The sequence below is a fragment of the Rhinoderma darwinii genome, chromosome 1 (assembly GCF_050947455.1).
Source record: "Rhinoderma darwinii isolate aRhiDar2 chromosome 1, aRhiDar2.hap1, whole genome shotgun sequence".
NCBI lineage: Eukaryota > Metazoa > Chordata > Amphibia > Anura > Rhinodermatidae > Rhinoderma > Rhinoderma darwinii.
In genome coordinates this window covers 29718753-29790841 of record NC_134687.1, presented here as the reverse complement: position 1 = coordinate 29790841, position 72089 = coordinate 29718753, and positions in this window count along the sequence as shown.

Below are 72089 nucleotides of genomic sequence, written 5' to 3'. Positions count from 1 at the left end.
AGCTTCCGTTTCAGTCACCATTGATCTCAATGGTGACGGAAACATCGCTAATGGTTTCCGTTCGTCACCATTCCGGCTGGTTTTTGGACGGAATTAATAGCGCAGTCGACTGCGCTAATGGTGATGGAAACGGAAGCTGTGCTATCACTTTCACTTTCCGTTGCGGGGTTCACCCGACAGAAACCTCAGACGGAACCCCGGAGCGGAAGCGAACAGTGATGTGAACAGGCCCTAACACAAAAGTTTTGTATTTTTTTAAGCTGGTTCACAAAAAAAAATAATTCCAAATTCTACTGGACCAACTTCCTATTTAGAGAGCGGCAGCAGCTCCAGGAGCGACATCATAAGGGACACACTAGGCGGATATGCTGAGTAAGACTACACAACTTATCCCGGGAGCCGCAGGGAATTCCGCCAGCAAAACCGCACCAAATAGCGGCGCAGGTTTCGTGAGGCGTGTCCGCTGCGGGAATCCTGCAGGGAAAAAAAAGTTTAGACTTGCCCCGGCCGTAGTCCTGGTGCCGCATCTCTCTCTTCTGAACGTAGCCCCGCCTCCTGGGATGACGCTGTAGACCATGTGACCGCTGCAGCAGTCACATGGGATGAAACGTCATGACAGGAGGCCGGGCTGCGCTAAGAATAGAGGATCGCGTCACCAGGACTACGGCCGGGGTAAGTCTAAACTTTATCAATTTAAAAAAGTACCTTTTTTTTCTTCTCTTGTGTGATTTTTGCGGCAGAACCGCAGCATTTCCGCAACAGAGGAGCAGCGATTCCACACAATACATTAACATGCTGCGGCTTAAAAAGCCAAAAGCCACACGGCAGGTCCATTTTTTTTGCAGCGTGTGGATGAGATTTGTTCACATCTCACCCACTCTGCTGCGACTGTGATACGCTACGGATTATCCACAATAAAATGTGTTGCATAAAATCCGCAGTGTTCATGCCTAGTGTGTTCCTACCCTAAGGCCGGATTTACACAAGCGTGTGCTTTTTGCACGCGCAAAAAACGTGGCGTTTTGCGCATGCAAAAGGTCCATAACAGCTCCGTGTGTCAGCAGCGTATGATGCGTGGCTGCGTGATTTTCGCGCAGCCGCCATCATTATGACACTCTGTTTGTATGTTTGTAGCACGTGGTGCTTTTCTAATTTCATTCATAGTTTATACGGCTGCGGAAGTGCTGGGCGTGATTTTCACACACCCATTGACTTCAATGGGTGCGTGATGCGCGAACAATGCACCAATATAGGACATGTCGTGAGTTTTACGCAGCGGACACACGCTGCGTGAAAATCACTGACAGTCCGCACGGCACCATAGAGTAACATAGGTCCGTGCGAGGCGCGTGAAAATCACGCACGTTGCACGGACGTATTACACGTTCGTCTGAATAAGCCCTAACAATAAGGCCCAGTTCGCAGAGTTTTTGGGCCTTGATATTGACTCGGACACTGCGTCAGAATCAGCACCAAACAACTTCCAAAACCGCCTCCCATTGATTTAATCTGAAATCAATGGGAGCCAGTCGCGGAAAAAAGAAAAAGCAGCACGTCCTTTCTTGCCGCGGTTCTGCCTCTGACCTCCCATCTAAATCAATGGGAGGCAGAAAATGCATTTTTCGCTGCGTTTTTTGTCTGCTGTCCTCAATCGCCGCGAGCAAAAAACGCAGCAAAAAAACGCAGCAAGATAGTGTGGGCAGGTCAAAATCTGCCTCAAAATTCTTTAAGGAATTTTGAGGCAGATTTTTTTTTGCCTGCAAAATACTGTGTGAACAGGGCCATACATAAACAACACTTTGAGATAATTTACTCACTGTCAGAAGAGCTGCTCCCACTCCAGTCCTCTTCCGGCGATGTCTTCCAGGGGAGGTCTTCGGTCCAGACGTCCAGTCCTTCACCTCCAGCCAGGCTCCAGGTAAGTTTTGTCCATGTGTGTCCGCGGCTGCGCGCGCTTCGTTCGCGGGTGCGCGCGCGGCCGGTCGCGGGTGCGCGCGCGCTTCGTTTGCGGGTGCGCGCGCGGTCGATCGCGGGTGCGCGCGCGGGCGGTCTCCAGTGCGGGCGTTCGTGGATGCGCTCGCGAGTGCGCACGCGCGGCAGTTTCATTGTGCGCGCGATCGGGTGCGCGCGATCGGGCGGACGGTTTGACGGCCCCCCATGACGAGGGGAGGGGGCCCGCAGCAGCAGCAGCAGCAGCAGCTCACGACATTCTTATGGTGAAAAAAACGGGCCCCATTGCAGGGGCCCGTTTTTTCCTACCAAAAGAATGTCGAGGCAGTTGCCGGGCCCCCCTTTCAATTAGTTTTGGCCGGGCCCCTCACACCACTACCCCTAATACCCCCCTGATGGCGGCCCTGGTTGCGCATCTCGGACGTGAAAAACTGTAGTTTTTCAAGTCCGAGGTGCATCCGTGCTCAGCGCTGCTGGAAGCGATGTCTCGCATCCTACATAGATGAGAGTCTATGGAGGGATGCGTGATGCGTGAAAAGATAGGACATGTCCTATTTTCCCACGGACCCTTCACACGGTCCGTTGAAACAACGGCTGTGTGAACGGCCACATTCAATTACATAGGTCCGTGGGACGGCTGCTTTTTCAACGGCCGTCCCACGGACGTTTAACGCGCTCATGTGAATTAGGCCTTAGGGTCATAGCTACAAGGGTGCAGAAATGGCAGCCGGGCCCTGGTGCCTGAGGGGCTCAAAGGTCCCTCTGCCACCTAAGCAAACACCAGTATTATAAATAGCACATGGTAGGTGGGAGGACATGTTGCAGATTTTGCTTTGGCGCCCAAGTTACACCTCGGCAAGCACAGATCCCTTTGCATTAATTTTTCCCTAAAGACAATCTATATCTATGCACAGCTTTTGGTTATTCTCTGATATAATAATGTAATGGGTTTACCTATGTAAAATCACGTATACAACCGTGTGATATCAGCATCAACTATACTAAGTACAGGACCACACGTTCCTTGAACCCTGTATCTGTATGTAAACATCCCAGCATTTGTATAAAGACCCTATACCCTGACCTCCTTGTTATACCCAACCCTTATATCAAGACAGGAATATGACACTCAGGACATTGATTGCCAAGACTAAAACAAGCAAACAGATGGATCGCTGTGTGAGCTCGCCAACGCCAAGCGAACCATTAACTATTTAATTTTTTAAGGAATAATGACTGGGCTTAAAAGTTGTCTTAAAAAGTTTGTTTCCTTGCAGCGATAATAGTAAGAAATAAAGACAAACCTGTAGCTATTAAGGAAACCACCACTGCCATGACTATTCTGAAATATTGCATCCTGATGATAATCCTATTCTAATAACCATTTAAATTACATTTTTGTCCCTCCTCCCTTAACTTCACATCCTGCAGCAGTTACTTTCAAACATTTCCTATCTGGGCGAAAACCTATAGCTCTGTAAATTAGGGTTTATTATTTCATGATTGAAATGCTAGAGATACAGTGAAGACTGACACCCAGAGATAGCAGAAGGAGAGGGGAAGCTGGGGACTATAACTTTGCACAACAATGTCATCCGTGGTCTATGGAAAGCTGGGTCACAACTCTTAATGGGACTGTAATGACACCCAACATCTGTTATGCATGAAAAAAAGTCCTCTGCGTAACTTGACAGATTTAGTCATGTAAGAAGCCCCTGAGCAATTGCAGCAGAGTTGGGGCAATCAAAAACAATATCCTGACAGTCATGGTTGAGGCACCATATACTGCTGCTGATGTTGCTTGCAGCAATAATTTTTCAGTCAATAATTTGGCCATTGACCAGGAGCACTTAGTCAGAGGACCCTGTTGCCCCCGAGTCAGGAGGAGTAATGATGATAATGTGACTGCTCTAGGGTGCCATGACTATTCCCCTTTTTGGTGGAAGACGCCACAATTTGAGGCTGCATTGCAGTTCCACGTCCTCAGGCTTCGCTGCATCACACAGCCTGCGCCAGGCCACTGGCAGCTCAGACTGTAAGGGACCTCAGCTGCTCTGCCTGTCATTGAAACAGGGTTCGCTGATTATCAGTTATTATTTTTGGCGGCACAAAAGTGTCTGGGCAGCAGACTCTGCAGAGGCGAATTGTAGCTGGAAGAAGTCTTCATGACGGTTTTGGCAATATGTGGTCATGTTGTGGAGTTATTTATTCAATAACAGTCTGGCGGTATTATTCAGTCACAATGTGGTGGTAATATGTGGTCATGGTGTGGAGGTATTATTCAGTAAATATATGGCAATATTTTTAGTCACTATGTGGTGGTAATATGTGGTCATGGTGTGGCGGTATTATTCAGTAACAGTATGGTGGTATTATTTAGTCACTATGTGGTCATGGTGTGGCGGTATTATTCAGTAACAGTATGGGGGTAATATTCAGTCACTATGTGGTCATGGTGTGGAGGGATTATTCAGTAACAGTATGGGGGTATTATTCAGTCACTATGTGGTTATGGTGTGGTGGTATTATTCAGTAACTGTATGGGGGTATTATTCAGTCACTATGTGTTTATAGTGTGGCAGTATTATTCAGTAACAGTATGGGGGCATTATTCAGTCACTATGTGGTTATGGTGTGGTAGTATTATTCAGTAACAGTATGGGGGTATTATTCAGTCACTATGTGATTATGGTGTGGCGGTAATATTCAGTAACAGTATGGGGATATTATTCAGTCACTATGTGATTATGGTGTGGGGATATTATTCAGTATCAGTATGGGGGTATTATTCAGTCACTATGTGGTTATGGTGTGAAGGGATTATTCAGTAACAGTATGGGGGTATTATTCAGTCACTATGTGGTTATGGTGTGGTAGTATTATTCAGTAACAGTATGGGGGTATTATTCAGTCACTATGTGGTTATGGTGTGGTAGTATTATTCAGTAACAGTATGGGGGTATTATTCAGTCACTATGTGGTTATGGTGTGGTAGTATTATTCAGTAACAGTATGGGGGTATTATTCAGTCTCTATGTGGTTATGGTGTGGGGATATTATTCAGTAACAGTATAGGGATATTATTCGGTCACTATGTGGTCATGGTGTGGCGGTATTATTCAGTAACAGTATGGTGGTATTATTCAGTCACTATGTGGTTATGATGTGGAGGTATTATTTAATAACAGTATTAGGGGTATTATTCGGTCACTATGTAGTTATGGTGTGGTGGTATTATACAGTAACAGTATGGGGGTATTATTTAGTCACTATGCACTGGTAATACGTAGTCATGGTGTGGCGGTATTATTTAATAACAGTATGGGGGTATTATTCGGTCACTATGTGGTTATGGTATGGTATTATTCAGTAACAGTATGGGGGTATTATTCAGTCACTATGTTGTTATGATGTGGCGGTATAATTCAGTAACAGTATGGGGGTATTATTCAGTCACTATGTGCTTATGGTGTGGAGGTATTATTTAATAACAGTATGAGGGGTATTATTGGGTCACTATGTAGTTATGCTCTGGTGATATTATTCAGTAACAGTATGAGGGTATTATTCAGTCACTATGTGGTTATGGTTTGGAGGTATTATTCAGTAACAGTATGGGGGTATTATTCAGTCACTATGTGGTTATGGTGTGGAGGTATTATTTAATAACTGTATGAGGGGTATTATTCAGTCTCTATGTGATTATAGTGTGGCAGTATTATTCAGTAACAGTATGTGGGTATTATTCGGTCACTATGTGGTTATGGTGTGGAGGTATTATTTAATAAAAGTGTGAGGGGTATTATTCGGTCACTATGTGGTTATGGTGTGGAGGTATTATTCAGTAACAGTATGAGGGGTATTATTCAGTCACTATGTGGTTATGGTGTGGAGGTATTATTTAATAAAAGTGTGAGGGGTATTATTCGGTCACTATGTGGTTATGGTGTGGAGGTATTATTCAGTAACACTATTGGGTTTTATTCAGTTATAGTAACTGGGGTATTATTCAGTAACAGTCTGGTGGTATTATTCAGTCACTCTGTGGTGCTAAAGGGTTATTATATTATGCCAGTATTATTCAGTAACAGTATTAGTCAGACACTATGTGGTGGGGATATGTGGTCATGATGTGGCGATGATATTATTTGACCTTTGTATAAGGGTACTATTAGTAATATTGATTTTTGTATAGTATGTTTTATTCAGTAACAGTATGGTTGATATTTAATCACTGTATGGTGGAAGTAAACTGCTAAGGAAGTGTATCGAAGCCTATCATGCGTTATAATGTCTATGATATATATTTTTTTATGGACTCGGGTGGTAAAATACCCCTAAAAGACCCCAGCATCACCGCTGCTGCTTTGTAATAAATAGAGAACCCTTGGTGCCTGAAAGGACCACAAAAGACACCAGTATTATTATATATGACACATAGTAGGCAGGGGATTCTATTACAGATTTTGAAATGGGGCCCAAGAGCTTCATATTACGCTTCTGGGAGTTCCCCCTAAATACAGTGTATTTTTATTGCACATATTTTCACATGCGAAGTTCATTGGGTTAATATTCATATTTACAGTTTCTAACAAATGCAACGTCTCAAGGTTGCAAAATTAAACATAATTAAACAAAAACATCTTTGCTCGCAATTTACATGAGGAGTTGTTAATGTAATCTCCCCGCTACTGTATGTTATGTTTGTTTCCTTGTGGTTGCCGTCCAACATCCCACGCACTGTCTGTGATAATATAAACTGTTATGTGGGGATACAGAGGGCTGCATTTACTTTATACAGCGACATACTTGCTGCACAGGAACACTATATGCGTTATATATAATAATAATCCAAGGAGATATAGACACAATGTACTGTAAGACTCCCAAATATAACATTACCACTGTTACTTCTTTTAAAATGGCTAAAGGTTTTTTGTTTTTTTGTTTACATGACACCCTGTCATATGTATATAAGACCAGAGGACTTATATGAGGCTGTGGGCTCAGGGAGACCGCAGGAGTCCATTGAGGACGATGGACACCCATTGATTTTAATGCATGACTTCGCTTCAAGAAAGGTCCGGGAGATTTACTGAAAATTGAGAGTCCTCGTAGAGTCTAGGACCAAGACTATGAGAGAGCTCACTATGGGCTATAGACTCCCCTGTAGGGTTTATATTATAGACAGTCATTTAGAGAGGAGCCAAGCAGCAGTGTTAGTGAGTGTGTGGCCACTCAGTGCTGCCGCCTGCTCAGAAGGGTGTTGGATATTTGAGGTGGGGTGCTATGGTCTGTGTCAGGTCTCAAGGGTGCTAGGATCTCAAGAGCGCTGGGTGCTGGTATCTAAAGGCATGGCTGGCCTCTGCGGTGTATGTGCAACCTGTGCAGTTGCACAGAACATATAAGCCACCACTCCCAGGAGAATTTGTGACCACTAGAAATCTTATCATTAATTGTATTGCACTTATTATTAAATCATTCATGTTGTTATTTGGTGACTGTATTTTGGCACCGTATGGTGGTATTAACTTTGGCACTGTGGGGCACTGCTACTAAGGCCCTGTACAGTATATTATTTTGCAGTGTATGGTGGTCAGGGTTGCCAACTGTCCATAAATTCACGGACAGTCTGCAAAAAGAGGTGATTTTTTTCTGCCGTCTGTAGTGCCTGGCAGAAAAAAAAACAGTCCGTGAATGAATGTTTTTTTCCTGAAAGTTTGCACTGCGTATGCGCCAAACTTATATGTGCAGTGCAAATAAGAAAGTAAGTGACGCCACTACATTAGAAGGCAGAGTGCAGACCGCGCTCTGCCTTCCGAATATTTTCAGATTCTGTTGTCTGGCATCCTATGCATCCTCAGCATCCGGCATCCTCAATGCCCACGCGCCAAAGTGAAGGACAGTGCCCACGGATCATGGAGGTAATATATAGAGACAGAGATGCTGGGTGGGTTAAATACACGTATTATGGGGGTTATATACAGGTTTGAGGGGGTAATATACGGGGATGGGGGATATATACAAGGATGATGGGGGTCCCTGTATATAACCCCATCAACCCTGTATATGACTCCCATCATCCCTGTATATAACCCCTATCATTCTTGTATACACCAGCCAGTCATCATCCCTGTATTTAACACCCATCATTCCGGTTTATAACACCCATCATTCCTGTATATAACCCCCATCATCCCTGTATATAACTGCCATCATCCCTGTATATAGGGTTGATGGGGGTAATATACAGGGATGATGGGACTATATACAGACATTATGGGGGTTATATATATCATTCCTGTATATAACTGCCATCATCCCTGTATATAACTCCCATCATCCATGTGTGTAAAACCATCATCCCTATGTATAACTCCCATCATCCCTGTATACAGGGTTGATGGGGTAATACACAGGGATGATGGGGCTATATACTGAAATGATGGGGGTTATATACAGGAATGATGGTGGTTATATATAGGAATGATGGGGGTTATATACAGGGATGATGGGGGTTATATACAGGGATGATGCGGTTATATACAGGAATAATGGTGTCTATATATAAGGATGATGGGGTGATATAGAGGGATGATTGTGTTATATACAGGGATCATGGGGTTAAATACACCCCCATCAACCCTGTATATAACTCCTATCGTCCCTGTATATATCTCCTATCATCCCTGTATTCAGGGATGATGGGCTAATATACAGGGATGATGGGGGCTATATACAGGAAAGATGGGAGTTATATACAGGGATGGTGGGGGTTATATACAGGGATGATGGGGTGATATAGAGGGATGATGGGGTTACATACAGGGATGATGGGGTTATATAGAGGGATGATGGGGTTATATACAGGGATGATGGGGTGATATACAGGAATGATGGGGTGATATAGAGGGATGATTGGGGTTATATACAGGAATGATGGGGCTATATACAGGAATGATGGGGCTATATACAGGAATGATGGGGCTATATACAGGAATGATGGGGGTTATATACAGGGATGATGGGTGTTATATACAGGGATGATGGGGTGATATACAGGAATGATGGGGTGATATAGAGGGATGATTGGGGTTATATACAGGAATGATGGGGGCTATATACAGGAATGATGGGGCTATATACAGGAATGATGGGGGTTATATACAGGGATGATGGGTGTTATATACAGGGATGATGGGGTTATATACAGGGATGATGGGGTTATATACAGGGATGATGGGGTGATATAGAGGGATGATGGGGTTACATACAGGAATAATGGCGGTTATATGCAAGGATGATGGGGTGATATAGAGGGATGATTGTGTTATATACAGGGATGATGGAGCTATATACAGGGATGATGGGGTTATATAAAGGGATGATGAGGGTACATCAGGTTTATCACTAACTCTTGATTTTGTAATGTGTCCGTAAAAAAATTTGGTCTGTCTGTGATTTTAGCTCTGTTGTCCAGAAATGACTGAAGTTGAGGTTGGCAACCCTGATGGTGGTGTCTTCAGTGTACTGCATTGTTATTTAGGTAACTGTATCGAAAAGTTTTTTGGCCACAATCCGGTACTGTATTGTAATTATAATTAGGCACTGTTTGGTATGGTTATTTGTACACTGTGCGATAAAACACCATATGGGGAAGGAGCGCCAACAGAAGGTACCACACAGTGCAACATCTAAGGCCGGCCCTGTCTGGGCACTACTCATAATTTAAGAGCATTTGGGGCTATTTTTGGGATATTACCTATATATGAAGAAGCAGAGCTAAAAATTTGTCTAAAAATTTGGTTAGGCATGCTTTGCAAGCTGCCATCAAATTTTCCCTGGTGTCATCTCTCAAACAAGTATGTCATAAAGGGTGCATTGCATTTCTCTAAAGCACTTCTCCACCTCCGTTTCAGCGATGGTGGGGGTCTCAGCACCTAGACCCCATTGATCAAAACTTCTGATATGTCTCTATTTCTATGACATATCAAAAGTTTTCTGAAAGTATACATACTCTTTCAGTTCCTCACACTTGGAAAGACTTTGTTGTCATTTATTAAAACAGTTATGATATTCTCGGCTAGAGTTTTTCTTTTTAGATGAGATGAAGTGACTAATTTTTATACATTGGTGGGCCCAGTGCAAAGATTTCATGAGCACCATCCTTCCAATTAAAAAAACAAAAACATTTTTATACAGTCCTACATTACATTTTTTTTTAAAGATTTACACACACACACACACACACACACACACACACACACACACACACCGCACTAGGGGGAAAGTCTAAATATGTATGTAGTGTACACAGCGAAGCCCAAAAAAGCTAAAAAAATCCCATTGCCTGTATTTTTTTTGCCAGTGAGACATGTCCCATAAGTGACTTAGATGCCCAGAAACAGAAGCATAGCCCCATATACATAGAAAGTGTCTCAGTCCTAGATGATTACACACAATGCCTAAGTCACAGATGCCTACAGTTGCCCCAGATGCCCCAGAGTGCCCGCCATAGATTCCCACCACAGTGTTTGCCACAGATACCCTCGAGAGTGGCTACCACAGATGGAGAGGGCTTTGACTGCATTCATCTCAGTCTAAAAGGAGAATTCATGGTAGCAGAGAGCTGTCTACATTGACTACTTGCCACCTATTTCTCATTAATGGAAGTCTGACCTCTGGTACCACCACTGATCCTTAGAGCGAAGGGTTTACAATGTTAGAGAAAGCATATTAGACCCTATGGCTATTCAAGGATAACGTCAACTTTAACTTGTTTGAATGGGGCTGTAGAGAAATACCAGATATAAAGTCTGGTAGGGATCTACGGTCCCTTGATTATAGGAATCGTCCTAGAATGAAGGGTTGGACCCTCTCTAGTCAAACATAAGTGGCATGTTCTAGTAATTTTCTATCAATATCTATCATCTCAACATTCCAAGAGTGACAGTACTGGATTCAATAGCGGGATACTGACTTGGGGAGCCTTTGGTCAACATATTTTCTAAATGTATTCGAAAAGGGGCAAATTAATAGCAATAACGTTTTAGTCCAAGACAATGATGGCTTTCATATCCTCCATATGCTGAGCAGTTTGCCACGCTTAACATTTCGAAGGAGATGCCTTTGCCCTGGTAAGATATAAACAAGCTTATTAAGACCAATTTAAGATCTGATTTGGCTAATTCTTGTCGCTTGCCATATGTTACTGTTCAAGGTTCATGTTTACTAAGAGAACTAGTTTTATGTCTATAATGTGACAGATAAGAACAGTAAATATAACTCAAGTTTACTGCTCGGAACAACGACATAATAGATATAAAACCCATCTATATCTTGTTACACAGGAAGCGAGTAATGAAGCAGTTCACAGCTGCTGTTTGTCAGTAATTTGACAGTGTTTGTATACGTCCGAGTTATAGATAACCGCCTTTTATTGCATCGTAATTTCAGATTTTTTTTTACTTATTTTTAATTTTATGACACATTTATTGTTGTCATGCCATATGAATTCCTTATGAAGACAAATCAAATTCAAACTACCTTCAGGATATAATGGGGTAGTTTACCGCCTCCCATAATTGCGCACATTTTATTACCGTGAACCAAGTTTATAGAAATTTACAGACATACATGACAAGTGCTCTATATTTATATAAAAAAATGTTTAAATGCCACCCGTGACCGGGGGCGTAACAAGTAACTAGGTGGCTCCATAAGATACCGACCCGAAAAAATATGATCGACTGAAGCACAAGTTTAGAAGAAAATATGAAAGTTTTTTATTGAGAATAAAAATAAAAACATGAGACAAATAAAAATGGAAATAGGGGATGAGTCACACAGTAAAAAAGAGACATCTAATCAATCGAACAAACCAGGTATGGGTATTATGTCCACATGTAAGCAATGTACATGTTTACGTTATAGCAGCAGAAGTAAATGCATGGGATCACATGGAGAACTGTGTCTGATGGAACAATCACAGATTCTAGCAGGGTACATCGAATGACAACAGCACAGTAGCAAGAAAGAGAATGTAGTACTAGTAACTGTGGTGATTATAAAGTAAGTATACAACGTAAGTACTGATCACAAACAGTTACATGAATAGTATAAACAAAGTTAAGCCAAATATACTTGGGAACAAAAGATGACCAACGGTATTGAGCACAATGAAGCTGCAGCTGCTAAACAGGACAGGAAAAATGAAGCAACATACCAGTGGACATGGTGGAGACGGGGATGAGACGTCCGAACCCTCAAATCAAATTCAAACTACCTTCACATTTTATTACCGTGAACCAAGTTTATAGAAATTTACAGACATACATGACAAGTGCTCTATATTTATATAAAAAAATGTTTAAATGCCACCCGTGACCGGGGGCGTAACAAGTAACTAGGTGGCTCCATAGCAAAACTTGGAAAGAGGCCCCACTTTATCATGACTACTTTCAGCGGCAAGTTCAGAGCATGAAAAACTTATTATTATTTTGGTCTCTCTGCATTGCTCCTGGTGCAGTAATGTCAGAGTAAAGGGATAATTAACTTAATGAAGTCAAAGTATAGGAATCGTGCTCACAGTGATGTCACAGTACAGGGATACTCCACAAAGTGATGTCACAGTGCAAGGATTAGCTACTCAGTTAAGTTACAGCACAAGAGTTATAAAAACAGTGATGTCACAACACAGGAATAATGCATAATCTGAAGTTAGAGTACAGGGAAAATGCACACAAAAATGACATGCACATAATGACATCATGGGATAAGAAAAAAATACACATATTGATGTCACCATGTAAATATAATGTACAAAATGATGTCACAGTACAGGTAAAATGCAATGATGCCACTGCAAAAGAATAATGCAAAAAGTGATGCCGCCGATGGATAATGCAAATAACAGCGATGCAACAAGTGACCATGGGAATTCATAGCAAAACTTAGAATGCGATTCCATTCGGTTTATCTATGTGCAGGTGGGCCCTCTTAATTGTTGGGCCCCATTGCAGCTGCTATGCTTACAACCCTGGTAGTTAGCCTACACCCATGACCTTGTCCTGACTGCTGACAGTCCTAAGGCTGAGCAGTCCTTGCAAAGTCGAAGCATCCAATCCAGATAAGAAGAATGTGCCTGATCCTGCTCTGTCTAATGAAGCAAAGTACCAGCACTTGCTAGCTGGTAAAAAATGTTTAATTGTACCGGCCTTCTGATGTTAATTCTAGCTGGGCTGGTGGTTTCAAAGTCTGGTGGCAACTCTGCTTGCAATGGATAGGGAATCAGTCAGCAGACTTGACCCCCATAAACTCTTAACACCTTTAAATAGGTACTAGGGAAACAAGTTAAATCATCCTAGGTTTGGTTTGCCATCATGAACCAAGTATAACGGAGAAAATGATCTGTTATTCACTCCCGCGCCTTATACTAATGAATCATTATGTGTCTGCTGGTAGTTCTTTAATCTGTGAGGTGTCCTGAGTTACTGAAGACAACCCCTCCCCTCAACTTTTGATTGACGTCTCCTGATAAGGACATTGGATTAGGCAGTAGACGTCAATCAGGAGCGGAGGGAATTGGGAGGAGTTGTCCCGATAACGTCCATCATATTCTTAGCAAGCAATAGTCTGCCATCAACCAACTACTGTTCTCAATGGTCGTCCAAAATGCCCAAAATCAGCCATTTTGGTCAACAGTTATCTTGTGTATAGGCTGTTTAACACAGAATGAGATTACTCCCAACATTTTACTTACTAACCCTCTTATGTTAGTGGTTAATGGTAGGCAGAGGACATTTCATTATAAGAGCTTTATATGTTTACCCATCATCGCCAACAATAGCTCAAGAAACGCCATTAATAGTTAGAAAGTAAAGGAGAATTGCTGAAATTTCCCTTGTCAATAACAAGTGGCGAGTTATTTATCTTGTGTTTTGTTATCTGAGTCTTCCCGTAGTGCAGACACTATTTGCTCGTGAGAGGCTGACGTTCCTCTAACAATATCTGAAGTGGAATTAGTCAGGGAAAGGTCAATAATCTCAACTCTGAGAGCATAAAGTAATGTTTTTGTTCTAAGAATTTAGTCATTTATTTACTTGATGTATAATGGGCTTTTATATGGTCATTTATGTTGTTCATTGTGCTTTTTCCTTACTTAGTACAGCATTGCAAAGTCTTTCTTTCAATGGGATAGTTTTTTTTACTAGCTTAATGCCACTCAAAACCACTCATTATATGTATGAAATTGCAAAAAGTATGTAGAAGTACAGTATATGGTTCTGCCCTTGTTATATCAGTTGATTTAGTGTCTAGACTTAGTGGAAGGGTGATGTTTAAAGCTTTGGACAATCACTTTGTGTTAGAAGGGTCCCCTTTGAATATGCAGATCACAGAGTATCCGCCGATATGATATTGAGTGATCTGCTGTAACTTATGGCGGAACCCGGGAGCAAGTCTTCATTTTCCCTACAGCACCACCACAGGAAAAATAAAGTATTAGACATATTACGCATCAGCTTCCCTTGTTTAAGGAGGGTTCTTTACTTTTTGTGGCAATGCATAGCACTGCTACGTAGGCACTGTACATTATATTATAATATTTGTCCGGTGTATGTGGTGGCGGTACAGTATAGCATTGTACCTATATGTTATTTGGCCAATGTATGGCACTGTTATTTGATATACAGTTAGGTCCAGAATTATTTGGACTGTGACACAAGTTTTGGCATTTTAGCTGTTTATCAAAACATATTGAATATACAGTTATATCATCAATATTGGCTTAAAGTGCAGAATCTCAGCTTTAATTTGAGGGTATTCACATCCTAATTTGAGGAAGGGTTTAGGAATTACAGCTCTTTAATATGTAGCTCACTCTTTTTCAAGGGACCAAATGTAATTGGACAATTATCTCAAAAGCTATTTGATGAGCTGCATGGGCTATTCCCTCATTAATCCATCATTAATTAAGCAGGTAAGAGGGTCTGGAGTTGATTCCAGGTGTGGCATTTGCATTTGAAAGCTGTTGCTGTGAACCCACAACATGAGGTCAAAGGAGAAACAGACCAACGTTAGGCTGAAAAAAAATGACGAAATCCATCAGAGAGAGAGCACAAATGTTAGGAGTGGCCAAATCAACAGTTTGGTACATTCTTGAAAAAAAAAAAAGAGTGCACAGGTGATCTCGTGAACTCCAAAAGGCCTGGACATCCACAGAAGACAACAGTGGTGGATGATCGCAGAATCCTTTCCATGGGGAAGAAAAACCCCTTCACAAGTGAAGAACACTCTCCTGGAAGTAGGTGTATCAGTATCTAAGTCTACAATAAAGAGAAGACTTCATGAGAGCAAATACAGAGGGTTCACCACAAGGTGCAAACCCTTAATCAGCCTCAAAAATAAAAAGGCCGGATTAGACTTTGCCAAACAACATGTAAAGAAGCCGCCCAGTTCTGGAACAGCATGAAACTAAGATCAACCTGTACCAGAATGATGGGAGGAAGAAAGTATGGAGAAGGTTTGGAACGGCTCATGATCCAAAGCACATCACATCCTCTGTAAAACATGCTGGGGGCAGTGTGATGGCATGGTGGAGGCAGTGTGATGGCATGGTGGAGGCAGTGTGATGGCATGGGCATGCATGGCTGCCAAAGGCACTGGGTCACTAGTGTTTATTGATGATGTGACTGAAGACAGAAGCAGCCGGATAAATTCTGAAGTGTTCAGGGATAAACTTTCTGCTCAGATTCAACCAAATGCAGAAAGGTTTATTGGATGTCGCTTCACAGTACAGATGAACAGTGACCCAAAACATACTGCGAAAGCAACCCATGAGTTTTTTAAGGCAAAGAAGTGGAATATTCTGCAATGGCCAAGTCCATAATAATCAGATCTCAACCCGATCGAGCTGCATTTCATTTGCTTAAGACAAAACTTAAAGAGGCTGTGTCACCAGATTTTGCAACCCCTATCTCCTATTGCAGCAGATCGACGCTGCAATGTAGATCAGAGTAACGTTTTGTTTTTTTTAAAAATGAGCATTTTTGGCCAAGTTATGACCATTTTTATATTTATGCAAATGAGGCTTTCTAAAGTACAACTGGGCGTGTTTAAAGTTATGTACAACTGGGCGTGTATTGTGTATGTACATCTGGGCGTTTTTACTTCTTTTACTAGCTGGGCGTTGTGAATAGAAGTGTATGATGCTGACGAATCAGCATCATCCACTTCTCTTCGTTACCACCCAGCTTCTGGCAGTGCACAGACACACAGCGTGTTCTCGAGAGATCACGCTGCGACGTCACTCACTTCCTGCCCCAGGTCCTGCATCGTGTCGGACGAGCGAGGACACATCGGCACCAGAGGCTACAGTTGATTCTGCAGCAGCATCAGCGTTTGCAGGTAAGTAGCTACATCGACTTACCTGCAAACGCCGATGCTGCTGCAGAATCAAATGTAGCCTCTGGTGCCGATGTGTCCTCGCTCGTCCAACACGATGCAGGACCTGGGGCAGGAAGTGAGTGACGTCGCAGCGTGATCTCTTGAGAACACGCTGTGTGTCTGTGCACTGCCAGAAGCTGGGCGTTGTGAAGAGAAGTGGATGATGCTGATTCATCAGCATCATACACTTCTATTCACAACGCCCAGCTAGTAAAAGAAGTAAAAACGCCCAGATGTACATACACAATACAAGCCCACTTGTACATAACTTTAAACACGCCCAGTTGTACTTTAGAAAGCTTCATTTGCATAAATATAAAAATGGTCATAACTTGGCCAAAAATGCTCGTTTTAAAAAAAACAAAAAACTTTCCTGTTATCTACATTGCAGCGCCGATCTGCTGCAATAGGAGATAGGGGTTGCAAAATCTGGTGATAGAGCCTCTTTAAGGCACAACAACCCACAAACAAGCAACAACTGAAGACAGCTGCAGTAAAGGCCGGGCAAAGCATCACAAAGGAGTAAACCCGGCGTGTGGTGATGTCCATGGGTTCCAGACTTCAGGCCGTCATTGCCTGCAAAGAATTCTCTACAAAGTATTAAAAAAACATTTTATTTATGGTATTGTTAATTTGTCCAATTACTTTTGAGCCCCTGAAATGAGGCGGCCGTGTAGAAAAATGGTGGCAATTCCTAAACATTTTACAGGATATTTTTGTTCAACCCCTTGAATTAAAACTGAAAGTCTAAACTTCAATTGCATCTCAGTTGTTTCATTTCAAATCCAATGTGGTGTCACGCAGAGCCCAAATCATGAAGATTGTGTCACTGTCCAAATAATTCTGGACCTAACTGTATACTGTATGACGTTTATATTAAGGCAATGTGTTTATTTGTACACTGTATAACCGCACACCATATGGGAGAGGGGTGCCAACAGAAGGTTCTCCAACTTATTCCAAAAAGTGGCCAAAGTAGGAGGGATGCAAGTAAAAAAATAAGAAGAAGCATTACTCACCTCATAGATTGCCATCGTTCTAGCACCGGCGCTCCGGTACTCCCCACCGCTGTTTATTGACATGGCTGCAGCAATGACGTGCTCGTATACCCACGTGATCGCTGCAGCCAATCACTGGTCTCAGTGATCCTGTGCCATGTACCCACTCGGACCAGTGATTGGCTGCAGTGATCATGTGGGTATACAAAGCATGTCATCGCTGCAGCAATGTTAATAAACAGCAGCGGGCTGGACCGGAGCGCTGGCGCTAGAACGCCGGAGATCTATGATGTCAGTAATGGCTCTTTCTTTATTAATGCATCCCTCCTACCCTGGCTAATTTTTTTAATAAGTCGGAAATCCCCTTTAACAGAACTGCATGGATTTGACTATCTTAACCCAGAAGATGATTGTCTTGCGCTCCTTTTCGACACATCTCTCAGCCTTATGGGCACTTTGGTTTTTTGAAAATCCCACATGTGATATTCGGTGCTCCAGATTTTGGTTTCAATTTGGCTCCTTTTCACATTCAAGGTGATGAACTTTTATAGCAAACAAGAAAATATTAGATGGAATCTTGACTTGTCTGTGACCTGACTTGTCTGGGGCAGCCACAAACAGCACTCCCTAAAGAGTAAGTAAATAATCAAAACTGTGGATATTTGGCATCTGTCATGCTTATGTCATTTCAAGAGTGATTTCTTTTTTTTTTTTAGAGAGAGATTTTGAAGAGGTTTTCCAGACAGTAAAAATTGATGGCCTATCCTCAGGATAGGCTATCAATAGCTGATGGGTCAGGGTCCGACTCCCGGGACCCCCGCCGATCAGCTGTTTTGAAGGGTGTGTGGCGCTCATATGACCGTTGCTTCCCCATCATTTCTACTTGTTCACTGTGAATGTTCGACACGTATTAAGTGGCCATTCACAGGTATTGCAGCCTTCTTCTCCCATTCACTTCAATGGGAGAAAAGGCTGCAACACCTGTGAATCGCCGCTAAATGCGTGTCGAACATTCACAGTGAGCAAGGAGAAATGAAGGGGAAACGGTGCTCATAGGAGCGCTGCATCCCCTTCCAGACAGCTGATCTGTGGGGCTCCCGGGAGTCGGACCCCGACCCATCAGCTACTGATGGCCTATCCTGAGGATAAGCCTTCAATCTTTACTGGCTGGAAAACCTGTTTAAGGGAATTTCCAAATAATGTGAAGTGCTTGGCTGGGCAGGTGGCTCAATAGTTTAAATAAGATTAATTCTAACATGAGAAAATGTAACTGCAAGGGAAAAATATGATCCACTTAATATTGTAGGTATATTTTTTGTTTTCATCAACTGATCAATCATAGATGGCTTCTCAGGTAGGAGGCACTATAGCTACTACCAGGGATGTGGCTATAGGGTGTGCAGAGGTAGTAGTCACATCCAGGCCCCAGTGCTTGACGAGGCCCACAGGCCCCTCTGCCCAATAAAAAGACACGAGTATTATAAATGACACATGGTTGATAGGGGCTCTGTTACAGATTGTCCATTGGGTCCCAGGAGCTGTCAAAGTTATATCTCTCCCCTTCTGCCCCGACATGTGCTGAAACTCAGCGATGACATGATCCATAAACAAAACATTTTACAAAACCCCATTGTATATATAAATTTTAAAAAATCATTGTCAAAATAAGCTATGCAATTGTGGATCTACATGACCAAATTTGAAATCTTAAAGGGGAAATCCAGTCACAATGCTCTTCTGATATGACATAAATACATGTGAGAAGATGACATTGGTGAAGACTCTGATCTCGGACCACCACTGATTTCAAGAATGAAAGGGCTCTAAAAAGGTCATATCCAAAATATTCAGCCAAGGCCCCTCTCATTTTTATCTGGGGGCACTCTAATACTGACCTGTATCTCTTAACCCCTTAATAAACAGGCCTGAAAGGCTTAAAGGGAGTCTGTCACCAGAAATTAGCCTATAAAAGCAGCAGCATAGTAATAAAGTGTAGCCTCATCTGAATATAAGGCTGTTTTCATTTTTCAGCTGAGTGGCTCCATTGCAGCGATAATAACTTTATTCTTTATATGCAAATTAGCTTTTTGGAGCAGCAAGGGCTCCAAACTGCTCCACCTTCTATCCCCAGTCCGTCCCTCTCTCCCTTCCTTCTTTAATTGACAGGGCAAGGCAGTGTAGAAGACATGATCACGCCTGGCCCTGTATTTACCTGAGCGTGCCCGCGCCTCGGCTTCTGAATCTGTGCATGCGCAGTACAGAAGTGAAGTTTCACCGGTCTAATCAGCTGTGCCGATCCTGAAGCCGAGGTGTGGCCACGCTCAGAAGAATACAGGGCCAGGCATGGTCACGTCTATGTAATGTATGGGCAATACAATGTATTTAATGCTAAATTATGACTTTATTGGCCCTTTTTGAAAAAAAAATAATCCTATGAAGAGATATCTTTATTTCTAACTTTATTTTGTACTTAAAATGTATTAGTATACCCCTGTATACATTATAGTGTGTCACTATGACACAGGCTACTGTTAGGGCAGCACATAGTGTACCCTATGTAGCGTCCACGGCATGGATCTGTGAGTGCCGGCCTGTGTCCCCTTCCTAGAATACGAAAGCACTCACTTCTGCTCCGCTCTGCAGTCTCCCATAGGGTATGCACGCATGCTCGTGCCCGGCCTTTAATGGCCAGCGCACACATGTAAATTGTTCTAATTAGCCCATGATCACCCTGGACTATAAAAAGGGCTCTGCCCGTACACTCCTTGCCTGAGCGTTGTTTGTATTCCTCAATTAGTCTAGCAAATGGTCCCATAGTCCCCTGTGTTCTCATGCCCTGCTACCCATATCCTGTATCCCGTGCTGTTCTTGTGTGGAGTCACGTTGTGCTGTCTATTACGCCTGCTGTGTTACACCACGTCTGGTGTCCTCCACCACATCTTGCATCACCTGCTGCCAAAGATCTTGTCTGTGCCTGCCGTTACTACTGTCTGGACTATCACAGGTATCCTTGTGCTAGGACTATATATATATACAGGGTGGGCCATTTATATGAATACACCTAAATAAAATGGGAATGGTTGGTGATATTAACTTCCTGTTTGTGGCACATTAGTATATGGGAGGGGGGAAACTTTTCAAGCTGGGTGTTGACCATGGTGGCCATTTTGAAGTCGGCCATTTTGTATCCAACTTTAGTTTTTTCAATGGGAAGAGGGTCATGTGACACATCAAACTTATCGAGAATTTCACAAGAAAAATAATGGTGTGCTTGGTTTTAACGTTACTTTATTCTTTCATGAGTTATTTATGTCATTATGGGTGTCAGGTCCGAGCATTCCTAGATGAACAGTTTCCTGGAAAGTGGATTGGTCGTCGGGGGCCAGTTGAATGGCCCCCTAGGTCTCCCGATCTGACCCCCTTAGACTTTTATCTTTGGGGTCATCTGAAGGCAATTGTCTATGCTGTGAAGATACGAGATGTGCAGCAACTGAAACTATGGATACTGGAAGCCTGTGCCAGCATTTCTTCTGCGGTGTTGCTATCAGTGTGTGAAGAGTGGGAGAAGAGGGTTGCATTGACAATCAAACACAATGGGCAGCACTTTGAACACATTTTATAAGTGGTCAGAAACTTGAAATAACTCATGAAAGAATAAAGTAACGTTAAAACCAAGCACACCATTGTTTTTCTTGTGAAATTCTCGATAAGTTTGATGTGTCACATGACCCTCTTCCCATTGAAAAAACTAAAGTTGGATACAAAATGGCCGACTTCAAAATGGCCGCCATGGTCAACACCCAGCTTGAAAAGTTTCCCCCCTCCCATATACTAATGTGCCACAAACAGGAAGTTAATATCACCAACCATTCCCATTTTATTTAGGTGTATCCATATAAATGGCCCACCCTGTATATATATATATATATATATATATATATATATATATATATATATATATATATATATATATATATATATATATATATTGACTTGGTACACTGTAGTTTGGCCAGCTGCTATCCCGCTACGGTGGTGTGGACCAGTGGGTCCACACACCCAAAGATCGTGACAGTACGCTCAGGCCATGGCCCCGCTTACCAACCCAAGACCATGACGACGTCACAAGCTATGCAGGCAGACATACGAAACCTTTGGTCACAACAGGACCAACTCTACCTGGCGGTAAATTCCATTGAACAACGGCTGGATGCGCAAGCTGCAGCTGCCACAGCACCTGTTTCTGTTGCTCCGGCTGTTCCTCCTGCTAAACCTCCTGACATTACAAGTGCCGACTTCCGATTCTCGCTGCCACTACCTCTTCACTACGACGGAAACGCGAGGGCCTGCAGGGGATTTCTGAACCAGAGCCAGATCCACTTCAGTCTACATGCCAGAGCGTTTCCTTCCGATGGTGCTAGGATCGCATTCATAGTCTCTCTCATTGCTGGCAAAGCCGTGGCATGGGTGAATCCCATCTGGTAACGTCAGGGACCAGAGACCCGCGGCTTACAGTGCTTCCTACAAATTTTCCGCACAATATTTGAGCAACCTGGACGAGTCTCTTCAGCAGCTACAACACTGCTGACCCTGCACCAAGGAAACACCTCTGTGGGCGAGTATGCCATTCGGCTCCGTACCCTGACGGCCGCACTGACCTGGAACAATGACACCTTAGTGGCCACATTCTGGCAGGGTCTATCCTCTGAAATCAAAGACGATCTTGCCGCTTGAGACCTGCCTTCTACCCTGGATGACTTCATTCTTCTAGCTACCCGGATCGATACGCGGATTCAGGAACGGTCTCAAGAGGTGCGCCGGTCCAAAAGACTTCCTAGCTGGCTTCTACATTTCAGCAACCCCTGTTTCCCTCAACAGCTCCACCTGAGGAGCCTATGCAAGTAGACCGCCTCAAATTGTCTGTCCAAGAGAAACAACGCAGACGCACTTCGGAACTATGTCTGTATTGCGGCCTCGGAGGCTATTTTGTGCGTCTGTGTCCCCAAAAAACAAAAAACTCCAGTGCCAAGGTTTGGTTGGAGAGACAACCCTAGGCGGAACGGCGCTAAATAAAAGTTGTCCATCCCCTTGACCGTAGTATCCGTCAAGAAGACGCAACGGGTATCTACCTATCTGGAATCAGGATCCGTGGCAAACTTCATCCAGCAAGATCTAGTGTATCATCTCCAGTTGCCCACTGTTCCCCTTGAGACATCTTTGGCTGTTGCCCTGGTGAATGGTCTTTCTCTGCTCGATCTGATCGTGTCTGAGACAAAGCCAAGGAAGCTCCAATTTGGAGCCCTTCACACTGAACTGATTACATTCCTTGTTTTGCCTAAAGCTATCAATCCAGCTCTACTGGGTCTGCCTTGGCTCCAGTTGCATGCTCCAGTCCTGGATTGGAATTCTGGAGAAGTTGGGGTCTCAAATGTCCACACCGCTGCCTGTTACAGATCCAGCCAGTCCATCCTCCTCTGCCTCAGTCATTAGCGGAATTACCTACTAATTTTTCCCAGTTTGCAGACGTCTTCAGCAAAAAGGAGGCAGAGATGCTTCCTCCACACCGGTCTTACGACTGTCCGATTAAACTGGTTCCAAATGCTTCTCCTCCCCGTGGACGGATAAATCCTCTCTCCTTGCCAGAGACTCAGTTCATTTCTGCCTATATCAAGGAGAATCTGGAGAGGGATTTCATACAAAAGTCTTCCTACCCGGCTGGGGCCGGGTTCTTCGTTAAGAAGAAAGACGGATCTCTTCGACCCTGCATTGACTACCGTAGTCTTAACCAGATCACGGTCAAGAACAAATACCCGTTTCCACTAATATCCGAACTGTTTGACTTGCGTGGGGCTTACAATTTGATCCGAATCTGTCAAGGTGACGAGTGGAAGACTGCATTTAACACTGTAGACGGGCACTACGAATACCAAGTGATGCCTTTTGGTCTGTGTAACACTCCCGCGGTCTTCCAGGAATTCGTCAATGATATCTTCCCAGATCTCCTCTATGTCTGTGTTGTGGTCTATCTCAATGATTCTTATTTTCTCTCCAGATCAGACGACTCATCGGAGGCATGTACGTTAAGTTCTGCTGCGATTAAGGTAGAATCGTCTGTATTCCAAGCTGGAGAAGTGCGTCTATGAAAAAAATTCTCTGCCCTTCCTGGGCTACATCATCTCGTATCAAGGTCTCAAGATGGATCCTGAGAAAGTAAAGTCTGTCCTGGAATGGCCACATCCTCAGGGCTTGCGGTCCATACAGCATTTTTTGGGATTCGCCAACTTCTACCGGCAGTTTATCCCAAACTTCTCATCACTGACGGCTCCCATCCCTACCCTTACCAAGAAGGTTATAAACGCCAAGGTGTGGAGTCCAGAGGCAGAATCTGCATTTAATAGCCTCAAGAGTGCCTTTACCTCAGCCTCAATCCTCCATCATCCTGACGTCTCTCGACAGTTCTCGTTGGAGGTGGACTCTTCCTCTATTGGTGCAGGTGCACTTCTGTTCCAGAGAAGCTTCAAAGGAAAGGCAGTGGTGTGTGGCTATTACTCAAGAAATTTTTCCTCCGCTGAGCGCAATTACTCTATTGGGGATTGGGAGTTATTGGCCATAAAACTGGCGTTGGAAAAGTGGAGACATCTGCTAGAGGGCGCAGCTCATCCCATACTGATATACACTGACCACAAGAACCGCATGAATCTCCAGTTGGTTCAACGGCTAAACCCTGTCAAGCCAGGTGGTCGCTGTTCTTCACCCATTTCCAATTTGTGCACCACTACCATTCTGCTTACAAAAAATTGAGGGCCGATGCCCTATCCAGGTCGTTTGAAACAGAGGATATTGTGGAGTCCCCGCAATGTATCATCGACCCGTCCTGCATTATTACAGCTAATCCCCTGCAAGTTAGAGGCATCCCTCCGGGGAGGACTTTTGTGTGGTTGGCAGACAGGAGGAGAATCCTTCGCTGGGGACACAGCTCCAAACTGGCTGGACACGCGGGTGTTTGTAAGACTTGAGGCCTGAAAACTCACCATATCTGGTGGCCCACGCTGCCCAAAGATGTTGTGGACTTTGTCTCTTCCTGCACTGTGTGTGCTTCGAACAAGGTTGCTCACTCCAAGCCTGCCGGTCTGCTCCAACCTCTGCCTGTGCCCAACGCCCCCTGGCAGCATATTGCAATGCACTTTGTCACAGACCTTCCTCCCTCATCGGGATGCAATACGGTCTGGGTGGTGGTGGATCGGTTCTCCAAGATGGCTCATTTTGTTCCGCTGACTGGCCTACCTTCTGCTCCTTTACTTGTTAATCTCTTCATTCAGCACATCTTTTGCTTGCATGGCTTGTCCCTTCTTATTGTGTCTGATCGGGGGGTTCAGTTCACCTCGAAATTCTGGAAAGCCCTCTGTAAACTCCTAGACTCCTGGACTTTTCCTCAGCCTATCATCCCAAGTCCAATGGCCAATTGGTACACTGTAGTTTGGCCAGCTGCTATCCCGCTACGGCGGTGCGGCCCAGTGGGTCCACACACCCACAGATCGCGACACCCTAACAGAAGGCATACAGAACAGTAAGCCCTGGGGTACTCTCTAGGACCCCTGGGCTGACTGCAGAGGGTTCCCCCTAGTCTCAAGCTGTTTAACCCTTTGATCACCACAGACCATGACCGCAGCATGATCAAAAATGGCTTCCCTCTTTGATCACGTCGAAAGGTTAAACAGCTGGAGTCTGAGTTTTTTCCCCAATCCCAGCTGCATTCATGAGGCTTCTGTGAGTACAGGAGGTGGTTGTTACAGCTCCTGCTTAGAGAATGAGCTCTCAGAAACCTCTTCTACAGCAACACCAAAAGACATCGCTGTAGACTGGGGACCTTCACTGCCTGCTGTCGAAAGAGACTGGGTGGTCGTCAAGGGATTAATCATAGTGCAGAACAAATCTCATGTGAGCAATGACGGTGCTGGTGGCACCCTGTGCCTAAGAGAGACAGTGAGGGTATTTTCACATGACCTATTTTCGGCCGTTTTTCGGGCCGTAAACGCCCGAAAAACGGCCGAAAATTCGGAAGCAGAACGCCTCCAAACATCTGCCCATTGATTTCAATGGGAAAACGGCGTTCTGTTCCGATGGAGCGTTTTTCGCTGTGTTTTTTTACGCGTAAGAAAACGGCCGCGGAAAAGAAGTGCAGGACACTTCTTGGGACGTTTTTGGAGCTGTTATCCATAGACTCTATTGAAAAAAAGCTCCAAAAACGGCCGTAAAAAACGGCGCAAAAATCGCGAGTGGCACAAAAAACGTCTGAAAATCAGGAGCTGTTTTCTCTTGAGTATAAGGCTATGTTCACACGGGGTGTTTTGCCGAGTTTTTTGACGCAGAAACCGCGTCGCAAAACTCGGCAAAAACGGCCCGAGAACGCCTCCCATTGATTTCAATGGGAGGCGTCGGCGTCTTTTTCCCGCGAGAAGTAAAACTGCCTCGCGGGAAAAAGAAGCGACATGCCCTATCTTCAGGCGCTTCCGCCTCTGACCTCCCATTGACTTCAATGGGAGGCAGGAGAAAGCGTATTTCTCGCTGTTTTATGCCCGCAGTGCTCAATGGCTGCGGGCGAAAAACGGCGCGATAATCGCCGCGAAAATCGGCGTGCAGGGAGAGGAATATCTGCCTCAAAGTTCCAAACTGAATTTTGAGGCAGATATTCCTCCCCCAAAATACTCAGTGTGAACATAGCCTAAAGTATCAGGGGCTGTCTGCGGGCTGCGACTAGTTTTTTTAACACAATGGGGCAGATTTACTAATACTGTCTAAGTTTTAGATAGTGTAAACAAAGTGGCACATGCTGTATAATAAATTTAGCGCATCTAGTTAAACATGCTAGACACTTTTATCTTCCTTATGCTACCTATTAGTTGGCTTAGTTCACGCCAGTTTATTGTTCCAAAATGTTATGTTATTTTTGGCGCACAGTGTGCCGTTTTAAGTCATGCCTCTTTTTGCTAGACCCGCTCCTCTCTTGCTAGCCCAAACCCCCTTGTCGAGCATGTAAAAAAAACTGTCTAAAATAGTTAATAAATGTGGCGCACAGCATGTACGCCAGAATTCTGTCTTCATTTGAAAAGTAAATCAGCCCCAATGGATGCATAATATTTATACAGTATTATCTTGTAAATTATAAACTGTTTTGATTGATAATGTTCTGTTGTTTAAGTTTTTTTTAAATGGGAAAGGTGGTTGCCCCCTTAGGCCTTTACATGTTTTTTTTCCATTTTTCTTCTATATAATCCGACTCTGAAGTCCAAGTCCCTCTTGGTGGATTTTAACAGGGCACTCTCAGCATAGCCTGGAAGTGCCCCATTATTCTTCCCTATAATCCGACTTTGAAGTCCAGGTCCCTCTTGATGGGTTCTGATAGGACACCATCAGCTTGCTTTGGCAGTGCCCCATTTTTCTTCCTTATAATCTGGCTTTGAAATACATGTCCTTCTTGGAGGGCTCTAATAGGGCCTGTTAGCATAGTTTGGAGGTGCCCCATTTTCTTTTCCTATAATCCAGTTTCTTGGTGGATTCTAACAGGACTGTCAGCATAGTCTGGAAGTGCCCCATTATTCTTTCCTATAATGTGGTTTTGAAGTCCAGGTCCCTTTTGGTGGGTTCAATAGGACACTATTGGCATGGTTTGGCAGTGCCCCATTTTTCTTCCCTATAATCTGGCTTTGAAGTACATGTACTCCTTGGAGAGCTCCAACAGGGTACTATTATCATGGTTTGGAGGTGCCCCACTTTTCTTCCCTTTAATCTGACTTTGAAGTACTTGTCCTTCTTGGTGGGTTCTAACAGGGCACTATTAGCATGGTTCAGCAGTGCCCCATTTTTCTTCCCAATGATCTGGTTCTAAAATACATGTCCTTCTTGGTAGGGTCTAACATGGGCTCTATTAGCATGGTTTGGCAGTGACTGTCTTCATGAACAATGTCATTAAACACACAAGTTATTGAGTAGAGGCGTCTCTATTCTGACTACTATGTAAGCTAGAGATTCTTCTATTGAAGCTTCAATGTTTATCGACATTGAGTATGTTCCAATATGCATCTTTAAATAAAGTACATACATGCTCTGAGAAGAAGTGTCAGTGTTGAATAATAGTCAGTGTCACATACCGAATAATAACATCTGTGATAAGATCAAGCGAAGCAACTGGTGCAGAATGAGAGGGTATCAAATGCAGGTGTATTGATATCCTGACTGCATGCTAATTTCTTATTGCTTATTTCCTATATGGTTAGCTCCTATATCAATGTCACATTAAGAGGCATGGTCTATGCATCTTACTGCCCTGTAATTTGACCACATCGTCTGAATTGCTAATGATAACCCTCTCACAATTATCTTCTAAACCAGACTGTTCAACTTTGCATAAATTACCATTTACAGAATAGACATTAGAGCAGTTTGTATGCTTTTAATTCAGAATTTGGTAACTTTACTGTATACATGGAAAACCATCCTGAAATGAGAGTAATTACCTGCACATTTTTGTAATATAGTTTAAGAAGTCCCGAACACCCCACACCTGCCACAAATAAACTACTAATGCTCAAACTGCGCAACAAGAGCAAATCATTTTCAGCTATGTTGCTCTTTATTTCAGTGAGGATTTCACTTGGGTAACAGTCGTAGGAAGTAAAAAAATTACATTTTGGGGACATTTAATAGTGCTCTGAGAGATTACAGTGCTCATCCCACACACAAAAGAGAATGGAGAATGCAAGCTGTATGGATTTGAGGCCTTACTGATTTTACAACTTGGGGGCTTGTCCGGGACAATGACAATATAGTGCTGAACCTTTTCTGTTTTAAAAAAAATTAAAAATAATTCTATATAAATATATATATATATATATATATATATATATATATATATATATATATATTTTAACCACTACTATGTATTATGTACAGGGAGATTGATGGGATATGTAAAGGATCTGCCAGGCACAGCGGGGTTAACGCCCATAGGTAATCAGTCGGCACCTGAGTCTATGTGTCTGAGACTGACTCCAGCTTCCACCACTCAGGCTGGCAGGCTTAGGAGTGGGAGAGTATATCGCAGCCTGGCCAGACTCAGCTAGCTCCCGCCCTCTGTCTATTTATACCTGCCTTTCCTGTTCCTCCAGTGCTTGTGATTCTTCTCGTGTGGTTTCCTGGCCCAGCTACAGCTCCTGACTACTTGATCCTGCTCCATACTGACCCTGGCTTACTGACTACTCTTCTGCTCTGCGTTTGGTACCTCGTACACTCCTGGTTTGACTCGGCTCATTCACCTCTCTTGTTGCTCGCGGTGTTGCCGTGGGCAACTGCCCCATTTCCCTAGCTTTGTGTACCCTTGTCTGTTTCGTGCACTTACTGAGCGTAGGGACCGCCGCCCAGTTGTACCCCGTACCCTAGGGCGGGTCGTTGCAAGTAGGCAGGGACAGAGTGGCGGGTAGATTAGGGCTCACTTGTCCGTTTCCCTACTCCTATCATTACATAATCACAAGCCCGTTACCTAGTCTACCCTGGTCCCTGTGTCTACTATGGACCCCCTTGAGACCCTGGCCCAGCAAATGCAGGGTTTCTCCCTACAGGTCCAGGCCCTGGCTCAGAGGGTCAACCAGCCTGACACTACCATGGTAGTGCCCCTCACCTCACCCCTTGAACCCCACCTCAAGTTGCCTGATCGGTTCTCAGGGGACCGGAGGACTTTTCTCTCCTTTCGGGAGAGTTGTAGGCTTTACTTTCGCTTAAAGACTCACTCCTCAGGTTCTGAGAGCCAGCGGGTGGGTATAATTATGTCCCGGCTCCAGGAAGGGCCCCAAGAATGGGCCTTCTCCTTGGCTCCTGACGCCCCTGAACTTTCCTCCATTGATCATTTCTTTTCTGCTCTCGGACTCATTTATGACGAGACTGACAGGACTGCCTTTGCCGAGAGTCAGCTGGTGACCTTACGTCAGGGTAAGAGACCTGTTGAGGAGTATTGTTCTGACTTTAGGAAGTGGTGCATAGCTTCTCGGTGGAATGACGCTGCCTTAAGGTGCCAGTTTAGGTTGGGTCTGTCGAACGCCCTGAAGGACCTGCTAGTTAGCTATCCCTCTTCTGACTCCCTAGACCAGGTTATGGCTTTAGCGGTACGACTTGACCGACGTCTCAGGGAACGACAACTTGAACGTTTTTGTGTTTTCCCCTCTGACTCCCCCATGATGCCTCCCGAGGTCCCGTCGCTTCGCTCTTCCACGGAAGACTCAGAGGTACCTATGCAACTCGGGGCCTCCGTGTCCCCCCGACAACGTAGAGAGTTCCGCAGGAAGAATGGTCTCTGCTTCTATTGTGGGGATGACAAGCATCAAGTGAACACCTGTCCTAGGCGTAAGAATAAGCAGCCGGAAAACTTCCGCGCCTAAGTGATCATCGGGGAGGTCACTTGGGCGCACAGGTATTTCCCGTAAATATGAAACGTAATAAAATCTTGCTTCCCTTTCAGGTCTCTTTTGGTGGTAGGTCTGCTACCGGCAGTGCCTTCGTGGATTCAGGGTCTTCTACTAATATCATGTCTGTGGAATTTGCTATGTCTCTAGCTATGCCATTGATTGATTTGCCTAAACCTGTCCCGGTAGTGGGTATCGACTCCACTCCTCTTGCTAATGGTTATTTTACACAGCATACCCCTGTTTTTGAACTCCTTGTTGGCTCCATGCATTTGGAGCAGTGCTCTGTACTGTTGATGCAGGGATTATCATCCGATTTGGTTTTAGGCCTTCCCTGGTTGCAGTTGCATAATCCCACGTTTGACTGGAATACTGGGGAGCTTACCAAATGGGGTAATGAATGCTTGACGTCATGTTTTGCTGTTAATTCTATTTCTCCCCCTGAGGTGGTGAACACGCTACCTGAGTTTGTGCAGGACTTCGCTGATGTTTTCTCTAAGGAGGCCTCCGAAGTGTTACCTCCTCATAGAGAATACGATTGCGCTATTGAATTGGTACCAGGAGCTAAGCTCCCTAAGGGTAGGATATTTAATCTTTCTTGTCCCGAACGTGAAGCCATGAGAGAGTATATCCAGGAATGCCTGGCCAAGGGTTACATTCGCCCCTCTACTTCTCCGGTAGGTGCTGGCTTCTTCTTCGTAGGGAAGAAGGATGGTGGTCTTAGGCCATGCATTGACTACCGTAACTTGAATAAGGTCACTGTAAGGAACCAGTATCCCCTTCCTTTGATTCCTGATCTCTTTAATCAGGTTCAGGGGGCCCAATGGTTCTCTAAGTTTGATCTACGGGGGGCGCATAACCTTATCCACATCAAAGAGGGGGATGAGTGGAAGACTGCGTTTAACACGCCCGAAGGTCATTTCGAATACCTCGTCATGCCCTTTGGGTTGTGTAATGCTCCTGCTGTCTTCCAGAATTTCATAAATGAAATTTTAAGGGATTACCTGGGGGTTTTTCTTGTAGTGTACCTTGATGACATACTGGTGTTTTCCAAGGACCTGTCCTCCCACATTGAGCATGTCAGGAAGGTGCTCCAGGTCCTTCGGGAAAACAAACTGTTTGCGAAAACCGAAAAATGTGTGTTTGGGATACAGGAGATACAATTTTTGGGTCAAATCCTCACTCCTCATGAATTCCGCATGGACCCCGCCAAGGTCCAGGCTGTGGCAGAATGGGTCCAACCTGCCTCCCTAAAGGCGTTACAGTGTTTCTTGGGGTTCGCTAATTATTACAGGAGATTTATTGCTAACTTCTCGGTCATCGCTAAGCCTCTTACGGACCTCACTCGCAAAGGTGCTGATCTCCTCCACTGGCCTCCTGAGGCTGTCCAGGCTTTTGAGGTCCTTAAGAAGTGCTTTATCTCGGCCCCTGCGCTGGTTCAGCGCAACCAAATGGAGCCATTTATCGTGGAAGTTGACGCATCCGAGGTGGGAGTGGGGGCTGTCTTGTCCCAGGGTACCAGGTCCCTCACCCATCTCCGTCCCTGTGCCTACTTCTCCAGGAAGTTTTCGCCCACTGAGAGTAACTATGATATTGGCAACCGCGAACTCTTAGCCATTAAATGGGCATTTGAAGAGTGGCGCCACTTCCTGGAGGGGGCTAGGCACCAGGTAACGGTCCTTACCGACCACAAGAATCTGGTTTTCCTAGAATCTGCCCGGAGGCTAAACCCGAGACAAGCTCGATGGGCGCTATTTTTTACCAGATTCAACTTTTTGGTTACCTATAGGGCTGGGTCTAAAAATATCAAGGCCGATGCACTGTCGCGTAGCTTCATGGCCAGCCCCCCTTCGGAGGAAGATCCTGCTTGTATTCTGCCTCCTGGTATAATAATTTCTTCTATTGATTCTGATTTAGCCTCAGAAATCGCGGCTGATCAAGGCTCAGCTCCCGGGAACCTTCCTGAGGACAAGCTGTTTGTTCCCCTGCAATTCCGGCTAAGGGTACTTAGGGAAAACCATGACTCCGCACTATCTGGTCATCCAGGCGTCCTGGGTACCAAACACCTCATTGCCAGAAACTATTGGTGGCCTGGGTTGCCTAAAGACGTTAAGGCCTACGTCGCCGCTTGTGAGGTTTGTGCTAGGTCCAAGACTCCCAGGTCCCGACCAGCGGGCTTACTACGTTCTTTGCCCATTCCCCAGAGACCTTGGACCCATATCTCCATGGATTTTATCACCGAGTTGCCTCCATCTCAAGGCAAGTCGGTGGTGTGGGTTGTAGTAGACCGCTTCAGTAAGATGTGCCACTTTGTGCCCCTCAATAAACTACCCAATGCCAAGACGTTAGCTACCTTGTTTGTCAAACACATCCTGCGTCTCCATGGGGTCCCTGTCAATATTGTTTCGGACAGAGGGGTACAATTTGTTTCATTGTTTTAGAGAGCCTTCTTTATTGATCTGTCCTTCTCCTCTGCCTTCCATCCTGAATCTAATGGCCAAACTGAGAGGACTAATCAATCTCTAGAACAATATTTAAGGTGTTTTATCTCTGACTGTCAATATGATTGGGTCTCATTCATTCCCCTCGCCGAATTTTCCCTCAATAACCGGGTCAGTAACTCGTCAGGGGTCTCCCCCTTTTTCTATAATTTTGGGTTTAATCCACGGTTCTACTCCGTTTCACCTGGTAGTTCCAACAATCCCGAGGTAGAGGTCGTTCATCGGGTACTGTGCACAGTCTGGGCCCAGGTTCAGAAGAACCTAGAGGCGTCCCAGAGCGTACAAAAATCTCAGGCTGATAGAAGACATTCTGCTAACCTCTTGTTTATGGTCGGGGATCTGGTGTGGTTATCGTCTAGGAACTTGCGCCTTAAGGTCCCGTCCAAGAAATTTGCTCCCTGGTTTATTGTGCCGTATAAGGTCATTGAAGTCCTCAATCCTGTATCCTTCCGACTGGAGTTGCCCAAATCTTTTCGAATACACAACGTGTTTCATGCCTCCCTCCTTAAACGCTGCTCCCCGTCCTTGGCTCCCTCGAGGAGACCTCCTGTTCCCGTTCTCACCCCTGAGGGGGTGGAATTCGAGGTGGCCAAGATTGTGGATAGCAAGATGGTCCAAGGCTCCCTCCAGTACCTGGTCCATTGGAGAGGATACGGGCCTGAGGAGAGGACTTGGGTACCTGCCCGGGATGTTCACGCTGGGGTATTGGTCAGGAAGTTCCACCTTCGTTTCCCCAATAAACCAGGTCCACTTAGAAAGGGTCCGGTGGCCCCTCATAAAAGGGGGGGTTCTGTAAAGAATCTGCCAGGCACAGCGGGGTTAACGCCCATAGGTAATCAGTCGGCACCTGAGTCTATGTGTCTGAGACTGACTCCAGCTTCCACCACTCAGGGTGGCAGGCTTAGGAGTGGGAGAGCCTATCACAGCCTGGCCAGACTCAGCTAGCTTCCGCCCTCTGTCTATTTATACCTGCCTTTCCTGTTCCTCCAGTGCTTGTGATTCTTCTCGTGAGGTTTCCTGGCCCAGCTACAGCTCCTGACTACTTGATCCTGCTCCATACTGACCCTGGCTTACTGACTACTCTTCTGCTCTGCGTTTGGTACCTCGTACACTCCTGGTTTGACTCGGCTCATTCACCTCTCTTGTTGCTCGCTTTGTTGCCGTGGGCAACTGCCCCATTTCCCTAGCTTTGTGTACCCTTGTCTGTTTCGTGCACTTACTGAGCGTAGGGACCGCCGCCCAGTTGTACCCCGTCGCCTAGGGCGGGTCATTGCAAGTAGGCAGGGACAGAGTGGCGGGTAGATTAGGGCTCACTTGTCCGTTTCCCTACCCCTATCATTACAGTATAACTATAAAAAAAACAACTTTCAAAAGTAAATTAATATAATCCACTATGCAACTTTGTAGAATTCCCTATTGCTATATTGCAAAAAAAATACCGTAGCCTTTATTTTGTATATTTAAAATATATTTTGAAGCTCCAATGTTATATAGTCTATTTACTTGTCTTTTTTTGTGATTGGAAAAAACATTCCCATGTAGTACTGGATTTTAAATAAATGGAGCCCAGGGTAGATTTTTTTTTTTAGTATTAAAATGTCGCTGCGGTGCTCTGTTTCAGAAGACCTTCGTTACTTAATCTCAATGGACTTTATAAGAAATTTCACCATCAAATGAAATTTATAATGTATGCTGCCCTGAGTGCTACTTTAATAGCATTGGACACATCATCAAAAGACACTATTATTGTAAGAATTAAAGGGAAAAGAACAGGAAAACTACCAGAAACAAGATAGATGGGGACAATTATAGGAATTATAGCTATTAAAGACCAACTTAGAAGACATTATGGAGAAACCCTATTCATATAATCAGGCAGTTCCCCAATGGGGCTCACATACTAATTTCTCTATTCTCAAACAGACACTAGGGCCAATTTCATAGGAAGCCAATTAATCTCTCAGTACGTTTTTGGAGAATGGGAAGAAAATGATGAGTCCGGAAGATATCCACTCAAGCATGGTTTAAAGATGCAAACTCCTTGCAGATGTTGCTTTGGTCAGATTTAGGCTCTCTTCACATCAACATCAAGGCTTCCACTCATAACCGAAGCCACAATCCTGTACTAGATCCATTGTATGATGGATCGAATAGTGCCCCTAACAACCAAATTGTGGTTTGCCCCTCATTTGTCCATTTTATAGTAAATATAATTACACCAATGGCATAATTTTGCTTTAAAGCCTAAACTCCACTTTTTACCTTTCTCCTTTTTCTGATGTCTCTTTCTCCTAGCTGGTAAAGGGGTGATAAGGATAGGTGATAGTTGTCTGATCACTGGGGGCCCACCGACTGGGATCCAATCAATCGCGAGAACGGGGGTCCCAAACTCTACATTCCGCCTCACTGCACTTCCCCTGCTGTGAGGAGGAGCTTGAATTCAGCGGCGGTCGAGCATGCGATTGCCCGCACCATTCAATGTCTATTGAACTGATGGGAAAAAACAGCTGAACTCGACTGTTTACGTTAGTCCCATAGACTTTCAAATGAGGCGGCAGCGCACATGCTCGACCACTTATCCATTTAAAGTTCTCCTCAATGCTGTCGAGCAGTGAGGAGGAACAAGGGGTTCGTCGATCAGACGATTATCACATATCCTTTCATTATAAAGAAATACCCCTTTAATGACTTTATGCATCAATACCACAATGTCCAAAGCAAGATGTGCCTTATTTAGGGTGAGGGTACAGGTGCTAATGATGACAAAAATTAGTTTAGCTGTCCAACATAGGGTTGTTTTTTTTTTTACTACTGGCTAATGAACACCTTTTTTTATTGATATAGGTAAAAAAACATTGTGCTGATTAATTTCTTAATATATCCTTTCAATGCAGAGCTACAAATACTCTGCATTTACAAATAGTCAAATGCAAAAATTCTGTCTGCCTGCAGCCACCACTAGGGTGAGCTCAACTACTTATTGCATACAGTTTATACATTTAACTCTATAATAAAACAGTATACGGTAAGCTCCCCCTAGTGGGAGCGGTAGGCAGAGAGAATTTTATCATTTAACACTGTGTATGCAGGTGATTTAGAGCTCTAACCCACTATATTGATATAAGAGACACAAAATGTTGGACCCAAAACCAACATGGTGCTAAAGTAGACATTTACTTCTATTTTTGGTTATTAAAGGTGTTCTTCAGGTTTTTGTTATATTGATGGCCTATTCTTAGGATAGTTCATCAATATCGGATCGGTTTGGGTTTGACTCACGCCACCAAAACCAATCAGCTGACTGAAGGGGTTGCAACGAGAGTGCCGTAGCCCCTTCAGAGCTTACCAAGCACAGTGCCGTACACTTCCATAGCAGCTGTGGCTAGGATTGTAGTTCCGGTCCCATTCAAGTGAATGTTACTGAGCTGTAATCCCAGGCACAGTCATTACGTCCGTCACCACGACCCCTTGAGTCAGTGGATCAGCGATCGGCTCCTAGAGTCAGTTGGTAGGCCATCAATATATAATGCCTGGAGAACCGTTTTAAAGGAGTTGAAGGTTTGCAGGACTTTGTACTAGATGTATTATAGACCTGTATCAGGATGTAGAATAGCAACGTGAATGGGTCATTATTGGGAGAGTTCCTTCTAAATGAAATACGACCCATGGAGAAAGAAGCAAATAAAAATGAGGCCTGTATTTCAGATGAGACACAGATAGACTGTGATACATCATTTTACAAGCAAAGTATCTGGATACGGAGGGAGCATTCGCCTAATTTGGATGGAGACCGAGTTACAATGTAGTTGAGAACATGGAGCGTAATCTACAAGCTCTTAAAATAAAAATGCGCAGACATAACGCCTCGTCATCGAGCCATATAAAATACATTATGGATCAATAAAAGTCTCCATGTGATTAACAGCTGAACTTCTTTCTGTAATTCCATTTGACATGTGAACTCCTGAGCCAGAGACGTAAAATTAACGGGATGCTTCAGATGGTTTAACTATGTGAGAAACATTCAATGCAAAACCACTTTTTATGACTTGTACTGAATATTTTAGTATTTAGAAAGCAGAGATTGCCGAATACACGGCTGTTAAACAAATCCTATGCACTTTGTAGACTTGAAGGGCACAGACATTTTTTATGCTTTTTTATTATTTAACATAACTAAAGATTAGCGAATCGATTCTACACAAATCTAATTAGTTCTGAGTTTCCATAAAGTCTCGGATTCGGTGACACCCGAAACTTTTGGTGTTTGCTGCTTTTTACAGATTAGAAAAAGGATCACGTGACCTCGGGTAGCCTTCCTTATAAGGCCTTGCAGGCAGTCTTCCCAAAATTCACTGCAAGTATCCCTTCCTCTAGCACAGACAATCATGAGGGGTATAGATGGATAACAATAAAAAGCTTGAAAGGGTTTTGATACAGTCCTTGAAGTCATTAGAGTAGGATGCAAGTTTTCATGGCAATTGCGATTCATGACAAATTTATTAGAACCGAATCGGACACCCGATCCGGTCAAATCCCACACCCGATTCGGTCGAATTGGACCTGTAACGAATATTGGGAAATTCGCACATTACTAAACAGAATTGTAAAATGTATTACAGTTTCATACAAATATAATAATAATAATTCAAGGGCGTATATACCATAGAAGTACACCCTGCGGAGAACTTAATTTTAAGCGACTCTAAAACCCAAATAATAATATAATTTCACAGTTACCTCAATAACAATGCTACAAAGTGCTGCCACCACAAAACACTGCAAAAATAATATAGTATGCAGTGCCTAAGTAGAAGTGCCACACAATGCCTAAATAAATACCACCACACAGCACTCAAATAATGCCAACATAGAGTACACAAATAACATCTGCATACATAAAGTCATCTAATAAGTGCTATCAAAGTCTAACTAATACTAACTAATACTGCTATATAATTAATATTAAGATTTGTGGTGGTCACAACGCTGGGGTATCAGTGGTGCCCGCTCCACCCACACACTACCAGCAAATGGGGCACATGCCCCACCAGCCCCCCCCCCCCCCGCACCTCTAGCTACACCTCTGACTCTACAGGAGGCATTTAATGACAACAGTTCTGACCCCTAATATAGTGTTATTAGGGCATCTAATACATATCCTAGTATAAAGGGGGCAGTGATTGGTACTTTTTAATTTACTTTGCCCTTGTCTACATCTATACGTAAGACGAAGAATTGTGACATTTGGTTATTTCTTGGAATTTAACATTTCCTCTAATTCTAATTTTGCAGTAAATAACTGCAGCCAGATGGCCTTTCCCTCCTAAAAATTGTTTTCCCTCAAATCCAGAATCCACAAAGCCTTTGCTGACCACATTGATACTGAGAAAACCTGGAGGTCACTCAGAAGACCCTGTGTCAAAGCATCTGGTCTCTTCATCTGTCAGTGCTTGGTGTTCATCAGTCTTCACTATTCAAAAAGACCTTAAAAAAAAACAAACTAAGATGCACCAAGTTGCTGACAGTCAAGCCGAAATTCCAAGTCTGAGCACGCAGCCAACAGTGGAAATCAGGTGCCTGCCGAAGACAATCAGCTTGGTTCACATGCGTCTGAGACGTGTTTTGATGGCTCAATTCCAGATTTCACAGCTATTTAAAAGTAGTCTTGTATAGCTGATCCTTGTCTCGGAACTCAGCACAACTTAATTCATTTCGCTCTTTCTTTATGTAAACACCCTTTTAACCCCTCCCTTCATTTTTATGATTTGCATCACTACGGAGACGGGAATGCATGCAAGAAACTTGCAGCCCCTTCCCGGCGGGTCTTGAACCTTGGTCCCCCCCCCCTCATCCTTAGTCCCTATTATCCAAACTGTGCTAGCTGTGACTACTCTTTACGATGGACTTACTCAATTAGAATTTAAATGCCTCATCATTATTTACAAAGAGAATAGGAAAACCCGCATTTTCTACCAAATTATAACAACTCCAGCATTTAAATGAATGGAGATATGAATACATCACTGATCAATGGGCGCATTATGCCATTCTTTCCTAAACCAAACTTTACACCCTTTTTTGCCATTCCCAAAAATGGGGGTTTAGTTATCATGAAGAAGTCATAAATGGTTAGTTTATATTGTATTTTAGTATATGCCTGTCTTCTTAAATAATACATGTAATGACCATGTACACATGGTATCTGTCCAGGCACTTGTGGGTCATCCCAATTCTTGTTAACTGTATGACGAGCACAACACCCCTTGCCGGTAAGGCTGTACAAATATTAATGCACCCCTAACTTTATATTAATAGTAGACTTGACTAATTTACATTAGTGTATATGAAACTCCTATAGAGATCCATCATTGTTGCCAAACTCATACTTAAAGACTATGGAAACCTATGAAGACTTTTTTTTTCTTTTTTTTTACTAAAACAAAGTATTATAGTGTTTAGTTTAACTTTGTAATCTGTTTATACAATTATTTTTTTTAACTTTTTGAGATACAGCCTCTATGTATCCTGAATACAGAGAAGCTGTATCTTGCACTGAAACCCAAATCTGTCAGGCCAGCTGTTATCGATGCCATCTAAGTTCATAACTGTGATCGATAACAAGTGGATCCTGTGTTTCAGAGACACGCAGCACCCACTGTCACCGGAGCGGTCTGTCCCGCTGACCTGTTGGATACAGGTTTCAGCGCAAGGTACAGCTTTTTCTTAAAAAGGAGATAAACAGGGATTATATGAAAATGAGTGAACATTACAAAGTAAGTCACACACTGCTGGAATCAGGATCTCTGCCACCACTTTATGCTGGCCTCAGATATGGCAGTATAAACCTGGTGACAGATTCTCTTTAAGTGCTTATAAAGAAAAACTTGACCCCTTAACCCCTTAATGACCAGCCTATTTTTTACGTTTTTCCATTGTCTCATTCAAAGAGCTATAACCTTTTTATTCTTGCGTCGACATAGCTGTATAAGGTCTTGTTTTTTGCGGGACAAGTTGTAATTTTTAATATAACCATTTATTGATTAACTTTTATTAACTTTTTTTGGGGGGGAATAGAAAAAAAACAGCAATTTTGCCACACTTTTTTGCGTCCTAAATTTACGTAGTTTACCGTGTGGTATAAATGATACAATAACTATATTCAGTGGGTTGTTGCGATTGCAACGATACCAAATTTGTATAGATTTTGTATGTTTTACTACTTTTACACTGTGAAAACACTTTTTTTTCAAAATTATTTGTTTTTGTGTCTCCATATTTGAAGAGCCGTAACATTTTTATTTTTTCGCCGATGCGGCTGTATGACGTCTTTTTTTTTGCAGGACGACTTGTAGTTTTTATCTGTACCATTTTGGAGTAGATGCGACTTTTTGATCACTTTTTATCACATTTTTTTTTAAGGCTGGATTCAAAGAAAACAGCAATTTTTGCATGGTTTTTTATTTTATTTTTTTACGACTTTCACCGTGCGGGTTAAATGATGTAATAAGTTTATAGTCGGGGTCATTACGTGTAACTTTTTTACTTTATTTTGTTTGTTAATAAAAAGCAGTTTGTAAGGGGGAAAAGTGGGTCCCCACTAGGGGACTTCAATATGCGATTATCCGATCGCTTTTATAATACACTGTAATACTTTTGTATTGCAGTGTATTATGCCTGTCCGTGTAAAACGGACAGGCAGCTGCTAGGTCATGCCAGAGGCTACAGGCAGACCTGGGGGCCTTTAATAGGCTACCGGCTGCCATCGGAGACACAGACACTAGGCGATCGTATCGCCGGGTGCCGGTGGGATGAGAGGGAGCTCCCTCCCTCTCTCCAAAACCACTCAGATGCGGCGGACGCTATTGAGCGCCGCTTCTGAGGGGTTAAACGGGTGAGATCGATACTAATATCGATCTCACATGTTCGAGCAGGGATGCCTCCAGCCCTCAGCTACCTCTGGCAGCTCAGAGCAGGGTGATTTGACAGATCCCTTCTCTGTTTATTTATTCCGATGCAGCGCCGCAAAAAGTCTATTGCCTCGGAATAAAGCCCATTAGTGACCGACGTAAAAACACTATGGGGCGGTCACTAACGGGTTAAAGGGATTGCCCACTTTGGACAATCACTGCTTGTTTCAAGGTTCTCTTGACATTAAAGGTGGCCAAACACATTAAATAGTTTTTGGACGAACGCTCGGACAACGCATAGCTATTCCTAATGAGCTCCCCATACATATGTGTTAGGGGTGGGAATGTCTATTTATGTGCCCTGCCGCGCAGGGACACAGGCACTGCCGATGGAGACTCCCGGCGGCGTTGAGGTAGCGGTGGCGGTGTCATGGCAATGACACTCGCAATGTTGTATGTACTGACAGCGGCGCTCTCCTCACAGAACGGCGGAGCGGGGGTTCCCTCAGACTGAGGAAAGCATTGGGAGCGACGGGAGCAGTCGTGACATCAGGGGAGGAGTAGACGAGAGCAGGGAAAGGGTAGGGCGTGAAAGCGGAGAGAGCGAGGGAGAGAGGTGCTGCTGAGGAGGCTGAGGGGATACTGCGAAGAAAGGCTCCTTGATGAATAGGAGCTGGTCAGGACTGTACCAGAGTACCCAGCCTGGAGTGTCAGTACCTGGAGAGGACTGAGGATCCACATCAGAAGGCCCACTGGAACAACTTACCAGAGAGAAGTGACACCCCCATCCTCCTTTGCTAGCTAGGTCATATTGGCATTGATGTGGAACTAATGAGACGTGTATAATGCCCAGAGGCTGTTAACTTACTTGAGAACTGTAGCACCCTGTGAGACAGTGTCCACCCCGACCCCGTTAGTGCTGATTAATTAGACATAAGCTTGTATCCCTGTGACGAACAGAAAAGTTAATTTATCTATTGTTGAAGAAAACATCCCGTATAAAGTTGTTGGAGAGTAATAGTAGGAAGACTGTGAGCAAGCAATCTAAAGGGGCAAGGAGGAAATGGACTAAGGACATCATTAGGAATGGAGACCGGATATACTTCTGCCTTGCCCCCTAATACTTTGGCTGCATTACGAGGCGTGCACGATCAGTATCGGAGCCAGCTGAGGGCAGGAGAGGATATACCGTGAAAGGTAGCGGTAGGACCCACGGTGGTGCCGGAAGCTTCGGATAGTTCTCGTGATACCAACGGCGCAACTAGTAGGACAGAAGGGTAACTCCTGTTCTCTGGTATTCTGCCCATGGCGGGTAGCTCCCGCGGTAACGGTCAGAGGCGCATGTACGGCGGAGTAACGTGGGTTCAGGCACGACCTCTCTCAGGGGGACTCCAGCGGGATCTACGTCCCCAACGTCAGTGAGTCCGCTTGCTCCCAAAAAGAAAGAAGCACTATTGTATCGTTATGATCGGAGTAAAGTGTTATTACAGGAAAAGTTGTCGGCTCCATTATTCTGTTGCTCAGAACCTCCCTACACATGCTTGGGAAGAGAGGAGTAAGCTGCTGCCAGACATCTCTAGTGGAAGCTTATTTTTCATGAGAATGAAAGGAACAGGTGTTGACATTCAACTTGCCCCATCCTTCTTTACCCCGACATCATCTGTTGTAGGAGAGTCGGGAGGCCACCATATACACTAGATGGTCGGCCGGTTCCATCGATATCGGTGGGTTCATCCGACATTAAACTTATATGTATGGGGGCATCAAGCTGATCACAATATTCAGCTGTTGGGAAACCTGGCAGTAAGTGTTAATTTTCCCTGCAGCACCATCACAGGTGAAATTAATCATTACACAGTGCCAATTCAAATTATTAGAGTGTCTGTATAATACAGGACAGGTCCTTCAGAGAGAGACGCTTTGTAACCGCTGTCTGCTCTCCATAAGAGATTAGTATCCTGAACAGGGTATTCAAACATGGGTTTTCTAAACTGGACAACACCCTTTAAATTAAACTTTACTCAAGTATAAGCACCCATGATATGGTGCGCTTTACAGTTCAGTTTTCTATTACAAGACAAAATACACACAATCCATATGAGGCCGTCACCTATAAAATGTATCTCATTTCAGCTACAAGCAAAGGAGTCGATCCTTTACAAGCGTTGATCTCGCTGAAACACTGCACTAGAAATGATCCTGCCTCTAGTGCCCCACCAGTCGTATGATCCAGCCTTTGACTGTTTTTGTGAGCCTATGTTGTGTAATTTTTGGAGCTGTGTGCATGAATTAAGAAAAGCAACACAGACAAAGATGAAACTCTTTGTTATAAGTGTTCTGACACTTACCAAAAACGTGTATGCTCCATGGAAAGCTGAGTACATTCAGATGTTCATGGGCGATGAAGCAGATGGAGGTAATCGATTTCACCACAGCCAACAGACTCCTCCTCTTTATCATTCTATTAATAATCACAGCAATGTACTTTACAATGCTATACTGCATGTATGCTGGTTTTAGAAAAATGCTCTTTAATACCATCCAAGTGTGCAACACCTAAATAACCTCCAATTTGTGCAATATTCATAAATGAAATGGCCCGCTGACTTACTTGACTGCTAAATAATAAATGATGTCAGATGTGACTTCACTGTGTTTATTTGCTTTAGCTACAAATCTTATCACAGGTTTTCATATATTTGTTATATGTATGACCTCTGGAGGGTGAAGAATATCAATTACAAGCTCTCTATGGTTAAGACATTGCAAACAGGATTCACACACAGAGGACAACATTTATCCCGACCCCTCCATACAAAGGAAAACTCTTACTAACAAACAAGAGTGATTTATCGACCAGGAATATGTACATATAACCACAAAACAACTACCACATGACCTAAATATAGAAATACCTAAACACCAGCAGTCAAAAAATATGCATCAGGGTTGTACCTTGTCAATTGTCTTTTTTGTGAACCTGCCAATATAGATAGAAAGCCGAGGGATGATTGGGAGTCTGTTTCTGAAAATACAATGAGGAAGAAACCCACATCTGTCACCAGATTTTGCAACCCCTATCTCCTATTGCAGCAGATCGGCGCTGCAATGGAGATAAGAGTAACGTTTTTTGTTTTTTTTAAAACGAGCATTTTTGGCCAAGTTATGACCATTTTTATATTTATGTAAATGAGGCTTTCTAAAGTACAACTGGGCATGTTTAAAGTAAAAGTACAACTGGGCGTGTATTATGTGCGTACAACTGGGCGTGTTTAAAGTAAAAGTACAACTGGGCGTGTATTGTGTTCGTTACATCGGGCGTTTTTACGTCTTTTACTAGCTGGGCGTTGTGTATAGAAGTATCATCCACTTCTCTTCAGAACGCCCAGCTTCTGGCAGTGCAGACACACAGCGTGTTCTCGAGAGATCACGCTGTGACGTCACTCACTTCCTGCCCCAGGTCCTGCATCGTGTCGGCCACATCGGCACCAGAGGCTACAGTTGATTCTGCAGCAGCATCGGCGTTTGCAGGTAAGTCGATGTAAAATCATGTAGGTTTTTAGAAAAAAAACAAAAAAACACCAGCCAGAAGAGACGTAACATGAGGCGCCTTGGCCCCAATGCAAAATCTGTAACAGGACCCCCCAGCTATCATCCGTCATATATAATACTGATCTCCTCAAATGGGACAGAGGGACCCCTAAGCCTGCAACCTCTGCACCCCTATTGTTTGCTAATGTTTAGTAATATAACCATAGGTCTTTACGATACTGTTGAAATTTTCCTATAATAAAATTTAATAAAATGCCAATCCAACAAATCAAGTTGTGACCCAATTAATATCAAATGAAAGGACAATTTTTCCTAAATTCCATTGAATGTAATGCTAGTTGAATTAATTCCTTTTTTGGCATCGGGGCGGCCCAGTGGCCCAGTGTTTGTTTCCCAATCCACGGCCTTTCCATAACCCTTGGGCCAATTCCTCAAAAGGTAAAGGTGATGGGACCAACCAGGGCTGGTTCTCCTCTTTCCAAACGCACATAACAGCCGCATGGTCTGCCGCTTTGGTAGATACGCCCTAGAGGCACAAGAGTCCTACAAGAGTTTATATTTTTAACTACAAGTCGTAAGCAATGACAAATCAAGGGTTTATTTTTGGTCTTTAGGGCTACCAGAAATTTTTAGATTTTTCAATATAAGGTCTTATTTCTTGCAGGACAATTTGTAGTTTCTGCACGTACCATTTGGGGGTATATGTTAGTGTTTTATTTTTATTCATTCAATTTAGCTGTTCCGCCCTGCTTTTTTTAATGTTATTTATCACAAACCTTAAATAAAAGTGTACATTTATAGTACATGCTGTGTAGGTTTAGTTTTATTACTGTATATGTGTTTTATTATAATTTTTGCAATATTACATTTTTTATTTTTTATCATAATAATCTAATAATAAAGCATCTATAAATCAGATGACAATAACTGTCCTGCAGCAGTTAGTCACGTCGGCAACATTAAAAAAAATGATCCTCTTAAGGTTTACACAGCAGTTCACGGCTTTCACTTCTCCGTTGGTCTCATTAATTCAGGTTGTATACTGGAATACTGAGCTACTTGGAACGAGAAAGTAAGAGCTATTGTGTGTATAAAAAGTTGTATAAGAAAGGGGAGTTCTGTTCTTGATCATTTTTTTCTACGACCCCCTGGTGCTCTTACTATGTAAACAGTCCTGTTTGCTGTCCTGATGCTAGACCTTAGAGACAAAGCATGCAAGTATACTCCGAAGCGAATGGTTTTTGGCAAAAATTACATTTATTTGTTTTTTCTTGGTCACACTGTTGACCACACATTGGTGCTTCTTCACTCTTAAAAGACTTTTTGAGTTATGTAAAGTCATGTATCGGATCCATCACCTCATGTGTGGAACATTCCTATATTACCATTGACTCTATAGTCAGCAAATCTAAAATGCAGGAACTTTTTTTAAAAATTTCGTCCAGATAGGTAGAACTCATCATGAGTCTGCTTTTGATGTGTCTCTACTTAATACTATGAGTTCAAAAGGGTGGACTGTGAATAAAGGGCCCGTTCATGTCTTCGAATCAATACAAGGGATTTTGCCATTTTTTAGATCTCTGCATTAGGTCTTAAAATGCAAAAATTAAAAACGTTGCAATATACTGATCTTACCGATTCTCCTTTGGTGCCCCACTGCATTTTCTGACGCTCCTGATGTTCCTCTGTGGATGGTGATGTGCCATCCATAGTAGCGGCACATAGCTGGCTGTCTAGTGTGGCGTTACTGTTTATACCAGCAATAAACCGCAATGGTTATCTGAAATCTTGCCACAACAGGAGTGTATTTTCACCAGGCCACAAAAGTAAATACCGTAAAACATATAATTACCAAACTCTGGCTGCTGCTCTAACCCCGATATATGACCATTTTATGGTTTTGGGTAAAAATCCAGTTTAATTCAGAAGAATGGGGCTCCAAAAAAATTGTTTTCATGGCCTTAAAGGAGTTTTCCGGGACTCAGTCTTAATTGATGTCCTATAATTAGGATAGGTCATCAATAAGGACCAAATGCCAGCACCCCCACTGATCAGCTGATAGAAAGGGCTGCGGCGACAAATTCCGCAGCTTCTTCATAGTTTGTCAGGCCCAGCGCCGTACACATCCAGCGACTGTGCCTGGGATTGCAATTCCAGTGTCATTCATGTGAATGGGACTGAGCTTTCCGCAGGCGTAATGGGACTAATCACTAGGGTAGTAAGTTGCTTATATACTTTGTTGTTGAAATAGAAGATCTCACAAGGATTCCCTCTCTAGGTCTGCGTGATGTTATGTTCTGCTAGCATATTGCTGATGCAACTTCAATAGGGAATTCTACAAATACCCTTTTAGATCCTATCTATGATATGTCCTGGTCTACAATGATACCAACAAAGATTACGATAGAATTAAAAGTGGATGTGCACATGTTCTGTATAGATGAATGTGGCCCTCAGAATTATTTTCTCTGGTGGGTCCAAAGAATCCTAGTCAAACTTTAAATTAAGTCTTTTTCTGGTGACATATAGCTCTTCAATTTTAATAATTGTCTTTTACGTTTGGACCATGAACATTTTTGACTGTGTGGGTTTCGTCCGGGTTCTCTGGTTTACTCCAAAAACACACAGATACGTTAATTGGCTTCTGATGAAATTGGCTCCAGTGTGTGTGTGTGTCTGAGATAGGGAATTCAGGTTGTGGCCCCTATAGGGACAGGGACCGATGTAAGTGATGGCAATCTCTGTACAGTGCTGCAGAGTATGATTGTGCTATATAAGCAGCAGAAGTAAAGAATAAATAAAAACATTGTTGAGGCATTTCATAATCTAGGATATTATACCATTAACGTGTGATAGATGCAGTTTCTACCTCTGCGACCCTCAAATATTGAGAACAGGGGTCCAATCAAAATGTTCACCGATTCTGCGTAACCGCTTACCTCATTGAATTCGGTGGAGATGCGGCTGCACATGCGTTAATATAAACGTTACCATTTTTATGGATTCCACACCGGAAAGATGTCTTGGCCTCTCCATGAGTCTAAAACACCAGACTCCAGCATCTTAAAGGGAACCTGTCACCAGCATTTCAACTATTGAACTCTACTCATCCCTCGCTGGCCGCTGCTGTCAGAAGTTCATTGCCGTTATCCCCTCTCCTAAACTCCTCCTCCGACCGTAAATGGTCTGCAAACATTTCTCGCCTTTTTTGGTAATAATCCGTCAGTCTCGTTCGTTCCTCTTCTTATGCCCGCCCACCGCCGAAAACTGGCACACCCTGAATGGCAACATCTCGTCTGAGACAGCTCGTATGCACCCATCATGTATGGTCCGATATCCTTCCCTGGTTCGTGCAGGCCTTAATTATAGTCAGTGCGCATGCGCAGCTATGGTGTCCCATTGTGCACACGCACCAGAACATGACATCGACGCGTAAGTGCAGGATTTCATGTGTTCTGGGGAAGGCGAGGAGCTGTCAATCAAAAGTAAGGAGGCGGGGATAACTCAGAAAGGCTTGAGAATGAAGATATGACTCTTTTCAAATGCAGATATGACTCTTTTATGCTCATTAGCATACGGTGCGGGAACACTAAAAAACTGAATACTGAAGATACAGAGCCGACTCAGAAGATAATTATAGGTTACATAAAAATGTTTTTTCACCCAGTACCACCAGGTATTGCTGGTTTAATAGGTGAAATGCTGGTGACAGGTTCCCTTTGAGACGTCAGCAGAAGTTCAATATACCTCCTATCATCTTTTTTTTATTGAATTTGTTAAATATTTGTATGTCTTGCTTTACGTTCCATCAAGTCATATATTTTCCTACTCTGTAAGCGGCAACTTCATTGTAACCATACATTGTGTATCTGCAGACCGACCTCAGCATTATATTACAGTGACATATTTGGAACACATTGACATTGACCTGGATTTCATATCTTTTTCCGAGCTGCCGGTCAGGATTGAGATAAATGTTTCATTAGTACTTATCTTGTTATCTCTCGGGAATGCAAACTACAATCCAATCATCCTGGCACATCTTCTGCAATTGTCTACAAGCTGATAAATACTCAACAGTAGAATGATAAGTGCAATGAGCACAATTGATGTGAAGTATTTACACTGAAGCTGCTAAAGTTCTTCCAAAATGATACAGATGTACATTAAGGTCCTCTAACACGGACCGATGTGGGCTGTGTAAACGAGCGCTGATCAACGAGACATATAATATAAGGCCTCGTGCACACTTCCATCAGCGTTTTCACGGCCGTATTTGACGGATCCGTGTGCCCGTTTTAGCGGCCGTGTGATTTCCGTATGCACTCCGTGTTTCAGTTTCCGAGCGCCGAGCTTGGTACTGTCCAGGGTGCTGAAAGAATTAATGGGCTGCACTGTTCGGCGGTAACGCTTTCAGCACCCTGGACAGTGACTAGCGCTGAAGAATGACCATGCTCGGCGCTCGTAAAATACAATTTCAATGAAATAAAGAATAAAAAAATCAGTTCATACTTACCCAGAACTCCCTGCATTTTCCTCCTGTCCGGCCTCCTGGGATGACATTTCATCCCATGTCACCGCTGCAGCCAATCACAGGCTGTAGTGGCGGTCACGCAAGTCTGGATGACGTCAGAAGGCCGGCCTCCACGGATGACGCCTCATCCCACGTGACCGCCTCTGCAGCCAATCACAGGCTGCAGCGGCCACATGGACTGCCGCGTCATACAGAAAGGTCGGACTGGAGGAAGAAGAGGGACTCATCACCAAGACAACGACCAGAGTATGTATGAACTGCTTTTTATTTTATTTTTATCAGCAGCCTCTTCTCTCTATCAGTGATTGATAGAGACAAGTGGCTGCCGATTAGTGTAATATATCTGTAATGTATTTCTGCCCGCCCGGCCGTAGCTAGGCAACGGCTCCGTCACACACGGATGGCACACGGATGCCTTCTGTGTGCCTTCAGTTTTTTGCATGGGCCTCACGGTCACGGAATCTCGGACCAAAGTAGGACATGCTCTACTTTTGTCGGAACGGAGCAACGGGTCCGTAAAAAAAACGTGTGCATGGCCCCATTGAAATGAATGGGTCAGGGTGCTAGCCGTCAGAAAAACGGCTAGCACCCTGAAGAAAAAGACTGAAGTGTGCACGAGGCCGAAGGGTCCTCTTACACGCCCACGTCAGGCCCATGTCCATGTCGGGCTTTGATCGGTGCTCATTTGCTCCTTAACACAAAGAGCTATGTTTGGGTTACTACGAGCACTCGTCCCAATACATTTCTATCATGTCGGCAGCGCGCCTTCTTGTTTACACAGGAGATGTGCTGCCGGCAGCGATAATATTTACTGCTGTTTAAACGATGCGATCAGCCGATGAACAAGCGTTTGCTCGTCATCGGCTACCCATTACCCTGTTCATGTGGACGCTCATTTGCCAGATAATTGGTCCGTGTAAAAGGGACTTAAGGTCATGAAATGTCTTGTTATATTCTTATAATTGACAGTAGTAGTTACAATATTATAATACACAACCCACCATCTACAGCAGAAAAGGCGGCTTTTAAAGAAGAAGCTGCTTCATGTCAATGTCTGACATGAAAATATGGTGTGAATTATGATGAGCTGCAGAAACTGGGGGCAATGTACTTTGTGATGCAGGCTCCAGCTGCTGCAGAAACTCTTTGAGAAGAAAGATGGGAGCTTCGTGTTAATAAAGTTGATTTTTATATGGTTGATTGTGCCAGCTGTTAGACCTGAATGCCTCTGAATCGTCTTTGCACGCCAAATATCCCTATTTGTTAGATCTGCGTTATTAAAGGGGTTGTATGAGATTATAAAAACATGGATATTGTCATCTAGTAATAGCGCCACTCTTGTCCATTTGCTGTCCATCTTTTTTTAATCTCATACAACCCCTTCCAATGGCTATGTCCACCATTGCATTTGATTTTTTTTTTAATTGCCTCAATATATCTAAAATAAAAAATGAAGCAACTTTGCAAATTGATTTAAAATATCCTACTATTTTGTGTCTACTGCTCCTATACAGACCTGCAATATATGGAGGAAAGTATTGGGACACACCTCTTCATCATTGAATTCAGGTGTTCCCTTCAGTCCCATCCAACCGGTGTATAAAAGCCTAGCGGTCGCCTAGCGGTCGCCATTACAGACATTTGTGATAGAACGGGTCGTTGTAAAGAGATCACTGTTTCCAGTGTGGTCCTGTAATAGGACGCCACCAGTGTAACAAGTCAGTTCTGGAAATTTCTTCCCTCCTAGATATTCCACCATGAATTGTGCGTGATATTATTATAAATTGGAAGGAACCGCAGCAACTCAGCCACAAAGTGCAGACCACGTAAAGTTACAGAGCGGGGTCCCGAGTGCTGAGGAGCTAGTACAGAAAGTCACCAACGCTCTGCTGACCCAATAACTGAGTATAAACCTCCCCTAACATCCGTATAAAACCTGTGCCCAGGAGCTTCATGGCATGAGGGCCGAGCAGCATTACCAAGCACAATGCAAAGCATCAGATGGAGTGGTGTAAAGTCGCCGCAACTGCACTCTGGAGTAGTGGAAACGTGTTCTGTGGAGTGACGCTTCTCTATTTGGCAGTCTGATTGTCGAGTCTGGGTTTGGTGAACAACAGGGGAACGTTACCTGCCTGACTGCATTGTGCCAACTGTAGTTTGGTGGACGAGGGATAATGCTATGGGGTTGTTTTTCAGGGGTTGGCCCAGGCCCCTTAGTTCCAGTAAAAGGAAATCTTAATGCTTCAGCGTACCAAGACATTTTGGACAATTGTAGCTTTCAACTTTGTGGGAACAGTTTGGGGTTCAGCCATTTTCTGTTCCTGCATGATTGTGCCCCATAAAGACATGGTTGGGTGAGTTTGGTGTGGAAGAACTTAACTGCCCTCATAAAGCCCTGACCTCAACCCCATCCAACACCTTTGGGATTGCGTGAACTATAATGGAAATTGTAAGCCAGGCTCTCACCTCCAAAATCAGTGTCTGACCTCATAAATGATCTTCTAGATAAATGGACAAAAATTCCCACAGACATCCTTCAAAATATTGTAGAAAGCCCCCAGAAAAGTGGAAGATGTTTTAAATTGTAAAAGGGGGAACCAACTCAACAATAATATCTATAGATTTAGAATGGGATGCCCAAAAGGCTCCTGAAAGTGTAACGTGTAGGTGTCTCAATACTTTTGTCTATTTACTGTATGTATTTCTATGGCTATAGACTACAAGCGAACCTTGCGTAGTCTGATCCTGCAAGCATATTCCCTTCCATACTTCTCACTAATATACATTCGGTATATTGCTTTTGATTGTTACACCACAGAGCCAATGAACTACTGAATTGTGACATTACTGTGTGCAAGGTCCTAGAAGGACTGAGTCCGAAGAAATGGATAGATCCATTCAGAGGCGGACACAGACTGCAGAGGGCCCCTGTGCAAACCTAACCACGTCCGCACGCATATAAAACGATATAAATCTATATTGCACATTTTATTACTACTTTAGAACACAAGTAACAAACATAAATAATGCAAATAATTTCCATATTTAACAACTGAGTATAACACAAAGCACTCATGTAACTAATTTATAACGACTTTATCGTGCTACGCTTACTGAATAATACCGCCACACCATAACCACATAGTGTCTGAATAATACCGACATACTGTTAATGAATAATACCGCGACACCATGACCACATAGTGACTGAATAATACCCCATACTGTTACTGAATAATACCGCCACACCATAACCACATATTACCACCACATAGTGACTGAATAATACCCCCATACTGTTACTGATTAATACTGCCACACCATAACCACATAGTGACTGAATAATACCCCCATACTGTTACTGAATAATCCCTCCACACCATAACCACATAGTGACTGAATAATACCCCCATACAGTTACTGAATAATACCGCCACACCATAACCACATAGTGACTGAATAATACCCTATACTGTTAATGAATAATACCTCAACACCATAACCACATAGTGTCTGAATAATACCGCCATGCTGTTACTGAATAATACTGCCACACCATGACCACATAGTGACTGAATAATACCCCATACTTTTACTGAATAATACCACACCATAACCAAATAGTGACTGAATAATACCCCCATACTGATGCTTAATAATACCGCCACACCGTAACCACATAGTGTCTGAATAATACCGCCATACTGTTACTGAATAATACCGCCACACCATGACCACATAGTGACTGAATAATACCCCCATACTGTTACTGATTAATACCGCCACACCATAACCACATAATGACTGAATAATAAATACCCCCATACTGTTACTGAATAATACCACCACACAATGACCACATAGTGACTGAATAATACCCCTATACTGTTACTGAATAATACCGCCACACCATGACCAATTTGTGACTGAATAATACCCCCATACTGTTACTGAATAATACCATAACCACATAATGACTGAATAATACCACCATACTGTTACTGAATAATGCCTCCACACCATAACCAAAAATGACTGAATAATAATCCCATACTGTTACTCAATAATACCGCCATACCATGACCACATAGTAACTGAATAATACCCCCATACTGTTACTGAATAATACTGCCATACTGTTACTGAATAATGTGGCCACACTATGGCCACATAGTGACCGGATAATACCCCCATACTGTTACTGAATAATACCACCACACAATGACTACATAGTGACTAAATAATACCCCCATACTGTTACTGAATAATACCACAACAGCATAACCACAGTGTATGAATAATACCGCCATACTGTTACTGAATAATACCGCCACACCATGACCACATAGTGACTGAATAATACCCCCATACTGTTACTGAATAATACCACTACACCATAATCACATAGTGTCTGAATAATACCGCTATACAGTTACTGAATAATACTGCCATGCCATGACCACACATGGACTGAATAATACCCCCATACTGTTACTGAACAATACCGCCATACTGTTACTGAATAATTCGGCCACACCATGAACACATAGTGTTACTGAATAATACCCCATACTGATAATGAATAATACCGCCACTTCATAACCACATATTACCACCACATAGTGACTGAATAATATCCCTATACAGTTACTGAATAATACTGCCACACCATAACCACATAGTGACTGAATAGTATTCCCCATACTGGTACTGAATAATATGGATGTAGCCATCTTTAACTTGACTCTGATAACTTGCTTCAGCATGATATCACAAAAAAAGCCATTGAAAAGTCATTGAAAAAGTCAAGATATGCGATCTAGCCACTGTTAATGCGTTAAAAGTCAAGGTAGAGATGACTACATCAGTACATCCATACAGTTACTGAATAATACTACCACACCATAACCACATAGTGACTAATTAACATCCCCCATACTGATAATGAATAATACCGCCACAACATAACCACATAGTGACTGAATAGTTCTCCCATATTGTGACCGAAGAAAACCGCCACACCATAACTACATAGTGCCTGAATAATACCCCAATACTTTAACTGAATAGTACGGCCACACCATGACCACATAATGACTGAATAATACTGCCATACTGTTACTGAATAATACCACCACACCATAACCACATAGTGAATTAATAATGCCCCCATACTGTTACTAAATTATACCACCACACCATAACCACATAGTAACTGAATAATACCCCCATACTATTAATAAATAATACTGCCACACCATAACCACATAGTGACTGAATAATACCCCCATACTATTACTGAATAATACCTCCACACTATAACCACATAATGACTGAATAATACCCCCATACGCTTAGTAAATTTTACCACCACACCATAGCCACATAGTGACTGAATAATACCCCCATACTGTTACTGAATAATACCGCCACACCTTAACCACATAGTGATTGAATAGTACCACCATATTGTTACTGAATAATACCGCCACAACATAACCACATAGTGACTGAATAATACCACTGTAATGCCTATGGCCGCGGGCCGTCAGTCTCACTCACCTCCTAACGCCCGCAACCATGAATCTGTGCGCGCTGGTTCCCATCTCCTCCTCGGGAGACGCCAGCGCTCACTTCCACTTCTCCCGGCCGGGTCACGTTTAGTTAGTACTAAATTAGCCCATGAGCACCCTGGACAATAAGAAGGGCCCAGCCCCTTCCTGCAATGCCTGAGCGTTGTTGTCGTACCCTAAGTCTGTCTACGCAAATGGTCTCCTGGTGTTTTCCAGTTCCCAGTGTTCCCCGTTCCTGCTACCTGTAACCTGTATCTGGTGCTATCCTGGTCAAGTGCCATGCTGAGATGAAGTCATGCTGTATACTACGCCAGTCCTGCTACACCACGCCTGGCGCCTGCCTGCTGCCTAGTCCCAGCCGAGCCTGTCTTGCTAATGTCTGAGCTACCACAGGTACACTATCTGAACTATAGACTGTGACCTGTGTCCTGTTGGCCAGCTGCCATACCGTCAAGGCGGTATGGACCAGTGGGTCCACGTACCCAACGTGACTACCACCATACAGTAACTGAATAATACCGCCACACCATAACCACATAGTGACTGAATTATACCCCCATACTGTTACTGAATAACATCGCCACTCCATAACCACATATTACCACTGTAATGGCCGTGGTCACGACCACTGCCTCCCTTTACCTATTGACAGCCGCGACCGCAGACATTCCTCCTCTGGCTGACAACTCCTTCCCAGGATACGTCATCGCATTCGGCTGATCTGTCCTGCAATGTCCACGAGGGGGTGCGCACGCACTGGTTCCCGGCCTTAAAGGGCCAGTGTGCGCATATGTAATTAATTAATTATTTCCTAAATCACCCTGGACTGTAAAAAGGGCCTTGCCCTTTCACTCCTCGCCTGAGCGTTGTTGTAGTTTTCCCATGTTCACATTGCAAATGGTCCCCTAGTGTTATCCTGCTCCCAGTGTTCCCGTGCCCTGCTACCTGTATCCTGTACCCCGTGCTGTGTTTCGTTCCTGAGCCTGTCTAGTGTTGGAGTCATGTTGTTTCGCCTGCTGGTATACACTACGTCTGGTGTCATCTGCCATCCCTGGTTTCATCCGCCACGTCTGGCGCAGCCTTACACGCCTTCTGGTATACACCACGTCTGGTGTCATTTGCCACTCATGGTACCACCACCACGTCTGGTGCAACCTGCCACATCTAGTCCCATCTATGCCAGAGCCTCTGCCATGGTCTGGACTATCTCAGATACCCTTGTGCTACGAACTACTTATATAGACTTTGCATAGACTGTAACTTGGCCAGCTGGTTCTCCGCTACGGCGGAGCGTCCTAGTGGGTCCACATAGCCCTAGATCGTGACAACCACCACATAGTGACTGAATAATACCCCTGTATTCTTACTGAATAATACTGCCACACCGTAACCACATGGACTGAATAATACCCCAATACTCTTACTGAATAATACCTCCAAACCATAACCACACAGTGAACTGAATAAAACTGTTACTGAATAAAAACCACCATACAAACACCAATATTACCACCACATAGTGACCATATAGTGGTAGATGCCAGTTATACACAGGAGCTCTGCAGACCATATAAGTGATTATTGCACATTTATATGCAATGACTCACAGGTGATGCCTTCTATGATTAGAGTCGTTCACTTTCCCTTTTTTTCTCCATCTGGCCCAGACCACTGTGAAAACTTATTCCAGGCGAGACTCGCCTCTACAGAATTTGACACACAGACATGTTGGTTTCTCGCTTTTCCAGCATCCTCCACACCTATACCCCATCCTCTAAACAAACTCGTAATCCACAGTGCCCCAGATAGTAATAATGATTCATCAGTGCTCGACAGAATAAAGGTGCCCCCTCAGTAACCGTGCCCCCTTTGGGCCCCCACAGTAATAATGTCCCCTTAGTGCCCCCTGTACATAGCGCCACAGCATCCCCTGTAGATAGTGACCACAAATAGCCCCATGTAGATAGCACCACAGAGCCCTCCCCCTTGTATATTGTGCCATATAGCTCCCCCTTAGTAGATAGTGCCACACAGCCCCACCTTTGTAGATAGTGCCACACAGCCCCCCCTTGTATATAGTGCAACACAATCCTCCCTCCTTGTATATAGTGCCACACAGTTCCCCTCTCTCCTTGTATATAGTGCCATACAGCTTCCGTCCCCCCACTGTTTCAGGTAGTGCCACATAGCTTCTCTCCCCCTACCCCTTGTATATAGTGTCGCACAGCTCCCTCCCCCTTGTATATAGTGTCACACAGTCCTCTCCCCAAAAAATACAATTCTACTTACTTTGCCCTGTTCCTGCGACGGACGGAACGCTGCATAGCCTCCAGGCGGGATGCTTGCACAGGCCAGCGTTATGCAGTGACGTCATCATGCCATCCTGCGCAGGGAGTCTTCCCAGCGACTTATAGGCTGCAGGCCTTATGTGGCCTGCAGCCTATAGCATTCGATTGCATCCGCATCATGAGGACGCAGATACAATTGAATGTGGCTGTCGCTCGCATCGGGGCCCCATCCAGTGCTAGAGACACCACCAGGCATGAGGGGGCCTGTGCTGATCTATGCGAACAGCGTTTAGGGCAGATGAGTGGGCCCCTGACCCCTCCTGGCCCCTGTGCAGCCGAACCGGCTGCATTGGCGATATGTCTGCCCCTGGATTCTTGTACAGATTAACTCATGTGAAGTTAAAAATTAGGCTAGAGATTCATGGCGACATAAAAATGTCTCCTGGGATTTGTGGTAAAATTTAACACCACTCGCAGTTAACTTTATTCTTTCCTGATAGGAAAGAAAGTTACACGTGACCTTGTAAAAAGCACTAAAAATTCTTTCATGGTCACAAAGCTCCTTGCAACATTTTTTTCTCAAAGGAAAACATTGAAGTTGCAGCAATTCTGGTATTTAACCACAAGTCCAGGCCAGCCCTAATTAGGTTACAGCCTGTGATCGGTAATAGCTCTATCCTGCGTGTCAAAGACACTGAAGGACCGCTAATACCGAACCCGTCTGTCCCACTGACCCGACGGATTCAGGTTTCAGCACTAGATATAGCTGCTCTGTGCTCTGTATGCAGGATACAAAGCAGCTGCATCTCAAAAAGTAAAAATAATTTTTAATAAAAAAAGTATTTACAAAGTTGCACAAAACACACTGATAGACATTTTTCTTAAAAAAACAAACAAAAAAAAACTATTTCAAAGGTGAACATAGCCTTTAATGTTTTCATAATGGGTGTTAATAATGTATTTTTTTGCAGGAAAAATATAAACTACATCCTGAGACTAAATATCACTTCTAGAAGTGGAGGGGTCGGCAATAGTGTCTCTGCCTATTTCAATCAGTTCCATCAAAGCACAATTCTACATGGTTACTTAGGCTTCATCTAAGAGCCTGGGAAAGTGTAAGACGCATTATATAGAACATGGACAGCGCTGATTAATGTTGGCTCCTATACCAACAGCAAGCAGCCCCATTCACATTTAATTATAACACTACTCCTCTGCAGTCAAGGGCTCGATGTCTGCTGCCTCCAGACTACCTCAAGCTCCTTCTTATCACTAAGAGAACTCCTCTGTGAAATGAAGGTTCCAATCTGCTTGTCTTGAGAAACTTAATTAAAAAGTTGGTTGGCTTCCTTATACTCCTACCTTATGATCTGTCACATCAAGTTCCTTGGGAGTTTTAGTAGGAACTGTTTAATTTAAAATGGAGAACTGAAGAATTACTAGTGGTCAACAAGGACACTAAAAAAAAAAAATTCTAATTGTATCAGTACTATGTTCTCTATGATGCTATTAGAGGGTTCTCTGGTTAAAGCTGGAATTTCCCCTTTCATTTATTTCTTAGAGAATCCCTAAAGGATTATCTCATAGTGCTAGCAATGCAACGTAACCAAAAATGGGCTCTTACCAAGCACTCATCAGGTCACAATGCTGGGTCCAGACACCACCACAGGAGAAGACCAATAACTAACAGGTACTAGCCAGGTACAGGTACAAGACATTTATTACTAATGCAGTGTGGGAGCTTATTAAGGGGTACCCCACAGAAAATAAAATGTCCCTGCCAGAGGTTTCCGTTAATGCCTTGTTCACATTGATGTCTTATCATTACATTCATTTTTACACTTTGTATCATAATAACTTACTGTGGTTTCAATATATCAGGGTCTATCTGCTTTATTCACAGCCTCATTCCTAATTCCCTCGCTCCTTCACTTCTTTAGTCTTCCCTCTCTTTTCCTTCATTTCTTTTTGCCTTCCTTTCTTTCTTTCTTTCTTTCTTTCTTTCTTTCTTTCTTTCTTTCTTTCTTTCTTTCTTTCTTTCTTTCTTTCTCTTTCTTTCCTTCCTTTTTATCCTCTTCATTCCTTTTTACCTTCATTCCTCTTGCTTTATCCACCGTGACTTACTTTCTTTTCTCTCCCTTCATACACTCATTTTTCTTCCTTCCTTCTTTCCTTCCTCTTTCTTTCTTTCTTTCTTTCTTTCTTTCTTTCTTTCTTTCTTTCTTTCTTTCTTTCTTTCTTTCTTTCTTTCTTTCTTTCTTTCTTTCTTCCTTTCTTTCTCTTTCTTTCTTTCTTTCTTTCTTTCTTTCTTTCTCTCTTTTCTTTCTTTCTTTCTTTCTCGTCATTCCTTTTTACCTTAATTTCTCATGCTATTTCCACCGTGACTTTCATTTTTTTTCTCTTCCTTCCTTCATTCCTTCCTTTCTTCCTTTTTCATTCTTTCTCTCTTTCTTTCTTTCTTTCTTTCTTTCTTTCTCACTCTTTCTTTCCTTTATTTCTCTTCATTCCTTTTTACCTTAATTTCTCATGCTTTTTCCACCGTGATTTTTTTTTTCTTCTCTTCCTTCCTTCTTTCGTTCCTTCCTTCTTTCGTTCCTTCCTTTCTATTTCTTTCTTTCTTTCTTTCTTTCTTTCTTTCTTTCTTTCTTTCTTTTTTTCTTTCTTTCTTTCTTTCTTTCTTTCTTTCTTTCTTTCTTTCTTTCTTTCTTTCTTTCTTTCTTACTCTTTCTCTCTTTTCTTTCTTTCTCTTCTTTCCTTTTTACCATAATTCTCTTCATTCCACTTTTTACCTTAATTTCTCATACTTTTTCCACCATGACTTTCTTTCTTTCTCTTTTTCTTTTCTCTCCCTTCCTTCACTCATTTTTCTTCCTTCCCTCCTTCCTTCCTTCCTCTTTGTTTCTTTCTTTCTCTTCTTTCCTTTTTACCTTAATTTCTCATGCTTTTTCTACCGTGACTTTCTTTTTTTTCTTTTCTCTTCCTTCTTTCTTTCTTTCTTTCTTTCTTTCTTTCTTTCTTTCTTTCTTTCTTTCTTTCTTTCTTTCTTTCTTTCTTTCTTTCTTTCTTTCTTTCTTCCTCTTTCTCTCTTTTCTCTCTTTATCTTCATTCCTTTTTACCTTAATTCTCTTCATTCTACTTTTTACCTTAATTTCTCATACTTTTTCCACTTACGTTTCTTTTCTTTTCTCTCCCTTCCTTCACTCATTTTTCTTCCTTACTTCCTTCCTTCCTCTTTCTTTCTTTCTTTCTTTCTTGCTTTCTTTCTTTCTTTCTTTCTTTCTTTCTTTCTTTCTTTCTTTCTTTCTTTCTTTCTCTTTCTTTCTTTCTCTTTCTTTCTTTCTTTCTCTTTCTTTCTTTCTTTCTTTCTTTCTTTCTTTCCCTCTCTCTTTCTTTCCTTTTTACCTTACTTTCTCATACTTTTTACACCATGACTTACTTTTTTCTCTTTTCTCTCCCTTCCTTCACTCATTTTTCTTCCTTCCCTCCTTCTTTCCTTCCTCTTTCTTTCCTAATTTTTCTCTTCATTCCTTTCTACCTTCATTTCTCATGCTTTTTTCACTGTGACTTACTTTCTTTTCTCTTCCTTCCTTCCTTGCTTCCTTCCTTCCTTCCTTCCTTTGCCTTTCTTTCCTTTTTTTCTCTTCTTTCCTTTTCACCTTAATTCCTCATGCTTTTTCCACCGTGACTTTCTTTATTTTCTCTCCTTCCCTTCATTCCTTTCTTCCTTCCCTTCATCCTTCTTTCCTTCCTTCCTTATTTCCTTCCGCTCTTCCTTTGTCTTTCTTGCTTTTTTCTCTTCATTCCTTTCTACCTTCATTCCTCATGCTTTTTACACCATGACTTACTTTCTTTCTTTCCTTCTTTTTTTCTCCCCCGTCCTTCACCGGTGTGTGCAGGTGACAAAGGGCAACCTCTTTAAGTAGAATGGATGAGGAACTTGATAATACATTCACAGTTAAATACTAAATTTTTTTACCAGATTTCATGAAATCCTTGAAAAATCCTGTTTTACTATTGACTGATACTGTGAGTTAAGTTACAAGCAATTAGCCGGCTCTGACACATGACTTCATATTATATATGGGTTTTTGATGTGGCAGTGAGTCCAGCATCACCTTGACTTCATTGTTAAGTCATTTATAAGTTGTCTTTTGCTCCTTAGAAAACTGTGATGTCCCTGAATAGAGGTATCGATCTCTCAGGCCGACAGGCAGAACTGACAAGCTGGGTGATTCACATGATGAAGAGTATATGATACACTCTCAAGGTAACACAATGATGTCAGCTTCCAGCTTCTTAGAATACTGCTGCCAATAGCTGCAAGACGACCAAAATATCAATTTGGTCCTATCTAAAAGATAAGTCCGAAATAACTTTCCAGGATTCATGTGAACCACGCCTTTGACCATTGTTGTCTGTAAACATAAGACCATGTATGTTTGTGATAAATGTACATTATATTTTACGTTTTACTTTATTTCATTTTTAGTATAAACAAAAAATATGTATCTAACTAATAAACATGCAGGCTTGCTGCTGTTGGTGGATCTTGTTAAAGATGATCTGTCAGCTCTCCTGACATTTTTGTTTTGTGTCCCTACATAGTCTGACAATGTCCACTTAGTGCTAACATTGTCAACAGGGCCGGACTGGCCATCTGGCAGTTCTGGCAATTGCCAGATAGGCCGGTGAACAGTGGGCCGCCTGCTGGCCGCCCAAATGAACAGTGTCGGCGGCCGGCCTCAGGCGGCATGGTAAAGCATTTCTAAGGGGGCGGCACAGCAGCTAAAAACTGCTGTCCGACTGTAATAGCAGCTGTAGTCTGTGCTGCTATATAACAAAACTCCCTGTGCTACTTTAAAATCTCCCCCTCCAGCCCTCCTCCCTACTCTTCACACCTCTCTTCCTCCTGCTGTTACCAGTCGGGACGTGAGGGAGGGGGAGGGGAGGCTGTCTGCGGGCACTGTGTCGGGAAATGCTGGAGTGAAAGATCTCAGCCCATCAAGCTGCTGAACTCCCTTCACAATTATCCTACATAAAAAGTAAGTGCATGTGTGTTTATAATGTGTACTTTATATGCGTATAATGTGTGCATGTAATGTGCATAGTTGTGTGTGTCTGTGATGTTTACATGTGTGTGTATATATAGTGTGTATATATATATGTATATATATATAGTGTGTGATGTGTATATATAGTGTGTGTGATGTGTAGATGTTTGTATATATAGTGTGTGTATATATAGTGTGTGTGTGATGTGTATATGTGTGTACATACAGTGTGTTATATGTACGTGTGTGTGTGTGTGTGTGTGTGTGTGTGTGTGTGTGTGTGTGTGTGTGTGTGTAGATATATATAGTGTGTGTTTATATAGTGTGTGTGCATATATAGTATGTGTGTGTATATATAGTGTGTGTGTGTATATATAGTGTGTGTATATATATATATATATATAGTGTGTGTGCGTATAGTGTGTATATATAGTGTGTGTGTTTATATAGTGTATATATAGTGTGTGTGTGTATATAGTGTGTTTGATGTGCATGTGTGTGTGTGCGTGTATATATATATATGAGTGGGTGTGAGTGCAGAACGCTATAGCTGTTGTATTTATTTAACTCGTAGTTTAAATACTGCAGATTTTACCAATGGATTTCATTGTGGAAAATCTGCATCATAAGGGCTTGTTCACACGTATTGGAATTGCTGCAGAAAATGGGGCGTATTTTGCTGCGTTTTTCACAATCCTGGGGGATGGGGACATTTCCTCTGAAAAACACAGCAATTCAGTCCACTTTACACAGCGAGGATTGACATGCTGCGGTACGAAAAATATGCACCGCAGGTCAATTTCTGGTCAGAAATTTTACGCAGCGTGTGGATGGGATTTGATAAATCTCGCCCACTTTGCTGCTACTGTATTCTGCTGCGTATTTTCCGTACGCAATTCCGGATGGAAAATACGCAGCAATTTGATTACGTGTGGACAAGCCCTAATACAGAAGCAGCAGAGAGGGTGAGATTTGAACAAATCTCATCCACACGCTGCGTAAATGATAAGTGGAAAAAACGCTCAGAAATTTGCCTGCACGTCAATTGTATTTGAGTAAATAATGCTTATTTTTTTCGGGTTTTCCCCATTTACTTCAATGGTGAGGTAAAACCCGCAACAAATAGCAGATGTAGTGTTTTTTTGCTGCGGAAAAGCAGCGATAAGCAGTCTCTTCATCCAGGCCGGCCTCTTGGGATGATGTTTCATCCCATGTGACTGCTGCAGCCAATAGCAAGCTGCAGCGGTCACATGAGATGAAACGTCATCCCAGGCCTGCAGGATGTAGGAGGGAAGCGTCGCCATGGTAAGTATCCTTTATTTTCTGCTCAGTTTTCCGCAATGGCCATTCCTGGCCGAAAAACTGCACCACAATTTGGTGCGTTTTTTCAACTGGAATTCCCTGCGGCGCACAGGGCGAATACACTGTGTGCTTTACACAGCTTATCCGCCCTGTGTGAACATACCCGTACAGTATATACATATAGTAGCTGCTATCTTACAACGTTACAGCTGCAAACCACGTCAACATGCTGCATTCCCACAAGTCAGCGCAGTTTTCAAATGATTGTTAATGTCCATGGAGTTTTTTGCAGACATTAACAATCATTTAAAAACTGCACCGACTTTTTGTAAAACTGCATGTGCTACTTGTTGCACTGGACAATGGTTGTTACGATCTGATTGTTTGAACTAAAGGCTATGTATACCATTCAAAGGGTTATATATATATTGGCACTATTTTTTGGGGTGTAAGCAACTCCCAGTATATCATTACCATTGTTCATGTCATACTGGAAGCTGCTAACCTGAGTCTGCAAATGATCTCTGTACTGAAATGTATTTGTACTGAGCTTGGTTTTGGTACTGTGTATATACAAGCTTGGTTCTGGTGTTTTGTGTGTGTGTGTGTGTGTGTGTGTGTGTGTGTGTGTGTGTGTGTGTGTGTGTGTGTGTATGTGTGTGTGTGTGTGTGTGTGTTTGTGTGTATATACATATATATATATATATATATATATATGTACTGAGCTTTGTTCTGGTGCTGTATATATGTACTGAGCTTTGTCCTGGTGCTGTATATATGTACTGAGCTTTGTTCTGGCGCTGTATATTTGTGCTGAGCTTTGTTCTGGTGCTTTATATATGTACGGAGCTTGGTTCCAAACATTTACCTGTATGTTTGTTTCAGATACAGTAAAATCTATAAAATCAACTTTTAAAACGACGCACACTATATGCTATCTAGTCATTAAAGGTTGTTATTCCTATAGATAGTCCGTCTCAAAGAGAAGGAAACAGCCTATGACTCCTAGCAAAATATGATTTAGACCAAAAAGAACAAAAAGGGAGCATATAGACTAGGATATGTTTTGTATTACAGAATATATTTATTTATTTTAGACAATGAAGATAAAAGCACAAATTTATAATGTATAACATATAAAAGAGATGATATCAACACCATATATACATTGCTTAATTATTTCACGAGTGATTATACTAATGTGTGGTACTATTTAGCTACATTTTGTGAGAGTAGCATGGCAACAGAAAGATGTTACGGATACATTCAATGTGTGAAACTTAATATTACAGAATATATTTGTCAGGCCCATGGCCGCGGGCCGTCAGGTTCACTCACCTCCTGATGCCCGCAGCCATGAACTGTGAGCGCTGGTCCCCATCTCCTGAAATTAGTACTAAATTAGCCCATGAGCACCCTGGACTATAAGAAGGGCCCAGCGTTGTTGTCATATCCAAAGTTTGTCTAAGCAAATGGTCTCCTAGTGTTTTCCAGTTCCCAGAGTTCCCTGTTCCTGTACCCGTGTCCCGTGCTATCCTGGTCAAGTGCCGTGCTGAGCTGAAGTCGTGCTGTGCTGTATACCATGCTTGTCCTGCTACACCACGCCTGACGTCTGCCTGCTGCCTAGTCCCAGTGGAGCCTATCTTGCCACTATATGCTCCCTTTTTGTTCTTTTTTGGTCTACTCATTAAAGGGTCATTGGGCGGTGCCGCTATACTGTACACAGTCCTAACTGCAAACCAACCTTTCCATGCTTGGTTGACATCCCCCTGACTGTTATACATCACTACCAGTCTTCTCCAACTTTCTTCGATGCACCATTGCCTTGTACTTCATGAGCACACACCGTTGAGCGAGGTGTACTCTGCCCGGCTTCATCGCTGCACCGCGCATTCCAGGGGAGTACAAGGCAATGGAGAAGGCTGGTAGTAATGTAGAACAGTCAGGGGGATGCCAATCAAGATCTGGGGGGCGCCATTTCAATTTTCGCCTCAGGCAGCAGAAAAGCTAGAATCGGCCCTGGGCGTAGGAGCCACTGAAACCAGCCGCCGCCACCTGCACTAATTGTACCTGCCTTACAATTACACTGATTGGCTTGGGCAGAATGACTTGCCCCTCCAATTAGCGCCTTTCAACGATGCTAGCGAAGCGATGATGCAATGTGGGGCACCATATACAGGGGGGCTATATGTGGGGCACTATATACAGGGGGCGCTATATGTGGGGCACTATCTACAGGGGGCTCTATGGGGCACTATCTACGGTGAGCAGTGTGTGTGTGTGGGACACAGTGTATGCTGCTATTATAATCAGGGACACAGTGTATGGTGCTATTATAATCAGGGACACAGTGTATGGTGCTATTATAATCAGGGACACAGTGTATGGTGCTATTATAATCAGAGGTGCAGTGTATGGAACTAATATATTTAGGGGTACAGTGTGTGTCACCATGAGAATTTCATCTTCATTTATAGGTGCAGAAATGTTTGAATAGTTTGAAGCTGAAGTCATCTGAGCGGCAAACTCTGCAGAAATGGGTCGTAGCCGGGAGAAGTCATCACAGAGGTCTGGACCGGATGGAAAAGAAAAGAGAAAAAGAACAACTAGAATCTGAGACGTCACCGGTGAGTCACTTAATATAAATGTTTATACTGCCTCTAATCAGCACTGTAGTCACTGTATGATCTGCAGCGAGATGATGGGTAGTATGTTTTTTTTTGTGAAACAGCAACTCCCAGCATATTCTTACCATTGTTCTGTCCATGCTGGGAGCTGTAGTTTTACGCCGTACAAACCTATACGGCAGGGCTTGCACTAAATTGAGCTGTATTTGGGCTGTATTTATGTGCTGAGCTTGGCTCTAATGCTGTATTTATGTACTGTGCTTGGTTCTGGTGCTGTATATATGTACTGAACTTGGTTCTGGTGTATACATGTACTGCACATGAGTCATAAGTGTCAGTGGTGTAAGTGCGCATGTGTCCTAGGTGTGAGTGGTGTGTGTGCACATGTGTCCTAGGTATGAGTGATGTGCATGCGCATGTGTCCTAGGTGTGAGTGGTGTGCATGCGCATGTGTCCTAGGTGTGAGCGATGGGCGTGAGCATGTGTCCTAGGTGTGAGTGGTGCGCGTGCGCATGTGTCCTAGGTATGGGTGGTGTGCATGCGCATGTGTCCTAGGTGTGAGTGGTGTGCGTGCACATGTGTCCTAAGTATGAGTGGTGTGCGTGTGCATGTGTCCTAGGTGTGAGTGGTGTGCATGCGCATGTGTCCTAGGAGTGAGTGGTGTGCGTGTCCTAGGTGTGAGTCTCACGAATGCAGCATGTGTTCAGCTTGTGGGTTGCATCTGTGTGTCATGTGTCTAGAATGTGAGTGTGTGTATATATGGCTGAATATAAAATATAAATCAAACTATTTAGTTACAGTATAGGGATATTTTAGCATTGGATAATGGTATCATTTGCAATCTTTATATGTCAGTATTAGGCCATGATCACACAATCAGGATTTGATTAGGACTAAGTCCCTGATTCCACACCTAAATCCCTTTCAAATCCACTAACATTCTGCATCCATTACAAGTGATTGGGCTATTTTATACCCCATTCACATGCAGCAGAAATAAGTCTGCTTGAATTTTTTCGGCTTTGCGAAAAACATCCTCTAAAATAATGAGCATGTTTATTATTCTCATGGAAAAGCAGTGGATTCACTGGAGTTGGAACTATCAGGAACTATTTTCATTTACACCTGTTTTAATAAATCTCCCCATGTCTTGTATAGCTGAAAGGTGGTCCCAGCCTAACACTGGCGGCTGTGTATGGCCTGCTGTGGGCCTGTGTGCTTAAAAATGCCAGGGCTGATTTTTAGTCCCAGTCCGGCCCTGAATTGTCAGACTGTGTAGGGACCAAGGGAAATGGTAACATCCATTTGTAAATGTATTCAAATTTTTTTATTTTATAGGGATTTTAAATATGTACTAAATTAGACAAGTCAGAAGAGCTGACATATCCTCTTTAACACATTATTTTCACCCTAAGTGTAAATTCACATGTGGCCTAAATACTGCGGACTTTCCGCAACAGATTTAGTTGCGGAAAATCCACAGCATAATACAGTATCAGCAAACTGGATCTGAACAAATCTCATCCACACGTTGCTTAAATGCTCAGCGGAAAAAAAAAAACGCTCAGAAATTTACCTGCGGTGCAGTTTTTTAGTCCGCATCGTGTCAATTGTATTTGCGTAAACGCTGCTTATTTGTTGTGGATTTTCCCCATTGAACTCAATAGGAGGTAAAACCTGGAACAAATAGCAGATGTTGCCTTTTTTGGAGGTGGAAAAGCAGCGATTTAGGAAAAAAAAAAAATCTAAGGCTATGTTCAAATTCCTCCTGCAAAAACTGCTCCAGACGGTTTTTGCACAGAGGTTTGACAAAAAACTCTTCAAAACACTCGTCGAGGCGTTTTTTTCCGCTTTCTGACTGATTGAAATGGGGTTTTGGAGGCGGAAACCGCCTCAAGATGCGTCATGATGCTTCTTTTTACCACGACGCATTTTTTTTACCCGCGGTAAAAAAACTCGTCCAACTCCCATTGAAATCAATGGGAGGCATTTTCGGGCAGTTTTTAACGAGTTTTGCGGCGCGGTTTCCGCGTCAAAGAACTTGTCAAAAAAACTCTGTGTGAACAGGGCCTTATACTTACCCAGAATTCTGTGTTTCTTCATCCAGGCCGGCCGCCTGGGATAACGTTTCATGCCATGTGACTGCTGCAGCCAATCACAGGCTGCAGGGGTCACATGGGATAAAACGTCATCCGAGGACTGCGGAACGTCATGACGTCAGGAGGGACGTGTCGCCATGGTAAGTATCTATATTTTTTTCGGTGCAGTTTTGCTGTGGACATTCCGGCCAAAAAACTGCAGTACAATTTGGTGTGGTTGTTTGGCCAGGATCTCCTGCGGCGACCAGGGAGGTTATGCTGTGTGCTTTTACGCAGCGTATCCGCCCTGTGTGTACATACCCTAATTATGACTCGTGTCAATCCCCAGCTCGACAAATTAGCATCAAATAGTCTGATAAACACTGAAATACAGAGTACTTTTTGTTCCAGTTTCCTAGTACATTATATGGTACAATAAATGGTCTTTTGAAAAAAAAAAAAAATGCAACTCACCTTCCCCTAATAAACAAGCCCTCATACGGCTATATTGATGGAAAAATCTAAAAGTTATAACTTTTGAAAGGAGAGAAGGAAAAAAAAGAAATGAAATACTGAAAAGTGAATGCAGTAGAAAGGGGTTAATCCCCCTGGAAATGTGTTCATAAATTGACTACTGTGTTTTACTATTCCTCTTGTTAATGAGTCCCTACACAGTCTGACACTGTGCAGTATTGAGAAGGGAAATGGTAATGCCCAGATGTCCATTTCTTCTTACATTTCCAGGAGGAATAACAGAGGAATCACACAATACAAAGTTCTAAGAAATTGTGATTTTGTGAGGAATAAAAGTATTTACTAAAACAGACATGTCAGGAGTGGAGACAGACCCTTTTTAAGACATGCATTCCCTGTAAAAGTTAAACAGAAAGGAAAAGAGTGAAGATTACATTCGGACCCCAAGGAAGCTTCCTTTCATGTCCTGTGTATAGCATCGGTCTCCAAAACAGAAACTCGGAACATTTAAAGAGAATATTTCAAAGTAACAAAAATGATACACGGATTGTCATGCAGGATTATAACGGATTACAGCATAGGAATATTAATCGTAGAACAAAGAGCTCCGAGAGCCGTGTTTAGGGAACTTTAAACACCTCAGAGTTGTAACGTCAGCCACGTAGAAATGTCCGGAAATTCAGGGTAAAAACATGTCTATCATGAAGAGAACACAAAAATCATTATTCATCTTCATGTTAACAGGAATATCGCTCTTCACATAATCCAAATTTAAAGTCTACAGTGGTGAGAAAAAATATGTGCCCCCTTCCAGATGCCTCCTGGATTTGCCAATGCATCATATAAAAAAAAAATTTGTGGCCTGAAGCAAAATTAGACTAGTTTGAAAAATCAGACTAAGGCCCTGTGCAAACGGACGTGTTTTTGCAGCCGCAATTCACCCACAAATTTCTCTGGGCCCATGCACACAACCGTGGTTTCCACGGTCGGTGCATTGCCCGGGAGCCTGAACCGCAAAAAGATAGGACATGTCTTATTACGGCCGTGTTTTGCGGTCCAGGCTCATAGAAATGAATGCACGTGGCCATGTACACTCCGTGGCCGTCCGAGCCGAAAATCACGGCCGTGCACACCACTATGGTCGTGTTCATGGGGCCTAGGCCCTCAAGCACACATCCGTTGCTATTTGTACGGCCGCAAATATCAGATCCGTGAAACAGACCGCAAACGGATGGCTTCGTGTGTGGTCCATTGTTTTAACAGACCAAATGAATAGAAAGGCAGAGACCGATCCGCGAAAAACAGACAGGAGTAGGACCTGTTTCATTTTTCGCAGAATGGACGCACGGGATCCAGTAGCGGGGCCACTGAGATGGTGGGGCCCACCGCGACCGCCAGCGTCATGACCGCCGCTTCCGCTGCCCCCGTCTTGGCCACACCACACAGGGTGGCCTGCTGCCTGTCTGAGGGGGCGGCGGCGCAACTGAAAACAACTGAAAAATTCAGCGCCTCACAATGACGCTGATTGGCAGTGAAATGCTTCAGTGTGCTATCCGTTTTCTTAACGGATAGCACACTGACTCATTCATTTCTATGGGGCTTCCGTATTCCGTATTTTTAATACTTCCGTATTTTTAAAGGAAACATGTCCTATTCCTGTCCGTTTTTTGCGGATCAGTCTCAGCCATTCCATTCAGGTGGACAAAATAGACGAGGAGACAGCACTTCCAACATGCACGGGTGATTAAAAAGCTGACATATGTTGGAAGTGCCGTCTCCTCGTCTATTTTGTCTATCTGATATCGGGGACCGCGGATCCGGTCCTATTGAGGCGTGCACCCACTTGTGGTCCAGTGCTGTGGTCATTTTCTGCTTTTGATTCCATTCAGATGGTCTGTTGAATCAACGGTCCGCACACGGTAGCAATCTGTGTGCGGTCCGTGTTTTACAGATCCGTGATTTGCGGCCGTATGACGAACAACGGATATGTGCATGAGGCCTTAGTAATATGAAAATTAAAAATACTTCTACTCACCTACAGCAGACTTCTGTCTTCTTCCTGCACCGCAATGTAAAGTAGGAGCCAATAAATAATTCTCTTAGGGCATGTTCACATGGTGCAAAGAAAAAATGACGTGTGAACGTGTCGAATACACTAGCATTTTTTTTTGTGAAGCGGTTTTTAAAATACAGGGATTTTGATGCATTTTCTGCATGTTTTGTGTGCGCTTTTTGGACGTTTTTTGGCGCGAAGTTAGGACTTCCACTGACTCTGGAAGCATTTGGCGCATTTTACGCACCAAAGAATTGATCCAACGCTTCTTTTTTTACACAACGCTTATGTACTAACGGCTCACTTTCCCATTGATGTAAATGGGAAGCTTAATCAAGCGTTATTTGATGCTTTTTTTGTGTGTTTTTTTTACACATTTTCTGTGCGCTTTTTGAAACTTTTTTGGCGCATTATTAGGACTCTTATTGGCTATGGGAAAATTTGGCGCATTTTACATGCCAAAGAATTGACTCGACACTTCTTTATTTACGCAACGTTTTTTTTTCTTAAACGCTTGTGTAAAAAAAGTACGTTGTATGTATTAACGGTTCGCTTTCCCATTTATATGAATGAAAAAAAAAATCCACAAAAAAACGAAAAAAAATATAATAAAAATAAGTAACTTAAAAAAAAATTTGAATTCGCGACACATTCCCTTTCAATTATTACTGCAATTATTTAAAGAGTTTGTCCACTTTTGACAGTATATTTTTTTTTGTTAGAAGCCTCTCCTAAGGCCTTGTTCACACAGTGCAGCCATTGAGAGGTTTAATTTGAAGCTTCTGGGGTCCAATACCAAATCTGCAACAATCTTTACATCTACCATGTTAGAATACTGGTGTCTTAACATGTGGCAGGGAATTGTATGGGTTTCCTCAGGCACTAAGGTTTGAGTACGACTGCTACCTCTGCACCCCCTATAGCTAAGCTCCTGCTTCAATAATTACATACGTTGTGTGCTGTCATTTTCTATTGTTTGACCCCACGTTATAAGATCTGCTAGGGGTCTCTTTAAAGGCTATGAAAACCTGGAAAAGGCATTTTTATATATAAAAAGGTCAGTCTGTCTAATTTGTGCAATTTTATAAATAGTTTTTATGAAAAATAGTTTTTGCTTTTTGTGATACAGCTGCTTTGTATTCTTTGTATCGTGCGCTGAATCCTGTATCCGTCAGGTCCGCGGGACTGACGAGTTCAGTGTCAGCGGATTGGACATGCAGGATCGAGCTTTTACCGATCACATCTAAGTTCATAACTTAGATGTGATGGACAGAGCCGATGCCAGAACCCGGCAAAACCAGGCAAGTGCCAGGGCCCACTACCCTTGGGGGGCCCACTCGTCTGCCGGGTGTTGTCGCTGCCGTCGTCACGGCATTACTGTCCATATATGCACAGTAATGTCTGGACGAGAGGAGGAGTCCCAGGTAGAGCGATAGCGGCTCTGCTCTGGGACTCCATCTCTGGGGAAGCCCCTGACATCACTGCCCATATATGGACAGTGATGTCAGAGGGAGCGAAGGGGTCCCAGGCAGAGCGCTACAAGCGGCTCTGCTCCAGGACTCCATCTCTGTGGAAGCCCATGACATCACTGTCCATATATTGACAGTGATGTCAGGAGAAGAGAAGGAGTCCCAGGCATAGCGCTAGCGGCTCTGCTCCAGGAGTCAGTTTCTGGGGAAGTCCCAGGCAGAGTGCTAGTAGCGCTCTGCCTGAAACTTTGGCTCTGGGGTTGCCCCTGACATCACTAGCCGTATATGGACAGTGATGTCAGGGGCTTCCCCAGAGCTGGACTACCGGAGTAAAGTCTTTACTAGCTTCATGTCCGGGAATTCAGGTCTCCCCTCGGACATCACTATCCATATATGGACAGTGATATCAGGAGCAGAACAGGAGTCCCAGGCAGAGTGCTAGTAGTGCTCTGCTCAGGACCAGGGCTCTGGGGTTGCCCCTGACAACACTGTCCATATATGGACAGTGACGTCAGAGGTTTCTCCTGAAGCGGAATTCCCAGCCAGAGCATCTGCAATGCTCTGGCTGGGGATGCCACTCCTAGAGGAACCCAAAAGTAGCTACCCACAGAGAGGGAGTCTGTGTGGTACTACCAGGGAGGTTGGCAGTGTGGCACTACCAGGGAGGGGGGCTGTGTGGCACTACCTGGGAGGAGGGGGGCTGTGTGGCACTACCTGGGAGGAGGGGGCTGTTTGGCACTACCTGGGAGGTGGGGGCTGTGTGGCACTCCCTAGGAGGTGGGGGCTGTGTGGCACTACCTGGGAGGTGAGGGCTGTGTGGCACTACCTGGGA